We start from the raw sequence: 71841 nt of genomic DNA on the forward strand, positions 1-71841 counted from the left end.
CGGATAATCATATTCATTAAGGATAAATTAGGAAATCTTAAGGAAAAATTAAAATCTTATCAATCTGAGCCATTCATTTGATTAAAAAATTTGACCGCCATTTTTTCTACCCATTATAGGCCTAACTCTCTTGGGCTCTTATTAGTATATATATATATATATATATATATATATATATATATATATATATATATATATATATATATATATATATATATATATATATATATATATATATATATATATTAAAAAGCATCCATTGGGTTGTTTCATACTTTAACGGTCAACTTTTTTTATTCTATTTTTTAAATTTTATTTTTTTATTTTTTATTTATAAAATTATTAGTATATTTAGTATTTAAAATTTTGTACTCATTTTCAAATGTTTTTTGTTACAAAGGAAGAGGGACACCCATATATACTATCTACACCTTCACCAAGACTCAAACCTAAGACATCTCACATAAGGGACCAATCGGATACCAGTGGACTACAAGCCACTTAGTCTCATTTTCGAATGTTAATTTATTTTGTAGACGATTACGAATGTATTTTACTTTTTCATTTTTATTTTAAAATTATTAGTATATTTAGTACTTAAAATTAATCTGAGCCTTGGAGCCATGAATTTCAAAAGCCCGTTAGTTTCAATTGTTTTGTTGGTTGAATTTGAATTCCCTGAACAGTCTTATTCTTTTGTGCAGTCCAAAGCGTCAATTTTCCACCACCAAAATCGATCTTGTGACCTTTTTTAATGGGAGTCATAGAAGTGTCCTATGAACACAAGGTGCTTAAAATTGGCCCTCGAAGAGTCTAATTACACACACATAATCATATATCTTTTTGAAGGTAAATGATCAAATATATTAAAGAAGGCTAGAGCCTAAAAAGCTTGAATGTTCCTCATACAGTCAAACCATACAGAAGTAGTTGGATCATTCAAAATGAGCTCTCATTAAAATTGCGTGAACTGTACGTCTTGAATGTTCCCATTCCTGTCTGATCGAGCATATACACATATATACATCAAATTCTGTGCAACAAGCTAAGCAGTTTTGCTCTAACAAAAGAGTAATTAATCAAAGATTATTACTCTACAAAAAGCAGGCCGGCCAAAGTAGGGGAAACTCCCATCCCATGGAATCCATCCGGCCGGATCTATTAAGCTATCCGACTTCATGAATAATGTCTGTGTCCTCCCTCTATAGCTTGATCTATTTGGCGGTAGGTTACCGTTACACCAGAGCGGGGTGGTTTATGGAGGCATCCAAGTTCATCGTCCACCCTATGAAGAGCAGCGTCGCGGGATGTCATTTTGGGAGATAAAATAGGATAGGATCCATTTTAATTTCTTGCTATTTTGTCTCTATGACACTATTTATATATATAAGTAATACTTTAAAATTATCACAATTTAACATTCAACAGAAAAATTGTTAATTTGCAAGCAATTGAAAAGTGAAAAATAATGACAATATAATTGACTAATAAATATGCTATGTTCTTATAATTTATGGACGAAAACTATTATTTTCCTTTTTCTGGATGATCACTAATAATGAAACTATCAAAGAGAAAACATGCAAGTTTGTGTTTTTGCATAATGTATACACTATTATAGTATTATTTGTCTTAGCTTGTGGATAAAATAAAAATAGAAAAGAGAAAAAAAAAAAAAAAAAAGTTGTGGAAGAAGGTGTCATGGTAGGAGCAGACAACATTGGCAGTGGATGATTATAATATAAGATGGTCCCTACCAGAATAAATAGCAGAGGAAGCACAACATCTATCACTGTAGTCTCATGCTATACATTCGATGCATAATACAACGTTAAATATATCTTGAAAGCTTGGCAAAGTAAGTAGAACATAATTTTTATACTTACGAGTTTAATTATCAATAGAATCTTTCTAATATGATTGATCTTTCTTTATAATTTTTACTCAATACATACCTTCAATGCACTTTCCCTTCAATTCAATCTGATGCATGATGAACACCACCGTCGAAGACAACAGGGTAGTGGCGTTGTTCCTCGTCGAAAACGGCGAGAACCCGCCGCCGATTAGCGTGTCTCGGCTGCCCACCACGAACATGGTCTCACATATCGTCACATAACCAATGACATCGCTGATATGATGGTTCACGTCATAGAACTTCTTATGCTTATAATATCATGAATTATTGATTTAATGATGGAGTGATTACGTTACTTAACATAAAATTGGCCATGTTTGGTAAAATGACGGTTAGCTGATTGTGTTAATGTAAGATATATTAAATAATAATATATCTATATAAGATATATATATAATTGAGAAGAGAGAGAAATTGAATAGATTGTAATTCACTTGATGATTAATGCCTGGTAACATAATCTTACTCCAAATATTGCTTACTAAACCATTGAGCTAAGCTTGTGCAGGTCTTGGTAACATAATCTATTTATAGTGAAGGATAAACTAATAAAACTAAAAAATAGGGAAAATAATGCTCCATGCACTGCAACTATGATCCGCTTCACTTTCTCCGCATGTATTGCCACATTTCCAACTAAACTACTGCAATTGCATGCATGTTACACGTACTTAATTTGATAATGCCATTAATCCCATTTATTGCCACCCACACTTGGTTTAATAATTATAATAATATTATTATTATAACAGTTAATTAGAGGGTATAAATAGTTGATAACATTAGCTGATTGTAGAAAAGTGCTTGGTAAATTAGCGGTTAGCTGATAGCTGTTTGGTATAATTTTTTTTTTAAAAAAAAATTAATTGAAAAAGTTGTTTGGGGTAGCTTTTTGAATTTTAACCTTTTGAAGTTGCAAAAAGTTAATTAACCAAACATTTATATTAATATTTTAACTAAATCAAATAATTAATAGTGATCAAATAAGTCAATATTGACCTATAGGCCAATTTTTTACCATTTCAATTTAGATGTCTCACATGCATATTAGATTATGAATTGTATTTAATTACTATGTTTACCAATATTTGTTCTGGAAGAAAATAAAATGTCATAGTTATCGATCGGTCAGTTTTGATGAAATGAAAATTTTGATTTGATTGATGTTCCAAACATGGCCTAGCTAGCTAGCACACAGCCAATACACTGACAGACAAACATTCTATTCCATTCCATGTAACTGGTTATAGACCAGGAGTATTAGGGCACACCGGTCTCTGGTATCCATGAGTTACCATCGATTAGGTTTTTCACCGTGAACAGAGTGGCCTCCGGGCCGGTAATCCCATAATACCCAGCCTATTTTACTCCGCCCTAAACGCCAACCCTTGAAGTTTGAGGCTCCAACTGTGTTTTCGAAGGTGATTCCCCGATAAATCCATCTCCAATCACAGCTGAAACATATTAAAATTGCATTAATTTTTCTTTTTCATAAAAATCATTTATTACCCAAAAGAATTTCTTTAAGCCTAACTAAAGTGTTACTAAAAATAATTTATTTACAGCTTACCAACTGTGGCAGATTCAGAGGTGGGAGTAGTTATGCTGTGCATCCGTATGCACCATGCATGGTGCATACGGATGCAAAAACCACGTTGTTTTATTAAAAACGCGCGTCTCTCCTAAAAAAAATTCAGGTTTGATTTCTAGCAACATCATTATGTTGTTCATTCATTCTGTATGCTTATTTATATTTATTATCCATTTCTGTTTTTTTTTTTTTACTTTATCTTGGTGTAGCAAAGGATGCCACTACCACCTATCCCAACTCATGCAGTCATCTTCTCAAGCTGATATAGTCGTAGCAAAAGATGGATCAGGGAATTACAACACCATAATGGAAGCGGTGAGGGCAGTCCGAAGTGGGAACAACCACACGAAATTTGTAATTTACCTTAAAGAAAGTATTTAAAAAGAATATGTGTGGATTGGTGTGAGAAACGTCATGCTAGTAGGAGACGGGATTCAAAGAATAATAGTCCGGCAACAAAAGTGTTTTGTATTTTGAGAATGGAGAGAGCTTTGAATTGGTGGTGTTGTTTGTGTATGTAGGCTCCGTTTTGGCTCTTTATATAGAGCCATGGCTAGTTGTGGGGGTGGGTCGATCATTCTGATGGTGTGTGGGTTGCAAGCTGGTTGTTAATTGTGTCATTCAATCTGCAAGGAATTCATGCATCCCAACTCCGGCTACCACCTGGAGAGTACGTTCTGGAGGCAAGTTGCATGCCGTGGAACTCTCTTGGTACAAAAAATATTGTTATGTTTGGTAAATGATTGTTAGCTAATAGTTGTTAGCTGATAGCTTATTTGGTTAATTAGTATATAACTAGTTGATAACATTAGGTAATTGTAGTAAAGTGTTTGAATTGATAAATTAGCTGTTAGCTAATAGCTGTTTGGTATAATTTATTTTCTCAAAAAGTTAATTAAAAAAGTTGCTTTGAACAACTTTTTTGAATTTTAACATTTTGAAGTTACAAAAACTAATTAATCAAACACTATTTTTTTAACCAGTCAAACAATTAATAGTGTTCAAATAAGTCAAAATTGAATGATAAGATAACTATTTTACCAAATAGGGCCATTATTTACTTACATTAGCTAGAATTTGTTTGTCAAATGGTGGTTAGTTGATTGGGTTAATTAGAGTGTATAACTAGTTGTTAATATTTGTTGATCGTAGAAAGGTGTTTTAATTAGCTGTTAGCTGATAGTTGATAACATTTGTTGAACTCAACTATATATATATATATATATATATATATATATATATATATATATATATATATATATATATATATATACTAATAAGAGCCCAAGAGAGTTAAGCCTATAATGGATAGAAAAAATGGCAGTCACAGATTTTAATCAAATGAATGGCTCAGATTGATCAGATTTTAATTTTTCTTTGAGATTTCCTAATTTATCCTTAATGAATATGATTATCCGTTAACTTTTCCGTTAAATACTATCTTTTCCGTTAATTTCTGTTAGTTCACTGTTAGCTTATCCATTGATTTCAATAAGAAAGGTCTTAGGTTCGAACCACATCCCAATCAAAGTTGACATAATTAGTACTCTATTTTTCTCTTATTAAATTAATTTAAATAATAATTTAATAGCTACAACAAAAAATAATACATATGCATTTCTTTAATTTAGAATTATGTATCTACAATGCCTTTATTCAAAAAAAAAATATTCATTATCAATAAATTAAATAAGAGAAATAATTTCATTAGTTATATTGTCTTTTAATTTTCTCTAATATAAAAACTTTATATTTAAATTTATCAATTGATTATATTCGCTACATTGTCCCTACAATGTCTTTATTAAAAAAAAAATTATTCATTATCAATAAATTAATTAAGAGAAATAATTTCATTAGTTATATTGTCTTTATTTTTCTCCAATGTAAAAATTCTTTATATTCTAATTCATCAATTGATTATATTCACTACATTGTGTATTATTTTTTTTGTGCACTATTTTTTTAATTAAATATCAAAGTTATAATACAAGTTATAATACAAAATAATTATATATATATATATATATATATATATATATATATATATATATATATATATATATTTATTTATTTATTTATTTATTTATTTATTACCAAGTATTTTATTAATACCATGAAAATATTTTAAAAATTTAAATTAATAAAACCAGTTATATTAACTACTTGAGGGATTTGTTGACAAAGAGAGAATTCAAATCACACAAACAAATTGAAGTGAGAAACTACCTCGCAATGTTCTTGTTTGACAATCAGCAGTTAGCGGTTAGCGTTAGCGGATTATATTAGCGAATTTGACCAGCGAATTATATCAACGGTTGGTAAAAAGATATTTGAAAAAATTAGATGTTTAAATTTTTATTTGCTCTCCCTTATGTCCCGTATTTCGTTTCAACCATATCCATACGATTATTTTATTGACAATTATAATCAATCTTGACTATATTATCTGGCATTTGTAAACTTAGAATTTCCAATTTAAATATACAAATTCAACATTCAATTATCTATGCATGAACAATTCTAATATAATCTTGCATTGATATACTTTAAAATACTTATTTAAGAAAAATATTGGGCATTATCTCAATCGCACAATGCGCGTAAAAAACTAGTATATATATATAAGAGGAACTAAGATGCAAATGCATGCATGGTGCAGTACGTAGTGAGTATAACTGTGGCTCTCCTATGTATGGACAGATATTACAGTGTAATAGAGTCAGTAGTATTTAAAAAATAAAAGATATAATTTGTTTTAGAATGATTAATTGTATTGAATCCTGTTGGTACAAAAAATATTATTTAATTTGCGTAGAATGTTGAATAATGTTTCCTTTTCGTATTTGTGCTGATTGATTAATCACATGGATCGGATGATCTACATTTGAAGATATTAGTGACTTAATAGTACAGTTTACAGAATTACAGTGTAATATGCAGAGTGATTGTTTTCAAAGTCTTTTTTCCTCACTGAATAGGTTTGTTATCATAAAGGTTGATTTTTATTTTTATTTTAAATTGATGGAACATCAATTAAAATGGATTTGACGGGAAACATTGAATTTTAAAATTTCGTATCAGATAAACTCTTCTAAGTATGGATCCACAGAAATATGTGAAAATGAGTAAAGTTGGGGTATAAAATAGGACTCCATTAAGTATTTTCCAGTTCATTTAGCACATATACATCAATCACTTTTTTATGCTATGGTCAACTTGATAGATACCAATCATCTCATCAATGGTGGAGCCCTAATTCAAATGCAGTGATGTTAATATACTAAATGTCTAAATTTAATATTACTTTCAATGATATACAAATATAAATATAAATATAAATTGCATTTATAAATAAATATATTCATTTTACAATTGCTCACAACGTGTTTTCGTACTTTTTGAAAGTGTTGTATATTTTTTTCTTTATCAACACTTTCAAACACATCCATTCCAATAAAAACAACCAAACAATCATTCATCGAATTATATCTCATTCAGTTGCGCAATCTATTCTTCACTATCTTCATTACTGAAAAAAACTATTCTTTCAACACTTGCAGTCGCCATTAATAATATTAAAGCTAATTTCACAATATAAAAGCTAATGAAAAATTGAGTCGAATTTAAATTAAGATGGAGGGTTTATGGAATTTAAATTAGAATTAAGGGTACTTTTCAGAGTAAAAATGAAACTCGAATATGAAATAATCTTATAGTACGTCCTTGATATAGAATACTGGATGAGAAAAAATAATAATTTTGTGTATTGTTATGGCTATACACTTGAGTTTTGCTCTTCTAAGAATAACCATTTTCCGGCGACGGTAAAGAATGTGAAAGTCTCGGCGACTGGCGCCTTGGAGTGCTTGTATTACTGAATGTCCATTAGCAGTGGAATAGTAGATATGGGGAGGAATGCATAAAGTGCTATGGTAGTCATGTTGTGTGTGCATCTAGGGGCTTGACCATCGGACATTGTATAAACTGATCTTATTTGGTTTCTTTTGTAATGCAAATTTGTAGCGAAGAACCAGAAATACAAGAAATCCAAGAAGCAACCTGTTGAGATTACGGACAGCCATAACACTGATGATGACTTCGTTGATCCTCCGGTTCAAGAAACAAGTACACAGGATAACCAAGACTGTTTGTTTTTATGCAGTTACGTTTTGTAAAGTGTGCATTTGTGGGTGTATTGTATGTTAGTGAAAGTGTGCATCAGGGAATATTATTCCAGTGCAATTTTGAATGTTTATAATGTGCATAGTAGAGGTTTGTGGAAAATATTGCCAGGGCAGAATTCTCCTTTGGTAGTGTGTGCACTTTGATTTTAATGCACTGCCCAATCACGAAACTTGGACATCTGTTGGAATGAAATAAAACTTCAATCACAATTTTCATACATATTATACACTTGGTGTAATTCTTTTTTTAAAAAAAAAATTCAAAACGCATTTTAAAAACCCATGAATTAAAAGAACATGCTTGGAAGAAAAAAAAAAAAAAAGATTGCAAGTAGATTAAAATATGAATGGTAATACAGCAACACACATAAAACGATATCAACAATGCACAAATCAAGTTCTTACCTGGGAAGTGGTTCTCATATGATTGGTAATACAGTAATGGTAAAAATCAAGTAAAAAAGATTGCAAGTAGATCTTATGGATGCACAAAACCAATCTGAAGAAGTCAGCCTTGTTTTGAATCTTTAGCTTTCTGCCTTTCTGGATATTGGACACTGATGAAGCTATTTCATTATTGTCTTCTTATTCCTATCCCAGAATAACTGATATTCGTTTAGATCTTGCTTCTCCACCCTCGATGTCCTTAGTTTTTTTTTTTTTTTTTTTAAAGACTGATAACCACTTAGATCTTTTTGTTGCTAGTGTGTTTCCTGTTTGAATCTCCATCGTCATTTTGTTTGTACACTGTTTGTGAGCATGTCAAGTTCTTGCTAGCACAATGGTACACCTAAACTAAATATTTTCTTACTTTTTGTTTTCATATGTTGCCTTCTGTTTTGAGTGTTTTAAGTTCACTTAATGGTTTCATAGGTTGCCTATAGAGATTAGAGATTAGAGAATGTCTGTGTAAAACAGTTCAGATTTTTTTGAGATTTTGAATCGCTCATGCAAAAATGATGTGAGTTATTGCTTGAAGTTGTGAAAGATTTGCACAATAAGGAATAGGCTGTGACGTGGTACATAAACCAATCTTTCTGGTACGTTTTGAAAGAGCTTCTTGAATTAGACGTCTTTCTGGTAAGTTTTGAAAGAGCTTATTGAATTAGATGGAGGGAGAAGCCCGCCGGCAACGTGTAATCTTTTTAAAAATTTTATTTTAAAATAAATAATCTTTTTTTTTTGAAAGCTACTGGCTCTATTACATTGTAGTATCTGTTCATATACTTTCTCAACTTACTGAAACACAAAGAACCAATAACGCCTCCACTGAGGCTTGAACTCATAATCTTCCAAATGGAAGTCCAACCCAGGTACCATTAGACCACATAGTCCTGGTACCTACAAAATAATCTAATTGCACAATTTTTTTTATTTTTTCTTTTTATTTTTTTGAAAGGAATAATTGCACAAAATTTAAAAAGTTAGTGGTTAAATTGCATTAAAATGAGGAGTTAAGGTGTTTAATTAAAATTTTTGTTAATTTAAGGATTTAATTGCTCTTTAGCTTATAGTTGAAGGGCCTATTTGACCCTTATCCCTTTTTTTTTTTGTTCAAAGGGTTCTAAGGAAAACATGGGTTATATGAGTCAAAAAAAAAAAAATAAAAATTTCTTTTTCAGTAAAAATGAAATAAACTCTTTTTTTTCCTACTTCGTTTTCTTTTTTATTTTCATAATTTTAGAAAAGAGTTAATTCCAACAATGGTTCTCTGATTATTGTGATTTTTTAAAAATTGGTCCTCATTTTTTAATTTAGACAAAATAGACCCTTAACTATTAGATTTGTTCTATCATTGGTCTATCCGTTAGTTGAGCGTTAGTGAAGAGTGTTCCATCATTGGTCCATCCGTTAACTATCCGTTAGTTGAGCATTAGTGAAGAGGCTAAAATGGTCATTTCCTTACCATTTCCTCTGACCCATCATCAACCCATCCTGTAATTAGGATCTATTCTTCACTTCTTCTCCTTCCCTTTGTCTCCGCGGTGAGAGTAGCGGAGCAGGGGCCGTGCCCGGTGGATTTGGCAAGAGATTAATCACGGTGGCGTCCTTGGCAGCCGCCATTGATCTTTCTTGGAGGAGAATATTGCGCTCGTGCTTTATCCTCATCTGAGCCCTCCAGGCGTCCTCTCAAAACGTCCGGTCTCGTTCCCGTTTCTCCAGGACTTCTAGAAACTTCCTCTGCATCTCTTCCTGCTTCAAGATCACGTCCCCCATCACCCTCTCGAAGAACTCCCTCCACTTCCGCTTCTTCCGGTGCCGCCGCTGGATATCCTCATCTGACGAGGTCGAATATCACAATACGACAATGTTTTCAACTTCAACCTAAAAAAATTTTAATGCATCCCATGCTTTCTTATTCACTTTTGTTTCTTGTACATCCCTTTTCTCTTATGCATTTTAATATGGAGTATTTAGATTCACCTTACAGCTAGTACTATGAATAGCAATAATTTTGATATCTAATGCAGTACATATAGATCGATGGAACTTGCTCCAAATATATTGTTGTTGCACCAAATTTTCTATCATTTGGCAATACTATATTAATTTTCAATTAGTCCGTACTACTTGGCAAGTAATAAACACAAAATCAATGAATGTGAAAGAAAGTAAACTAAAACTATGGTCAAAAGTTACAGGTTGCAAACGCCGGCCTCCCGGAAATGCGGAACTAGTGTTTTGCCCAGATGAAACAGTGAATTGGGGCAGCGCCGCAGCGACTGGCCGCGGAGGATTCCCAGCCGGCGCCATGACTGCCATTGGCGGCGCCTGTGAAGGAGTGTTGAAAGCCTCGAGCTGATCGAAGAAACGAAAAGTCTTGCCGTCGGATTTGGCGCCGCAGCCTTCTTTGGTCCTTTTGTGATACTTAAACACGTTCTCAAAGTTGGTGTTCTGACGGCAGTTATAAGGCATATGTCTCCAGATTTTGCAAAGATTAGGAGGCCGGTTCGACAGTCCAAGTGCTTACAGGATAGGATGACTTTTTTGCACCCAAAAAAAAAAAAAAAAAAAAAGGATAGGATGACTACTAAGGAGAACTTGATTTGGTTGAGTGCATTAGGCAGAGTGGAGGCAAGCTGCAGTGAAATTGGGTAGGCAGTATACGTGAGGCTTTGGTTTCTGTTCCAGTTAGGCCAAATAAGAGAAGTAGTTGTGTTAGTGATCCCAGCAGTGAGGAGTGTGATGTGAATCGTTTTGATGATAATGGCCTTGGGTCTGTTTCTTCTAGGGATGATCAGAGTGGAAACCAGCAAGGGAATGACAATGTAAAGCAGCGACGAATGGAAGGAGAAGAAGTGAAGAACAAATCCTAATTACAACTAACATGGGTTGATGATGGGGTCAGAGGAAATGCTCGAAATGATCATTTTAGCCCCTTCACTGACGTCCGCTGAAGAACAAATCCTAATTACAACTAACATGGGTTGATGATGGGGTCAGAGGAAATGCTCAGGAAATGACCATTTTAGCCCCTTCACTGACGTCCGTTGAAGAACAAATCCTAATTACAACTAACATGGGTTGATGATGGGGTCAGAGGAAATGCTCAGAAAATGACTATTTTAGCCCCTTCACTGACGTCCGTTAAAGAACAAATCCTAATTACAACTAACATGGGTTGATGATGGGGTCAGAGGAAATGCTCAGGAAATAACCATTTTAGCCCCTTCACTGACGTCCAACTAACGGATGGTTAACGGAAGGACCAATGGTAGAACAAATTTGATAGTAAGGGTCTATTTTGTCCAAATTAAAAAACGAGGACCAATTTTGAAAAATCACAATAGTTGGAGAACCATTGTTGGAATTAACTCTTTTAGAAAAAGTTTCTCTTTAAGATATCACATTTTCCAAATTGTTTCCGATAAAAAATTATCTAAAAATTTGGACAAAATTAAAATCGAAATATAGCATATAATGAGTCAGAAACCAATGCAAGCTTGTGAAAACCTATAATTTGCAATAAAATTGGGCCAAATAGCTACAGCTCAAGTTACAAGTTGCCTGTAATAAAAAATATAAAAAAAAAAAAAAAAAAAAAAAAATCACCAGCAGTTATTTAGGCAGGGCAACCAAATTGTGTGGCAGAGAGGTAGCATTTTCATTTCATTACATTCCCACAAATTCAATGAAAGTCAGGCCTAAGTCCTCAACATTCAGGAGGAAAAAGAAAGTGCTCTTCAGAATGTCTTTTGTGAAACTCAACTGGCAACATTCTAGTCAGTTGTCATATGAATATCTTCTCATTGCAATGTGATGACCAAAGAGGTATCAGAAACAAGAATCTCTCCAACTCTATGCAACAAAGCGAGTGATCCAAGGTAAGAAGAGAACGTGGGAAAAGATACCTGAGCCTTCCATCTGCTTTCAAATTTCTTCTGTTTTGAGTTTCAATAAGTTGGCACACTCCCACCTAACACATCATGATTTACAGAAACAACTAATTCTGCAGATACAAGGTATGTAGTCGACAGCAAAATGTATAATAAATAAATAAATAAATAAAAATAATAACAGCACAACAGGAAGAAGGTCTCATGGTTATCTCATCTCCTTGTCTTAGGTCCTTGGATACTTACACTTTCAAAATGAAGCATTTTCCCAAGTCATGACTTTTAATCTCAACAGAAAATGCAGGTTTTTACACTAACATTGTAATAACTGGTTGAAAGTATTAACAAGCCTTACATATATAGTCTGCAATGGTACTGCTTAAAGCTCTGGCTTCATCCAGTATAAAAAATTTTGCAAATCCTGCAATATGGTATATATAATGTTTGACAATAAACAGATTACAAAGTGATACCAGGGATTGGCCATGTCTGGGAAATTGGACGCATGAATTGTCCGTTTGTTCATTCCACTAGAATGGCTGCAAACCCCGGCATCATCTGTGAAAAGTCAGAAGCAAGGGAACCATGCCTCCACCTGTAGCCCTGGAAAATGCAGGGGACCTGATCATTATTAAGCTCCTTAAAGGTATTTCATATGCTGCCACTATGTATGGAGGGAATCTCCTTACATGCATACTCAAAATAAAAAACGAACATGGAGACAAAGAGAGAAGCTATTACTCTTTAACATATTACAAATTTCAGTATTCAATCTGGAGGATTCAATAAAGTATAATTATTTTTAATATTGCATTTTTTTTTAGTATATTTCTTTGGTTAGGGGGAAGGGGACATTTTAGAGAAAATAAAGAGAGCTCATCTTCTGGCATTGTCACCCCATCCCATAAGAAAAATGAAGTACATTCTAATTCAAATTAGGCACATCCACACACCTATTTTCATGAGTTCCAAATATGCAATCATAAGCTCACCTATGTGTGATGCATGTGCTTTCAAACATCAACTCTAGACAGTCGCATAGTTGTCACAAAATGTAAATACATTAAGATGAAACGTATTGGTAATTAAACAAGGTCATCGATCAATATATTCATTATTTGCAATATTTTTATACACTTTCAAATAAGAACAATTACATAATCCCATTGCTAGAAGAGCTAGTCCCTTGAAAAGTAAATATATAACCAGGGAGTCCAAGATTGAAGATACAAAGTTAACATGAAACCTTGACCTTTACAAATTTGAAGGAGTGGCGAGGCAAGAACCTATAACAAACAAGAAAGGAACTGCTACATAAACTATTATCTTAAATAACTGCAAGATTTAGCAGAAATTAGGTTCTTTAACTCCATCAAATGTTCATCATTTGAAATATGGAGTGTAATACGGAGATCTGTCAACATTGTTTCCTGATCCCAAGTTAAGGGTCCAGAAGCATACAATGCCTCCAGAGTGCAATGATAAGCATGCAACTCTAACCTATGAATACTTTCTGCCAAATCCTCTTCTGGTGGAGGAATACTTTCCTCCTCATCTACTGAATGACAGACTGACTCTGCATCACTGCAAAAGGCATCTGAACATTTAAGAGGATTTGGTAGAAAATGGCAACGGAACTTTACTGGACTTTCACTAGTAACACTACAACTACCAACAGAGCAAGCATCACTATCAAAGTCACTCAAGTCTGAGTTTCTCAAGGATGAGAAACAAAAGACACCATCTAGTTTTGCTTTGTCGATTTCGTTATATCTAGTTGACCCAATATTAAAGGAAGCATGCATGTAATTTTCACCCAGTGTTTCTCTTGGGTAAGCTACAGCATCTACCTTTTCCAGTAAGGGTGATGGAATTAATCTTTGCCTCTGGCCATTTGTTTCAGCAGCTCTTAGCTTTTGGAAGTGTATAGTATGTGATTCAGCAGCTGATGAGCAGTATGGAGATGCGCGCTTCAGAGATCTTGAAGATACTGCATGAGACTCTTGTAATCTACTTTCTCCTTGAAAGTTAGCCAAGACATCAGATTGCAGCAACTGGAAGTCCAACTTTTGATAGCCAATGGGAGTTGATAGTTTGAGAGTGTTGACCTTTCCACATTCTGAAGAAACCTATGGAATGAAAACAATATAAAATTGTATTAGTGGAATGTTTGTGATATAAATACATCTAATTGCAAAGAAAAATCGAATGGAAATAAAATATTGAAGATGATGCATGAACTGATAAAATTTTCTAACAAAAACATGTCATTTCAGAAAAGTCAATCAAGAAGAGAACTGAATGGCAACAGTTGATTTTAAAAACTCTCCAATGCAAAATCCATGTAAGGTTAACAAATAACAATTATCCTAATTGCTAATGACCTCTAGTAGAGAAATGTAATGTTATGTTGCTAAAAGAAGAAGAAAGTACCTTAGACATCAAAACCCATTTGCCATCTTTCCATTCTTGTCGCCTCCTCATAGAAGATATATGAATGCTAAATTCATGAGAGGATCCAAGTAGTCTCACAAAATAATAATCTCCTTCCAGACCATAGAGAACAATGGCAACTTTCCAGGAGAAGTCATCAAATACCTCTAAAATGTCCCCAGCTAACCAACTCTCTGTATGCTGCACCATAGGAGGAGAAGGTCTAATCAACCTCCTCCATACCCTTTCCACCATTGATTCACTTTCCACCAAGGAATCAAATCTCACAATGTAAGTATGGCCATCCCCAGAAAGTACCTCAGCAGTACGCCACGAGACTGGAACCTCAGCTTTGTTCATTACCTCTACTTTAACCCCTCTTTTAAACTTCATCTGAGCAGAATTATGTTAAATGCAATCACAACCTGATCATAGACAGAAGCCATTAGAAGCAGACAAATGCAATCTGAATTCTGAACATAAGATAAATCAAAACCCCAAACAAACTTCTCACAGGTATTGATAGAAATAGATCAGCAACATCACAAAAATGTGTAAGTAGAGCGAGGGATTTTCAAATCAAATTCAACAATAAAAATATACTAAAACCTGGTAAAAAAAATATTACTCCGTAATAACAACGAGAACCCACTTGCAGGACGAGGACTACAAAATAAGTCAAACCGGACAAGTAATTACTTAAAAAATTCCTTGATACAGAAAACACATGATCAAATTTTTAATCAAAATCAAAAACAAAATTTACAACATTTACTTAAACTACGTTACTCAAGAAACAAAAAATCGGATTAAACTCAAATGATAGTTAAACACTGATTAAATAGAAATATTCCGGTAAGTTACCAAAAAAAACAACAAAAGATGAATAATACACACAAAATAAATAAATAAAAATTGTAATATATGCTCGTTATACCAATAAATTTAACTCTACAAAACCAGAAACTAAAATCAATTAATCTACAACGAAAATTCAAACAATCTTCAGGGCAACAAACGCCCAAAACTGTAACACAAAATGCCAAAAAAACACACACCTCTTCCTTGAAATTGGTGAAATTTCTCTATCAAAAGACTTCTCCGTTGAGTTCTCGATCGTTTTCGATGCTCAAAAGACGAAGCCACGGAGTCGAGAATTTGCGTTTTCTAGGGTTTGTTGAAGATTTTGTGCAAGGAAATGCAAATTTGGGGAAGAAGTAAATCGGTGAATAAATATGGGTGGTGAGGGTAATATCGGGAATATGATGGGGAAAAATGTTTTTTTATTTTTATTTTTGTTTAAAAAACTAACTGGGAAAAGTTGGGGGTGCGTAATGCACGCCTCCTTTGCTTTGTTTAGAAACCACCTAATTCGTGTTAGAGTGGGAAACAGCGACTCCGCCAACGCTCCCTATTGTGCGCGTGATTTTCACTATTTTCTCATTTCAAATTTATGACAAAAAATGAATTTTTTCTTATTTTTTTATTTTTTATATATTTTTTATTTAGGAATAATTAATTTTATTTATATATAATATACATTGATTTTACGGCTGAAAGTTAGTCGGTCGGCGGGTCAATACTACCGTAAAATATTAAAATAGAAAAAGAGAATATGCGAAAAAAGCGGAGCAGAGTAACGTTAAGTTTATTGAAAGTAAGATCCGTTACAGTGTGACCCCGATGGGGTATTTATACAAGGAATCAATTCCTAAAGAAGGCAATAAGAGGGAAAATAACTAAAATTAAGCTTAAGAAGCTACAAAACTGACGGACTATCTTCCTAATGTGATAAAAGGAAGTTACTTGGCGGGTGGCGCACAAGGAAAGAATCTCCGCCAAATCTACCTCTAACCGACTATGGAGTGCGCACTCGGTCAGGGACACACCGATTGCCTACCCTGGCCGTCCATCCGAGCCAATTAAGGACCCGGTCGGTGACACGGCGACTGCCGAGCCTGGTCGCCCAACCAAGACGACTAGAGGACTGCCCGAGTACCTGTACCATTATCAAAGCAACAGAAGCCTCTCCCTTCGAACTGCTAGGTGTCCTAAGCAATCAGAACCGACTGCAAACCTTGTATCTAGCTGAGTGCCCGATTATGGGGTATCTATCACTAACCACAAAAGAAAACAAGAACATTAAAAAACAAAATTACGTCACACTAATACTATCACCTAACAAACAACTAACCTAGAGGGTGTTGTTATAAATTTCTTAAGAAATAGTTTTTTTTTTTTTTTTTTGTTGATGCTTATTAATACTACTAGCATTTGTATGCACGTGAAAATTCATGCCCAATATTAAAACAAGGAAAAAGGGTCAAATAAGCCCCTAAGCTATACACCAAAAGTCATTAGGCACTTAAACTTTAAAAAAGTGCAATTGAACACTCAAACATGTCAAATTGAGTCAACGAAGCCAAAAACCGATAAATGACCTGTATAACATGTCATTTTAGTTCCGACGAAAAATCCGACAATCAGCCCTCCGTTTCGACGAGAAATCCAACGACGGACAAGTTGTGGTCGGTCGCCATCTACCATAGAAGGCGACCAGTTGGTCGCCTTCTCCGGTGGAAGGCGACCAACTGGCCGCCTTCCCCTAGAGAAGGCAACCAGATCTGGTCGCCTTCTCCGAAAAAGGCCTGGTAGATTATGGCGACTGGTCGACGGATTTTTCGCTGAAACGGAGCGCCGGTTGCCGGATTTTTCGTCGGAATTGAAATGACTTGTAATAACATGTCATTACCGATTCTTGGACTTCATTGACTCAATTTGACATGTTTGAGGGTTTAATTGCACTTTTTTAAAGTTTAGGTGCCTAATTGACTTTTGGTGTTTAATTTAGGGGCCTACTTCACCATTTTCTCTTAAAACAATGGTAAATACAAATAATTAAAATTTATAATTTGAATTATATATACACAAATAATAAATGTGTATTTTATACACACATATGATTACCATTCATAGAAATTAAATTAAAATATAATCAACCATTAAATTAATTATATAATGATTTTAATAAAATGGTATTTAAAGAATAGGAAAAAGATATGATAGATATAGGTGTATGGTAATAATGATGGAGTTATCAATGTTAGAATTAGAAAGTAACGATGTAAGGGTAGTTTTGTCCAACAAGAATGTAGTATGGACAATTTTGTCTAATAACATTGAAGTGTACAATATTTAAAGTAAAATGTATACATTTATTAGCATACAAAAAGATGGACATAAATCAAGGATATAACCTTGATTTAGACTTATTATGTTTTTAGATTTTAGATATAAATAATTAGCATATAAGTCTCACCATACTATGGATAAAAATAATAAGAGTTAATTCCACCAGAGGTCCATTGTCTTTGATGGCAATTTTAAATTTAGTCCTAGACTATCGTTTTTGTCATTTAACATCCCTAGACTATTATTTTTTGGACACTTTTAGTCATTTTCATGACTTTTCCTATTTTTAGTAAGGACATTTTTGTCTCTTCATATTTTTCTTTTATTTTTATTTTTTTCGGTTTCAACCTGTTTAATTGATGTATAACTTTAGGTAATCTGACTTTTAGTAATCATATTTTTCAACCTATTTTTAGTAAAGACCTAAACCAATTAAAATGGTTGAACCAGAGAAAAATAACAACAGAAAAATATGAAGAGACAATAATGCCCTTACTAAAAATAGAAAAAGTCATGAGAAGGACTAAAAGTGTCCAAAAAAAAAAAACAATAGTCTAGGGATGTTAAATGGCAAAAACTATAGTCTGGGACTAAATTTGGAATTGTCACCAAAGACAAGTGACCTCTGGTGGAGTAATATGTTTTGTAATAAAATGGGTGAAGAACTATATAACAAGTAGAATTTTATGATATATTATACGGAGTAATATGTTTTGTAATAAAATCTACAAATTTAATAACGGCCAATAAAGTTAGGCCCCTAATGAGAATTAAAAAATGCTGGTGTAATTGTTTGTTGAAATGAATGGTTCACATTATTTTGACTGGTATTTTATATGCGTGATGCGAAGAAATTACTCAATGTTAAAATCTTAGTTATATTAAAAAAACTGTGTGTGTGTGTGTGTGTGTGTAGTTGTAGAATTAATATTCATATTATTGAAGTAAGAATTTTAGAAATGATAAATTACTAAATATAATTATGAAAATATTTAATTAAAATTTAAATGAAATTAAACTTACCATTGAAGAATGTAAGAAAATATATTGTGTATGTATATGTACTACTGGAAATTATGGAATTTCCGACCACCTGGAAGTGATCTTAAATCAAGTTGATACCAAAAAGTGCTCAGAAATAACAACAAAGGTTTTTCCGGATACCAAAAATGGTCGGAACAAGGTTTTCGACTTGATTTAAGATCACTTTCAGGTGGTCGAAAATTTCATAATTTCCAGTAGTGATGCATGGTAATAATAATGTAAAAAGATAATAAAAGTTATAACGATGGATATTTTTGTCCAAAAAATTGTGTAGTATAATTTTGATAGCATAATGTACCAAAAATTTAACAGAAAACACTGACTTAAACCAGAGGGCAGAGGTATAACTTGGATTGAGACTTATAATATGTTTTTAGATTTTAGTATATTTATTGTTTTTCCTATTTTACCATCTATTATATCATTTATTTTTCCTAAATACCCTTGTATTCTGTCAGTGTAAACTTTAGTAAGAGGAAGAAGAAGAGGAAGGGGAAGAGGCAGAAGAAAGTGACCCCAAGAGTGAAGAGAGCTTGAGAAGAAAAGAAGTGAGGACGAAGAAAGAGCACGATGCCATGACCTACGAGGAGCGTGTGGTGGCCTGTGAAGGTTTTTCCTTCATGAAGGCTCAGCTGGTCACTATGAATGTAACACCCCACTTTTCTAAATCTTAATTATAATTCTAAAACCACAATTAACATAAACTAAGCAGCGGATAAACAACTTAATAAGTAAACTAGTGGGAATGTCACCGCCACAACCACCACTTCGTGGTGGTTGCACAGGCTAAGGATGGAACTAGAATAATAAAAGTAACTAACATTCATAAAACTTAATCAAAGGTCATAAGGGGAAAAAACACCCCGATGTCTAAGCATCAAACTGGAACATCAAATCATAAGTCTACAACTCCGTCAAAATAAACATCAAAGTCTACGATCCATCATACTAAACATCATGAAAATAAAGAGAGTTCAGACTACTAGATCTACTAGACTAGTCTAACTCGATCATCTCTCAAACGCTGGGCCCACCTGAAAGGGGTTTTACAAACAACATATAGACAAATAGGAAAACACCCGTTAGCACGAAGCTAAGTATAACCACACTCAACCCTATAAAGTACTACATTATATACTTTGGAAAAACATTTGTTCACAAACTCTAATCAAGCAATCTCAACACTTAGACAACTTTAAGATACATCACAGACTTTCTATATGCTTGCAACCTATAATATCAACATGCATGCTTCAAATATATATAAAATTCATCAACATAAACACTCCAACACATATTTCTCATAACAAATCTCATCACAACGAACTCAAGCTATCAATCAATCTCATACTAACAACCAATACGAAGTTATCATCATGCTTTCAAGATCACATCTTGCAACTAGATATATAAGATATCAAAGTGCAACTACAGCAATCATGCTCAACATACAATCTCGGTTAATCATTCTCATATGCAATCTAGTGCAATACTATACTCAAATGCAATCTCGTGCAAACATTCTCATTATGCAATCTCGTGCAAACATTCTCATTATGCAATCTCGTGCAAACATTCTCATTATGCAATCTCGTGCAATACTATAAGTATACTCATACACACGTTTGAAAAATAGAATACTTTTCTGGGGAGGTTTCTTAGAGTCACGATGATTCGCTTTCTTTTTCTTGAGTCTCTTGACTCGATATCTTTCTTGCTCAAACTTTCTCATACTTCACATTTCTCTTCTTCTGCGAAGCAGGTACTCCGCCGCAGCGAAGCCCTAGCGTACGGTGCAATCTCGTGCATCCTCCACATCCGTAACTACGGAACCTCTAACTCGTGGGGAGGTAGATCTTCACGAATCGTGAATGGACCTAATCGGCTCGGCAATCTAGCTGGCCACATACTCAACTCGCCTACAGAACCAGTCTCTTGGTTTTTTCTTTCTGTCGTGCTTTCTGTGTGGAATCATGTATCGTACTTTTAGTTTGCACACCCCCTAACCAGGATTCCAAGCCTGGCGGGCAGTCTCCAACCTCGTAACGTGGGAATACGCCACGTTACATGATATATCTGTCAGATCGCAATATCCGTTACTTTCTCTTTTACTCCGAAAGGACATAGTCCCAACGGGTCATCCAAAACCTCACTGATATAGATAATATATAAATACATCACTCATGCACCAATCTCATGCATGTCATATCTCAACAACTTCTCAATGCATCAAAATAATGATATATCACATGCTCATGAATTTTGAAAGTAATACTTAGGCTCACGTTGACCACTTGTGCACTTTTAAAACATGCTATACTTGAAATGCAAAAATGCTATACAACGTGCTTCAAATCCATATATATATAGATAATAACATTCTCAAGAATACAATATCATGCTCGGTTTGCAACTTATCAAATCCTATATATTTCTATCATCAAAATATATACTCCAAATCCAATTGATCAAACAACACATTCTAGTCATGCTTTTCTAATAAATCTTATTCTCAAGGTGATCATGTTTCTCTACTCACACATAGATAATCATCAGGGCAACAAAGCAAAGCATTTCTCATTACAGTGAACTTCAAACATGCATACTGTGAAGCAAATTCATCAATAAATCCATCATAACATGCTCATTTCTAATCCAAATTCAACGAAATCAAAGCCAAAACGTGCGTCGAGACGACCCCGAGGTACCGAGCCACAAGGGCCGGTGACACCTGGCCCGAAATAACACGTAACTAAGCCACAAGGCCCGGCCATTGCACAGACAACTCTCAGGGACTAGGGGCGGGGCTCCTCATGGCCCGCCCCTCTCAAGCCGCCACAAGGCCGGGCCTAGGCAACGGCCCTCTCCTAGGGCCGTGCCCTAGGCCCGGTTGGCCACGGCTCTAGCCAACGGGCTCCCTTGATGGGCTGTTGTCTAGGGCCGTTACATTCATCTGGTGCACACTGTGTGTGCACCAGAGCCGTTACATTCATCTGGTGCACACACACTCACAGATGGACTATTTCATCTGCAAATCAAAGCCAAGCAATTCCAACACATCCAAAACATTACCAACACATCATAGACAAGTAATAGATCACTTCCTAGCTCAAACACAACAAAAATCTATCATTTCTACTCATTTCTATTCAAGAATCTAGGCTTCATAGAGCCAAAAATGAAGAGGGAGTCCATGGGGTTATACCTTTGTAGACTTCTTCTTCTTGTGGGATCCTTTCTTCCTCTCTACTCAACCACTACTTCCTTCACCACCTAGATACCTCAAACAAACAACACAACAACACTTACAAGGCTTAAGGAAAGATCTTAGAGATTGAAAGCTAGAATGGAAGCTTAGAAGGAAATGAAATGAATGGAGGAGAAAGAAGCTAAAACCTTACTGTGATTTGTGTTTCTTCTTCTATAGAGAGTTTAAAGAGGCAAAGAAATGGGATAAGGAGACAACAATGGAATGGTGAGGCTTTTATAGGGTCCAAAACCCTAGGTAGAGCATCAATGATTGGTTGGGGGCAAAGTGGTAATTTGGTGGTTATTCTAATAAGATCAGACAAGGGGTTGGAGGGTTGTGGTCTACCAAGCTTCATTGACCAATGTCAAGAAAGGTGGTTTTAAATAGTTTAGAGGTCAAATGTATTTTTCCAAAAATGATTTCTAAACAAACACTTGGTTCAGATTTCTCCTGGTCTCACTAAGATTGGTTTCTCAGTTTAAAACTTGGTACGCGAAGTACCTGAAAATTTAGGATTTTGGAATTAAAATAAGTTTTGGTGTTGAATTGATTTAAAATATACTCAAAATAATTTATTCAAACACCAAATTGATCGCAAAAATTTTTATAGAGTGAAAATGACTATTTTGGAATTTCTTAAAAACTGAATTTATAAAATTAATTTTTGGGTTGTCATAGTGAATCAAAGGCTGGATGTACTGGAAGCTAGTTCTAGTCGAGGTAGAGCTGAGGATTCAGAGGATGATTCCTCCTAGGCTGGAGTTTGAGGTAACCTCGTTGCGCACCTTGCTTGTTTTGGTTGTGGTCCGTTGGTAGTTGTTTGCTTAGTTGTTTTGTGAGTGTGTTCCTTGCTCGTTTTGGTAGTTGGCTCGTTGGTATTTGTTCGCTTAGTTGTTTGTTTGCTTGGTGCTTAGCCTAGTATATTTTAGGCCTAGCATAGCCAGTTGGTTGTTGATCCTAAGTTTTGTTAGTTGTTAAGTTGCTTGGAAGTAATCTCCGTTACTTTGAAGCCTTGCCTTTACTCCTGATTTTTGAAACTATTGTTTGCCACTCTTTGCTTTCTCTTGTCACACCTTTGTTCATTGCTATCCTTTTGTTAACTCGTTGTGCCCAAGCTTCGGGGACGAAACTTATTGTTAGAAGGAGAGGATGTGACACCCCGTAAATCTAACTTCTAATTGTGATTAATTGAGGAATTAATCCTAGCTTTACTTAGTAATTTCTCTCTAAAAATCCTAAAATTTGATAGTCAAGGGACTAGATTTTGACTAGCCTCCTTAGTCAACCAAGTGCACCTTTTGCCTTATGCTTTGTACCTCAACCCTTGTGTCTTTCTAACCTTAGTAAGGGTAAAATTGACATTTCACACATGTTTTGTTGTTCAAGCCATCCCTAGCAAGACATTTCACTCATTTCCCATGCTAGCCAAACCTTAAAACCTCCACCTTCTCTCTACAAGAAATCTTAACTTTCTCTCCAAGCTAGAAGAAGGGTTCTCCATCCTTGCAAGATTTCACCTAAAGTTTCCACCTTTCTACCTCTCTATCATAGGAAAGGGTAAGATCTCTAGTTGTTTAGTGTTTTTAGCTAGTTTTAAGGTATCTTTATCTTATTTTGGTGTTTTTCCTTGTGGTTTGGTTTGGTGAGAAGTCTTTGGTGAGGAAGAGCTTCAAGGTGAGGCTTAGGAGTGTAAGGAAGAAGTGATTTTTGGTCTACAAAGGTAACCCATGCTTTACAAAACCTATTTTATGATTGCTATTGATATTTCTTGGCTTCTACTGATGTTCTTGATGTGATTTGTGAGATTTGATGCATGATCTTGTGATGATGCATGTTTAGAGCTTGTCTTTAGGTTTCTTGAATGTCATTGCTTGGCTTATTCTTGGGTCCAAGTCATATCTTTGTTGTGTGTGAGATTTTGAGTATTTTGGACTTGAACTTGGCTTTGTTGATGAATTTTCCCGAAGGGAAAAATGTTGTACAGGAGGTGTACCCCGCGGGCGGAACGGCGGGTAGTGGCATACCCACTGCCCCACCCGCGGGGAACGAAGGCGTTATGGGGTGTACCCCGCGGACAGACCCATGGGTGGGGGCCTACCCGTGGCCCCACCCGCGAGGAACATATGTGGGGTTGCGGGGATTTGTTCCCCGTTATCCTTTTCTTCTTGGTATTTGATGTTTTGACCTCCCGTTGTTGAATTATTGAGCTCTTTGTGAGTCTTCTTGATGTTTCGTATGTCTAGAACGATGTGTTAGGAATCCATGTTAGGATTTGGGGTCTTGAATCGTGCTAACGGTCCAACCTTGTGATTCGTTTGGCTAATATGAGTCTTGAAGGTTCGTTGGAACCATTTTGCTTTACCCGTTTTGATGAGCATGCTAGTTTGATGTTGTTATGCTAGTATGTATGGTTTGTTCCTTCTTGTTGAGGATTGGCAACTCGTGTTGTCAATCATTTTGATGTTGGATGGTAGTCCTTTGTTGTTGAGTATTGCTCATGTCTTTGTTGGAATCTCTTGATTGATTCTTATGATGTGATCTTGTACAAATCGTTGTACCCTTTGTTGATACTTGATTGGGGCTATTGATGAGCCTTAATCTTCTTGATAATGATGACTATGTGTGAACATGAATGAGATTGGTGGTTTTGTTACTCGAGCTTTGCTCATGAGATCGGTGGTATGTTACTATGAATTGAACTGTACTCTCGTGTACTTGAGATCGGTGGTATTCTGATTGGTGGTGTAGATTGGTGGGGGACGACGGTCCCAGACCGGGAAAAGGTTGGACTCAGAAGTACATGGTGGCACTCGGAGGTACAGGTTGGAACTGTGATAAGGCCGGGGGTAGCCATAAGGGTGGTACTAAGGTATAAGGTTGGAACATAAACTTGTCATTATGTGATTGATGCATTTCCTTGCTTATGTGCATGTCTATGATGAACTCTACCTTGCGCATGGTAGGTTGCATCTAGAGTTGTGGTTATCGTTTGTTGTTGTGGGTCTTGATCCTTGCTGAGAGTGTGTTATGATTGATTGTTGTCTCGCCTCTTGGTTTTCAAATGCTATATATTGTATTCCTCAGTTCCAAATGGTTTGATCATACCTATGTGTGTGTGTGTATATATATATAAATATATATATATATATATATATATATATATATATATATATATATATATATATATATATATAGAGGATCATATGAGGTCATGTTCCCACATGAGGTCTAAGGTCAAAATCTGGCCTTTGATTCTGCGTTGATCTATGGTTGTTGTTTTTTCGGATTTTTATTTTGTCTTTATTTTTTCTTTTGCCGCGTGAGTGTGTAAGGGCTTTTTTGTCTTTGTATTTTTCTTTCCTATTTATTGGGTGTGTTTGCCGGCTAAGTTGCTCGTTTTAAGGAGTTTAATACATGGTAATTAAATATTGTGAGCGTTTATAATCTGATGTAGCGATCAACTTTATACACTTTCTAGTTTTTGTGATTTTTCCTTGCATCGTTTCATAATTATTCAATTTTTTCGTATTTCTCTGCTAGAAGGCTTGTGGATTCTCGAGGTTAGTGTTTTCGTTTGTTTCTTGTATATTTTAATTGAGCATCAGTTGGTATTTGGTTTGTGTATAAGTATGTGCCCATTTGTATGACATGCGTTTTAGGTGTTGTGGTTTGATGTTGTTTATGGAGTTTTAATTTTTATATTTCAGTCGTGGGTCTTGGATTAGTGATTGTTTATTTGGTTTGGTTTTATGTCATAGTTGTATTTGTGATTTTCGTTTTTTAATAAGTGCCATTGGCATATGTTTTTCGTTATAAATTGTTTTGCTAATTTATGCATTGCGGTATTTGTTTGACATTATGGCTTATGTGTCCTGGGTTTTTGTTCGCTGTTAGGATATTGCCCAGGTAGTTTGAGGATTTCGGTGTACATGATATTTTGCATTTTATATTGGTTTGAAGGTTTTTGTTTTGTGGGGGGTGGGTGGTTACTTCGTAAAGTGCATATTTTGGTATTTGATTTGTGCATGTTTTCGTTTTTTAATAAGTGCCATTGGCATATGTGTTTCGTTATAGATTGTTCTGCTAATTTATGGATTTCGGTGGTGGTCTGACTACATGGCTTGTGTGTGCTGGGTTTTTGTTCGCTGTTAGGATATTATGTTGTTAGTTTTGTGCATTTCGGTGTACATGGCATTTGCATTTTATATTGGTTTTGAAGGTTTTTGGTTTGGTGGGGGTAGGGGTTTACTTCGTAAAGTGCATGCTTTGTTATTTGATATGTGCAAGCAGCGTGTTTTTTTTTTTTTTTTTTGGAATGTTGTGCATGTCGATTTTATTTGACTGGTTTTGTGTTTGTGTGTATATTTCTGTTTGATGTTTGTGCAGTACGGTCGGAATCGCTGCAATGGTGTGTTATGGACGTGTCCCCCGATGGGACTAAGTTTTTGATGCCTTCGTGTGATGAGGCGGTTAGGCCTTTTGAGGGGCTGACCCTATTGCGAAGGAAAATTTTTCAGCTTTTGGAGATGTGGTGTCGTTTGATGCAACTTATGGGACTAATAGGTCAAGTTGATGTTCGTCCTCCTCCAATCTCTAATAACAAGGGTGGTGGTAAACGTTACAAAAATACAAGGGAATTAGCTATTGAAAAGTCGGGTCGTCGCCGTCGCCAACGCCAATGCCAAACTTGTGAAAAGTATGGGCATAATAGTCGTACCTGCCCGATGCGCAACGTTGATGTATGACGAAGGGGGTCGTATTGCTCTTTGGATTAAATTAAATTTAAACACATTGCTATGTTTTTTACTTCACTAATGACTTGGTTTTATTCGGCATTTGGTGGTGGGTTTCAATAATGGATTTATTGTGTCTTGTTATTTGGATTTTGTGTTTCTATGCCGTGGAATAATTTTATATTATCCGTTTTTTATATAAGTTGGTCGTGGTATTATTTCATTCCTTTTTCTCCTATTCCGAAACCACCCCCTACTTGCACAGTATAGGTTACTGCCGTTGCACATGGTCTCTGGAATTTTGTGCGAATTTGCGCGAATCCCTCCTTCGATGTTGCACAAATATCCATATGTCTTGTAACCGACTATACACGTTTGTTGTTTTTTTATTTTGCTTCCTCTCTTGGTTAACACCCGCCTAATGAACGGTTTATGTTAGGTACTGGGATATTATATCTGTTTTTGAGTGGTGTCTTGCACATTCGGTCACTTTGATGTACCATATTATTTTGACTAAAGGGTGTCATGCAAACATGCCTGTTATTAAATCTTCAATGTTAAGTTGCTTTATTTCCGGTGCACCGACCACTCACCTACCGAGTGTCATGCAGCACATCCCACTTGCACACTACTGTTCGTTGTCGGTGCACAAGGTGACTGGATTTTTGTGCACTTCTGCACGTATGCTTCCATCAATGTTGCACAACAATTCATATGTACTATAGATGACTATACGCGTTTGTCTGCTTTATTTTTTATTCCCCTTTTTGTTAACTTCCCCCCAACGCACAGTTTAGGTTAGGTGTGTCATTCAGTTCCTTTGATTTACCATATTATTTCGAATAACGGGTGTCTTGCGAACATGCATTTTAATATAACTTCAAAGTTAAGTTGGTTTATTACCGTCGCGGGGATGCCCCCTACCGTGTGGCATTTTATATTTCTGTTTGGGTGCACATCACCTGAACGTGTCTTAATCTATTTAGCGTTCTACGGGTTATTATTTGTTGCCATTTATCATTGCATTCATACAGTAGCCGGCGATGCACATACTGATTCATCCAGATGTAACGCCTTTGCACACTGGTGTACTCTACTACAAATTGGCTCAGAATAATAACACAAACAGGCAGAAAAACATCATCCCTACCTCTCATTATATACTCTTTACACTGCATAAGTTTTATAAACCCCTTTCATCACAGTTTCAAAAACAACCAATTTCATACAATTCACAACACGTTTTTGATTTGTGCATTATAACATACCACCACCGTGCTTCTACACAAACGGGCAACTAAACAACCATGTTTTCCACTGATGGTAGTCGTAAAAAAAAAAAACAGAAAACATAAAAAAAAAAAAAACAGAACAACCATCGTCTATCGTACAGAGGTTCTCACCGGAAACTACACAATAATATACCCCTATTCATGTTTATTTCTCCCCAACCCTGCCGGTATTTCAGATTCCGACTGAATCGCCGACTTCAACAACTACACGCACAGTGTTTTTTTCCCCAAATCAAACCCACCATTCTCTGGTTCCCTAACTCATAATCAACTAACACATACATGCAATTGCATTTTGCACTCAATCGCTCCTAAAAAATCAGAGTGTTTAAAAAAAAACACAAAAAAAAAAAAAAAAAAAAAAAAACAAAACTTACGCAGTCTGCTCGTTGCGTCGATCGACGCACGCCAGGTGCTCCGCCTTGGGGTTCCGTAAGCCATTGATTCCGTTGTTGAAGTCGCCGGTCGGAGTTCGTGTTTAGCGCTGTCGGTTCGTCTGCTCCAAGTCTCTCCAGTGTGCAAAACCGTCAGTCTCCTTATTATTAGCAACTTTGAACCCTACACTGTCAAGACCCGTAAACAAAGGGATTTCCTTCTTTGTCTTGCACAATTAACAGTATAATTACTTGTTTACCCCCAACTTAATTACATATTAAGTAACAAGGCAGCGTACGTTGCGTTTGAATTCCATCTAGCCATCATTTTTGGGCCGTTAGATCGTCTCATCTTAGGGTGGGATTTTGACCTCAAACCTCACCTAACACATAAACCTCACTAGAACCCCACCCTATATGTATATATATATATATATATATATATATATATATATATATATATATATATATATATATATATATATATATATATATATATATATATATATATATATATATATATATATATATATATATATATATATATATATATTGATACTTAACGCGTATTGGTGGGTTACCAGCTTTATTCACTGACCGGGTGTCATCCCTTGTCTTTTACAGGTTTTGAGTTGATGACGAGCGCGCTAGTGAAGACTCTTAGCTAGTGTAGCTTTACCTTTCCCTTAGTTGTTGCTTGGCCTGTGAGCCGTAGACTCTGAATGTTGGTTTAGTGTTTATGTTTCGCCTGTGCCTCTTTAGTACTTTAAGATGTGGCATAACATCCCCGTTTAGACTTGCTTCCGCTTAATGTTTAATGAATGATTAGCTTGCTTATCTTGCATTTTAAGTTTTAAAAATGTTGGTAAAATCGGGGGTGTAACACGCATGTTCCTAACTTAGAATAAATGCGTATAATACTGTTTTATTTAAAATAATTACTAAACACGTCTATTTATTGTCAGAAACAAATGCATATAATATCATGACAATGCTTGTCTTAATCCTACAGATCTCCTCTGCATAAGTTAATTACAACGACTTAAATAATCACTTAGAACTAGTGTTTCTTATTGATTACATTCTACGAATTTAAAAGACTAATAATTAAATTATCTAAAAAAAGTATCTTTTATTTCATCATAATTCATAAACAAACTTGATAGTACTTTCTTCTTCCATCCACATAATTTCCCACACTATTGCAATACATGTTTATTTATTTAAAATTATATAATATTAATAGTATGAACAAAATATTCATTTAACTATATTTATAGTTGGGAAGTTACTTGATTAGGTGTGAGAGCAAGAATTTGAGGATGTGAGATGCAAAAACAAGAAAATATTTGTGACGATTTGAAATTTAAGAAAATGGGCAGTACTGGAAAATTGAAAATACAGAAACCCTAGTCCTACTTTTATCAGCTCTCCTCTCGTCGTCTATGCCGCTATCGACTCTCAGCACATTCCGTGCTGAGTTCATTCTCTGTTCGTTCTCAGGTTCTCTCCCCTCTCTATAGATACATATCTTTATTTCGTCTCATGATTATGTGGTTTTACGGCTCCGTAGTATTTACTTCTTGCGGAGATTTACATGTGTGTATGCATCGATTTTCTCAGTAATCTATTTTCGGTTGATAGTTGATTTACTACTGATCTTTGCTCTTTGTTTCTTTATATTGCATTAATATTTGTATGAGCTAAGACCTTTTACTATTTTTTTTTCTTTTTGGTTTTAAATTCTTTTTTTTTAATAGTTCAGGAATTCTAGAATAGTTATTCGATTAGAAGGGTTTTGGGTGGATATGAAAACCACCATTGTTTTAGAATAAAGGGTAGTTTTCATTATTAGTTGAAACAATGCTTTAATTCCGAGTTAGGGTTTGGTGTAGTGAAAAGAATGCACTAGACTAGATGGGAGGTAAGATCCTTGTTAGCATTCAAGGGATTGGTTTTTTATTCATGAGTTTTGTTGGTCAACATAGCATGCTTCAAAATATCAAAATTGAGTATGAATTCAGTTTCTTATTATGAGTAGCTGTAAGCTTTGGTGGTCTATTTCACTTGAGTTCAGACACATCTAATGCTACTTGTGGATGCTTGTTTTTTCCTTTTAGTGCTTACTTGAATTTGTAAGATGAGTAAGAAGAAAGTGCTGGTGTTCTTGGATGTATGTATTGATGGTGATCCCTTTGAAAGGATGGTTTTTGAGGTATGTGGTATAGAAAGGCTGAGGCTTTTATTTTTAATTTTTGAATAATTTCAAAACTTTATTTGGGACAAAAAACTTGATCAACTGTCATCTTGTTGATTCTTGCAGCTTTTCACTGATGTTGCTCCAAAGACTGCAGAAAATTTCCGTGCACTTTGTACAGGTGAATAGATGTATAATAGATTATGCTAGGAGAATTTTCTTTTCACATTTATGAGAACAGATTCTTCTCAGTTATTGACGATGAAATAACATGCCTATCTTAATGCTTTATGATTTGATGTACTTTCCTTATAGATGGTGGTTGCTTTTCTCAAATAAGTACAAGGCCATATTGTTATATATGAAGTTGTTGGTTTTCAGGTGAAAAAGGAACCAGCCCCAAGACTGGAGCAACGTTGCACTACAAAGGAACCTTTTTCCACCATATTGTAAAGGGATCCATGGCTCAAGTATGGTCTTTGCCTCTATGTTCTAAAGTCTTTCTTTTCATAGTAGTTTGATATTTCCAGTTGCATGAATCCCAACGTTGGTTGAGCATGGTTTAGAGGTGGTCTTTCCCTTTTAGTCAGATATATCCTTGTTTATGCTGTAGGATGCAGGGATGATGATCGCAACTGCTTTTCTTGTGATGTAGTTTTAAGGTTGTACTTGCTGAGTTGCTCATCCTTGGAATTAATGAATTTCAGTGTACTCAAGCCAGACTTTTACATAGACTTTATTTTATAATAATCTTAATTAACCATCTTTTTTTGCCCTTTCCTCTCCAGGCTGGAGACTTGCTCAGGGAAGATGGTATGGTTATTTATTTTTTTATGGACTATGGATTTGTTTTAGTGTTGCTAGTATGAGAAATACATTGCTATTGTTTAGCTTCATTTTTGGTAATAATAACTTGATTGTTAAATCACACAGTTTGATGGTCACTTATGTTGCTATGTCTGATGGTGGATACCTGGGTTACACCCAAAAAAATTATTGCATGGTTGGGCTAAAGTGTAGTGTGGTGAAATGAAAACTTATACATCACCAAATATGACTGCAGGAAATTTTGTAGAATTATAGAAATGCTCTTTTGTTAGCTTCACCAATGATATTTATGTATCATATATAACTTGAGTATGATTAATGAAGTATCATGCTCAAAGGACAACTGATTGTTTTTGTAACTGAGATGTAATTTGCTGCTTCACAGGGAACTTTGGAGAAAGTATATATGGTGGGAAGTTCCCAGGTGAGAATTTTGTTTTGTTCTCATCATCAATTTTGTTTTGAAATATGTTGTGACCCATGCCTTGTCTAGATGATAATTATCTGATAAATCATTCTCTAGATGTCCTATTCCAGTATTAGTAGTTAACTTGATCCAATGAAAAAAAATATTACTTTTAGCAAGAAATCAATTTTTTTAAAGATCAAATGGATTTCCTTTTGCATTGACTATGAAGGTTGAGGCTGATTTGATCTAATTCTCAAGCATGGGAGCTTCAATGCTATTGGACATTTGTTTCCTCTCTTATAATGGTAGGGAATATGAGTGCTATGTCTGTCTGTCTACATGTGCCTAGTAGATATTGATTTTCAAAATAGATTTTTTTGGAGTCTATATTGATTGCAGTCTGTCTGTGTTTTTTCTTAGAGTTATATGACCAAATTCCTCATAGTTAGGTTGCTATCTTTTGTTGAATGTATCTATTAACTGCACTTCTGAGGTAAAGGCAAGTATTATACAAGTATCCAACATGCAAACACATTTGTTGCTCATTCCCACTATTGCTCACTTAATATTCACAAATGCAAACACATTTGTTGCTTATGATCAGTCTGCATTTATTCATTCTCATTTCTAGATTGTGTTTCCACAATTTACAATTAATCTATTTTATTTCAAGTGCCTATTTAGAGAAGGCAAATTTCCCTCATGCAATTAATAATTTTAGTATGTATTGCAGGATTAAGTGTAGTTCTTTCTCCACTGATGATCACTCTCTTTTTCAATCTGAATGGTTTTTGTTTGTTCAGCAACAAATTATACAATTAAAGTTAAAAAGTTTAAATTTCAAAAAGAGTAACAGGTGAAAGTTGTGGAATTTTTCAGATGAGTTACCAAAGCTGAAACATGATAGCCCTGGTCTTCTATCTATGGCGATTGCTGATCGTGATATACGTGGCTCTCTATTCATGGTCACTTTTAATGCTCTTCATCATCTTGACAGGTTTAGCAAAGTTTTTGCTGCACTTGAACATGCTAGCTAGAAACTCTTGTTATTATGTCTGCTCTAGTAATTTAATAACATCTTTCTTGCTATTATGAATTTATGATTCCTCAAGCAATTACTTTCTAACATTTGTTAACAGGAAATCAGTTGTATTTGGCAAGCTTGTTCATGGCCATGAAGTCCTTAAGAAGATTGAAAATGTTGGAAATGAAGTGGGGAAGCCAGATGTTACTGTCAAGATAGTAAACTCTGGTGAATTACATGAAGGTAAGAATTGGTGCCTTTAGTTACATTTTCTCTGCCATGAAATTTTATTTTTGAACAAGGTAACTATGGTTCTATTAAATACATTTCTTGTGATTTTTTAAAATATACTAGTTTAATCTTTTTTATTTGTCATGAAGGTCGACATAAAGGAAAACACAAAAAAACTTCAAAGGAGAGAAGGAGAAAAAGGAGACGCTATTATACTTCAGACTCGGATAGTTCTACAGATTCCGAAACAGAGTCTTCTGAGTCTGATAGTGATTCTGACTCATACATATCCTCATCAACTGACACCAGTTCATCCAGTGATGACAGACGTAGGAAGAGGAAGAGATCTAAGAGGGAGAAGAATAGACGTGGAAAAAGAAGGGATAGGCGACGTGAAAGAAGGCGTAAGAAGCGTGATAAGAAGCTAAAGCGCAGACCAAGAAAGTAATGATTACGGAAGCTATATATTTGTGTTATATTTCTTCTAAAGCATATTGGAAATTTGCCATTTCCAATTTATTCTTTTCTTGATGTCACTCAATAAACTGAATCACTAAAACTCACAAACCAGATGAAACGCATACAAACCTGGGGTTGCTATATAATAATTATGGATGCTATATATTTATGTTATATTTCTTCTAAAGCATATTGTACATTTGCCATTCCAATTTATTCTTTTCTTGATGTCATTATTCAAGAAACTGAATCTGTTCAATGTCATCTCAGTTCCTCAGATGATAGTCTTTCTGAAGGTGATAGCGGAAGTAGTTCTGAAGAAGGTGATGCTAAAACTCACGAACCAGATGGAAAGCATACAAACCTGGGGAAGATACCTGGTATTTAACCTCTTCCCTGTTAAATTATCTATATTTGCCTATTAATTGGTGACACGTGACTAAATTGGTGGATAATAAAAAGTAGGTACTCTAAATACAAGAGTGTATTTGGGCCTTACAATCACTGAACCTATGATGTAGCTGCATGGAACTGTGCCACTCATGTCTGATAGATCATTGTAGATGTTGTTTGAATGATTTTTACTATGGCCTTGCAGTAGTGTCTGTAATGGGTCCTTGACATGATAAATGTTTTTACAGTGGTGTCTAAAGTTTTTCATCTATTCTAATTTCATGGGCATTTTTACAATGGAGTTAATTTGTTGACCTCTGCAGATGGAAATCAATCTCATCATGTTGAAGAAAGGGAAGCTGTACCTGTACACCAGATGAAAGGAGAGGCTATGGGATCCCGTGAAAGGGAAGAGGATGAATTCCCAAAAGAAAATGGTGGGCATAAAAACAATGATTTAATGCAGAATAAATCTGATAAGAGTCCAGTTAGACAACCTGATGTGGTAGACAATAGCCCAAGCAAATCTAGGTTTACTTCCATTCTTCTTGCACCTCTGTTATTTTATGCTTACAGATCCTTCTGCAACGGGTATTTTATTAAAAGTTGATGAGCAGGAGCAGAAGCCTGAGTCCTAAAAGGACCTTGAATAAGAGCATGAGCATTAGTCCAAGGAGTTTTAGCAGGAACCAAAGTGATAGCCCAAGACGCAGTGTAAGCAGGAGTGCAAGTGTCAATGCAAGCCCACGTCGTGTCTCAGATCGCAGTAGCAGCCCAGTGAAACGTGGAAACAGGAATCCAACTAGAAGTGTCAGTGGAAGCCCTGCAACAGGCAAAAGAGGCAGAAGTGTTAGCGAGAGCCCTTCTCCCATAACCAATTTCCGTAAGGGCAGAAACCGAAGTCCTTCACCAAGAAGGCTTAACGGCAGCCCACCAAGAACCTCATCTAAGAAATCTTGGAAGTCAGCAAGTAGAAGTCCAGTTAGATCTTCTAGGATCCCAAGCAGAAGTCCTGTTAGGAGTTCTCGAAGGAGCCTGAGCAGAAGTCCTGTTAGATCTTCTCGAAGGAGCATGAGCAGAAGTCCTGTTAGATCTTCTCGAAGGAGTGTGAGTAGAAGTCCTGTTAGATCTTCTCGAAGGAGTGTGAGCAGAAGTCCTGTTAGATCTTCTCGAAGGAGTGTGAGCAGAAGCCCTGTTAGATCATCTCGAAGGAGCGTGAGCAGAAGCCCTGTTAGATCATCTCGAAGGAGTGTGAGCAGAAGCCCTGTTAGATCTTCTCGGAGGAGTGTGAGCAGAAGTTCAGGTAGGGTTCCTTCTAGAAGAGGTCCTAGTCGAAGCCCAGTTAGGGCACCTTACAGACGGAGCCTTCGTAGCCATTCAAGAAGTCCCGGAAGTACAGGTCGCAGAGAGAGGTCACCAATATCTGATCGTGGTAGGAGCTCTTCCAAAAGTCCTTCTGGTGATGGATCTCCTAAACGCATAAGAAGGGGTAGAGGCTTCAGTGAGCAATACTCATTTGTTCGAAGATATAGGAGTCGATCACCTGTGAGATCATACCGCTATGGTCGCAGTGACCGTGACAGGTATTTTAGGGTGCTTTCAAGCGTGGATTTGTTTCATATACCTTTGTTCATGTACTGATTTTCTCTCTTTCTTTTCTCTTCTTTTGTTTCTTGAATGCTGGTGTCTATAGATATTCAAGTTACAGAAGGTCACCAAGGCGCTACAGGAGTCCACCAAGAGGAAGAACACCCCCTAGGTCTGAAAATTGCTGACAGTTTTCCTTGTTTCCTTAATTTTTCACTGTTGACTATTAGAAGTTAGAATGGGAGGGGTGGGGCAGTGATTGATGGATGCACATTGTTATTAAATTTCTATATAGCAATACAAATCATGTGCAATGCTTGTGGAGAATAATAATAATAATAATAATTTTTATTCTCTTTTATGTCCTCTCCGCAGATTCAGGAATGGGAGAAGCAGGTCTCGTAGTATATCACGTAGCCCAATACGTTACCGTGGCCGCCGTTATAGCCGGAGTCCTATTCGTAGTCGCTCTCCCACGGGGAGGTTCCGTGCTTCACCACGTCCACGTGTTGAGAGACGAAGGTCCCCTAGGAGCAGGAGCAGGAGCGTATCAAAATCAAGGTCATCTAGTGGATCACAGACACCTAGGCAGAAAAGCAAGGAAAAGTCAACATCGCGCTCTAGGAGCCCCCCCGCAAAGGGTGGCTTGGTTTCTTATGGAGATGGCTCTCCTGACTCGAGTAGAGATTAAAACGTAACAGGCCGATGACATTCCCATCTTCGGGTACTTATTAGTCTTTATACTAAAGCATTTCGAATGTCAGAATGTTGTTGAACTTGTTAAGTTGGTGTGGTTTAGTAACTTATGTGCTAGAATAATTCAGATACATTAATTATGTTTGTAGTAAATTAAATGCAGCAGACTTTGAGGCTCTTAGGAATTATGAAATTAATGGGTAAATTGTGGACCTCCCTAACTCCTGAGTTGTGTGGTATTTTTCTATTCTCTATTATTTCTTTAGTTATATTTTTTGCCATAAAGTGGTTTGTTTAGTGCAATGTGATTTGATAGTCACTTTTTTCGGATAAATCAAAAAAAAAAAAAAAACAAAAATAGTCACCTTGTCTTATTGTTCATGTCTTGACAATGGTAGCATGTATGATGTTCATCTGACAAATTAAAAATCCATTTTGGCATAGGATAATAATTAAGATTGTTGTGATTAAACATTAAATACTTCATTTTTACAAATTATAAATGAAAGTAAACTCTATAGGGAAAATTGCATTTTTCATCATTGAAAGTGTTAGTCATGTTCACTTTTTGTTCATAAGTTATTATTGACATTATACTTTTCGTACTCTCTTTTTGTCCCCAAGGTATACTAACGTTGTTACTTTCGTCTATAATATTTTGTTAGTAAAAGACTGAAAAATGGATAGTTTAGGGACGAGAAATGAGCGAGCATGATGAATAATATAATTAGGGACAAATTTTTAAAATTATTGTACAATTTAAGGATGACAATTGCAATTTTGGGTATTATATATTAGTTTGTTTTGCATAATTAAAATGGTTTACACGTACGTACGTACGTAATGATATATAGTTTTAATTTGATAGATAGATATAACATACAGCAGAATATGATGATGTCCCTTTATTTATTGTATATATATAGTAGGGGGTGGATAACAATTATTTATGAGATAGATCCTCAAGTCCATCCTTGTCCCGCGGGCCTAGCTAGCTGGATGGTATGTCTCATTTCATGTAGGGAATAATATACATCCTAATTTCAGGAGGTGTTATTACAAGGTGCTGTCCAGGACACGAGAAGAACTTAACTTTTCCGGCTTTATCCAATGTTTTAAACCCGAAGGTGTCCTTTTGGTAAAGATCAGTCTGCAATATAATTAATGTAATGCAACAAATTAAAAAGATATGATGTAGCTTAATTTCAACTAAAAAATATTAAAAGTTTATAGTATCTAGAAAGCTACCTGCTGTACAGGCACGGCTCTAGAGAAATCTCCGTTTGGATAATAGCCGAAGTGGGAACTTATTTGTGGCAAGATAATTGTGTCGGCTCTAAACTGCATGCGGATGGACATTATATTATATATATTAAACCAAACATACATGTAATATGTAATTATATATATATATATATATATATATATATATATATATATATATATATATATATATATATATAGAAATGGGTTCCCGTGCTCATCAGGTGTAGTTGCGTGATTTTTCTTCTTTAAGGTGCGTAGTTTATATGCTTAAAGGTATGTGAGTTGTTAAAACTTAAAGGTGTGTCATTTTAAAAATTTAAGTGCATGGTTTGTGTATTTAAGGTGCGTCGGCTTAAAGTTTTAGGTGATCTTGAAGCTAAGTGCTTTGTTTGTGCACTTAAGTTACGTGATTTGTGTACTTAAGATGCGTCATTTTAATGCTTAAGGAGCGTCTATGCACCTGAACCCTTCCGTATACACATATATATAAATATATAATAAATATATATACCAAGATAAGAACAAGCATTGTGAGGCTGGAGAATCTTCTCTTGCGTTCTGCACTTTGGGCATCTTGGATTTCGTTGTTTATATATGGCAGAAATTTGGATTGTGCCAAGTAACCCTTCATATCCTACACATGCATATATATATATATATGCATGCAAGGCCGGTAAAAATAAACCAAATGGAAAACATTACATTATATTGTCATCCAATACCACATACAGAAGATCAGAACACTAATAATTTACGAAACGTATAAATTAATTTACGAAAGTAGTTATGCTGTAAAATTAATTTTGATATTTTTCTTGTCTTACTTACAGTGGGAATCTTGATATAGCCAGCAGGACCAAAATGTTTCTGCCATGCACCATTAAATTAAATTTCAAGGTATATAGTAAGCTAGCTACACATACACTGCTATCCCATCCCAATAACCCAAATTAAATCAAGCTAAGGAATAATATAATATAATATAATATAATATTCGAGCTGTCAGAAAATATGTGTATATTGAATTTATGTAATTATATTATTACTTGAGCCATGGGGTTGTATACTCCCATTCCATAATAATGACCCATTAAACCACACCAGGGAAATTTCTGCAAAAAAAAAAAAAAAGAGAAAACAAGTGTTTTTTTTTTTATTTTTTTATTTTTTATTTTTTATCTTAGCTTGCAAATTAAATGTGTGGTAGATAGATAGCTTACTCCGCAAGGAATAGTTGAAGAATGACCTGCATTTGGGCCTCCCACCGAGATGAAACTCTTCACCTGTTTTTATTTTATATATCATTCATGTAATGTTGCGTTAGTTGAGCCATATATATATATATATATATATATATATATATGTAAAAAGCATATATAAACATACGTACAGGCGGACCGTCACAGTTCTCAATCACTCCTCTCCCAACCATGTTGCCCTGCGCGCATTATATATGTAATTAAACCAATTATATATATATATATATATATATATATATATATATACTTGTGTGAAGTCTCATCGGTCTCAATTAATCCGGTGAGACGGGTCGGGATCTTTTATTAATAGGTTGGATCTTTGACCAATTAATTAAAGATTCGACCCGTTTCACGGATTGAGATCCATGAGACCAGTCTCACACAAGTTTTTGTATATATATATATATATATATGGTCCCGTTCAGGGGTGAATCAGACTTTCCATGCCAATTTTCCAACTGCAGTACTATGTAGTATAAGAATGCACAACACCTATTCTAGCTTTGTGATTACTACACGGATGGAAAGTCTGATTACTGTGTGTTCATGTAGAGCTTATCATGCATCACTGAAGAAGTGGTATTTGAACGCTATGTACATATATATATTGTCAACTATATATGAAACAGTATTTGCATTATTAATGTGATCACCTGGGAGAGAGAAACCATGTGGTAACCACCCTTTAGTTCTCCCATCCTGGTGATCTGCGCATGCATGCAATTCAATTTAATTATACACTACACTGAGCCCTCCCTCAGAAACTATATATGCAATGTTTACATAAATTTAAAAAGAAAAAAGGCCTTTCATCACCTTCCGACAAGCATCTGCAACCTGCAAAACAAGAAAGTATGTAGTGAAAAACATATTATATATATATATATATATATATATATATATATATATATATATATATATATATATATAGGGAAGGGATCAGGTGCGGATAGGGTTTTCTGTGCGGTTGTGCGAAAGAACGCACCTTAGCTTAAACATTAAACTGGTGTAATTTTTAAGTACATAACACATGCACAATATTAAGCACATCAACAAAACACCTCAAGAACAGAAACCCAGGCACGTTAAGTACACAAACCTCACACACCTTAAGCAAAAATCTGACGTACCTACAAACCTCACGCACCTTAAGTTTCAACAATTACTCACATTATCTCAAAACTCACGCACCTTAAACAAAGGACTCACGCACCTTAAGTACAAAACGCACGCACCTTAAGCACAAAACTCACACACACAAAACTCATGCACCTTATGTTTCAACAACTACTCACGCACCTTAAACACAAGACTCACGCACATTAAGTACAAAACTCACGCACATTACTTATCGCACAACCGCACGGGAACTTAATTTTATATATATATATATATATATATATATATATATATACCGAACAAGTGGGTGCACACAATCTAGTCTCCACAGTCATCCATACATGCTTGGGAGTAGATTGTGTGGACTCATACTTATTCGCAAGTTTTATTCTCAATCTTGAATCTTATATATATATGTGTATAGATGCAAGAATCCAACTACAAATATATATATACATATATATATATATATATATATATATATATATATATATATATATATATATGAAACAGTACGTAATTAATGCTTTGTATAACATACTTGGTCATTCATTCCCATCATCCATGAACTTATTAGTCCATTTCCAACTTCCCTTCAAACCAAAATTGCACACACAAACATATTTAATATATATTCCATCTATGTTAGTTTGATATAATTAATAAACACATAGAAAACAAGAACAAGGAGAAGATAATTAATAATAATAATAATTTACACGCATGATCCTTTAACTCTTAGCATGCCGCTAATTGTCAAAGTGTAATAAATACTTCCAACATCTTGACAAAACATTGAAACCCCTGCATGCCAAATTCAAAACTCAAACATATCACAACATATCCAAATACGTTAAGTTAATTGGAATTTTAATTTGTTTTATAATTATATATCGACACTCTTGAGTGAACATGCATGTATGAGGCTTCTATCCCACCCATACGTTTTAATTTACCTGAAAATAAATATATATACTCCGATCCATTCCCATATTTTGTGACTATTTCGATTAATGAAGCTTTGACGGAAGTAATTTTAAATTCAACTTTTCATAATATTAAGTTTAATATTATTCCGTAGTATATAAAATTTTCATATTTAGAAACTACTCATGAAGTATTATAAAACACGAAAATTTAAAATTAAAAATAACTAAAAACTAATAAAGAAATAAGTCAGAAAGAAAAAAATTGATTTGATCAATAAATAATAAACAAGACAAATAAAGTGAATTAACTATATATATGACTAATAAATAGTAAACAGGACAGAGAAAATGAGACAGGATATATATATATATATATATATATATATATATATATATATATATATATATATATATATATATATATTATCACACTAATAAACGACTTGACTTACCATGGAGAACGATAAAAGCTGTAGAAGATGAGAGTGGAATGGAAGAGAAGATGGCAAGAAGAACAATAAAAGTAGTTGAGAATGAGAAACACGAAGCCATGATTTTCATGAAGAAGCTAATTAAGATAGATTAAACAAGCTAGCTATACTAGCTTCTCTCTGTGAATTCATGAACAACAGCTGCAGGGGAGAATATATATAGGGGATAAAATGAGAATAAGTTTTTAGGAGAGAAATAAGAATCAATCTTAATTAATTTTACATCTAGAAAAAAAGACAGATCAGATCAATTTTTTTTAAATGCGGTGACACTTTCATAATTATAACTAAGGGTGTGTTTGGTTCGCACATAGGAATCAGAATTGGAATGAGTATCAAATACTTGTAATGGTAATGGGTTTTGGTGAAAGTATTTAACATGTTTGGTAGTAGGGTGGAATGAGAATGATTATTAATAGTAGTGTTTGACAATGAATAAAGGAATGAAATCCTTATTTTATTTGAGTATGAGTTTTTCAATTGATGGGGTATTCGAAACCCATAGTAGTGTTCTAAAAACCTATCAACCAAACAACAACAATCACTTTCATACCCATTCCTAGGGTCAAAACCCACCAACCAAACACAACCTAACTTTATTATGCAAACTTGAAAACTAAAATCGTTTGCACATTTTGTATTAATATTTTGCATATTTAGTATTAAAAGATTACACTAAAATGTGAAAGTGCATTACACTAGGGTTTCGATTTTAGAGTTTTCCGAGTTTTTGATTTTATTTGGTTTAGTGATTAACTTTTTACTACTTAAGATCTAACATTTACGGTTTAGATTTAAAATTTAACTTTTCCGTTGATTTTATAAAATTTACCAGGTTTGCATAGTGGAGTTGGTCAAGTTTGCATAGTGAAGTTAGTTATAATTACAAAAATGTCACTGCATTTTAAAAAATATATATATGATCAAATTCATTCAATTTTTACAGATGTAAGACTGGAATTAGTTCTTATTTCTCTCCTATGATCTTGTTCTCACGGAATCATTAACATATATATATATATATATATATATATATATATATATATATATATATATATATATGAATATCTTATGGTACAACGAAAGTACAATACTGATATAATACGTAAATAAAATAAAATTTTGTTTGTTTGTTTGTTTGTTTTTTTCTCTTCAAAGACGTACTGTCATAGTAAGTAGTGTAATAGGAGGGGTGTTTCCCAGACAGAGCCCAGGTTTGACGCTCATGTTCAATGCATGCACCAACAGATCGATTAGTTATTATTATTTATTTATTTATTTATTTAATTTTTTCAATGCTACTGACTCTATTACATTGTAGTATCTATTCAAACATACTTTTTTCAACCTAATGAAGCACAAAAGAGTCAATAACGCTTCCACGGATAATTAATAAAAATGGTCTAATTTAAATAGAAAATGTGATTTTGAAAATATTAACATAAACTTTGTAGCATAACATCCGTACATATTGTACAATTGAAAGACTGTAATTTCTTGATTGCATTTTGAAAGATCTAGATGTATCTGAAAGTAGTGATAAAAAAATATTTATGCAATGTTTTTGAAATATGAAACCTCGTTATACATGATTGTAAGTAGGGACGGAGCCAGGAATTTTGTCGGGGATGAAATAGGGACGGGTTCAGAAATTTTTTTCGGTAAAGGCGAAACATTAAAATAAAAGATATGTTTTGAAAATAAATAAATAAATTATCTAAGATATATATGTGTAAATATTATTGGATATGAGCGAAAAATAAAACACATCGAAACTTTATAAAAATATTCATAACAAAATATGAAACATAATTAATTTGATAAAATAATTTGAATATATATGTATGTATGTGTGTGTATTAAATATTAAAAAAGCTATAAAAACGTGACTGTGTTAAAGTCATAGGGGAGGAGCCAAAAAAACTGTAAAACCATATTGACAACCAAAAAGTTCAAACCCCCTAACCTTTCTTATAACCAAACATATGCTCTACCAACTAATCTAGCTTATTTCTTATTGACAATCAGCAATTTTTATATACTAATACTCAAACATGTACTATATATACATATATACATTCAAAGGTTATATATAGGGTGGTGGTGGGGCGAGGGGGGCAGCTGACCCCCCCCCCCCCTTCCCTTTGGCTCCGTCCATGATTGTAAGATACTCCATATGAAAACACAATCATTATTACGTTGGCTGTTATCGATCCACACAGCCGTGTGAACTATGGTGTAAAAACACATAAAGTAAATTATTCTGACTTATAAAATATATTATTATATTCTAAAACAATAAGTATATTATTCTAACTCATAAAATAAATTTTTATATTTTAACAGTAAAGTACATTATTTTAACTCATGAAATACAATATCTTATCCCAAAATAATTTCATTACTTTGACACATAAAATACATTATATATTGTTCTAACTCATAAAATACAATATTCTAACACATAAAGTATATTAATTAATTCAAAAGATACATTATCTTACTTCAGAAATTTAATTATTCTAACACATAAAGTACATTATTCTAACTCATAAAATATTTTCTTAACCCAAAATATTCATTAATCTAACACGCTTGCATAGCAAAGATTTTTTTTTTTTGTTTTTGTTTGCACAGCTGTGTGGACCACGGATCGCACAATAATTTGCCATGTAAACACCATTGGGTTATTCATCTTTAAATATATACTAGGAGTGAGCAAAATAATCGAACCGTTCAAATTTTTTGGTTATTAGTTCGGTTTCAATTATATAGTTAAAAAAACCGATTATTTAAAATTCTTTTGTCAGTTATCAATTTTCTTCAAAAAATCAATATCCAACCGAAAAACTGATTATTAATTATATAAAAAAAATGAGGTCTACTATCCAAACTAAGTCCAATAAATAATTGATTATTTAAGCCCATTTGACATATGTTATATTCATTGATAGGTCCACCATATCTTAACCCAATAGTTATGCTGTGGAACCGTGTCTACCATGTGCATGGTAAACATAGGATAAATCCATAATTTATAAGTTTTAGATTCATAATTTTTATACTGTAGATTTATTAATTTCTAGATTCATAATATCTATACTGTAGATTCATAACATCTATACTTTAGATTTATAATTTCTAGATTCATAATTTCTATACTGTAGATTCATAATATCTGTACTGCGAAGATGAAATAATGCGATTGCGAAGAGAGAAACGTCGTTAACAACAAATGAAAAACAAAATTATGAATCTACAACATAGAAATTATGGATCTACCTTTGTATTTACCATGCGCATGATGAACATGTTTCCATAGCATAATTTGCGCACTTAACCCTAAGAATTTATCTCACTCTTTGACTCCATTACCCTCAATTACTAAATTATGAAAGGAATGAGTAGAAATTGTCTAGAGTTCAACCATTGATCAAAACCCAGTAAAAATGGGTGAAAACGGTGTTGCTGGAAATTGTAAATTCGGGGGTTTCGACGCATCGAGTGTCACTCAGATTCGGGGTCTCACTCTCGATGCGTTGACCATTTACATAATGAAAAAACGCATTGACCATTTACATAATGAAAACCACGCGGATTTGCCGCCATTGAGCTTTGGCCAGGTTCAAAAGTGATATCCTTAATAGGGGTAACGCCGCACTGCTCACGGTGGCCGTACATGCTGCATTTGAAGCATACTGAGGGTGTGTTTGGTTCGCACATAGGAATCGGAATCGGAATGGGTATCAAATACTTGTAATGGTAATGGGTTTTGATGAAAGTATTTAACATGTTTGGTAGTAGGGTGGAATGAGAATGGTTACTAATAGTAGTGCTTGAAAATGAATAAAGGAATGAAACCCTTATTGTATTTGGGTATGAGTTTTCCAATTGATGGGGTATTCGAAACCCATAGTAGTGTTCTAAAAACCTATCAACCAAACAACAACAATCACTTTCATACCCATTCCTATGGGCAAAACCCACCAACCAAACACACCCTAAGTGAGTTCGACACCAGGGTCTCCTTAGTCGTTCTTTCTCCTCTTTCAAAAATCTTGATCAGCGGGCATCCACGTCACTGTCATCTCCGGCCTCGTCCATCTCCTCATCGTCAGAAATCACCTCTTCTTGCGTCGCCTTGACTTGAGGTCGCGCTATTCTGATGTCTCTTAACGGTTGCCTGTAGGTGGCGATCGGCGGAGTAAGGAATTCCGGCTAATGTCTCTTTGCGATAATTTGTCATAGTTGAGTGTTATACATGACTGTAAGAGAGTGGAGACAATCGTTATACCCTGCACCACGGTGCACATAGCACTGTGCGTCCTGCGCCTCTCAAAACGACGTCGTTTTGTTAAGTTGTGTAGGAAGTTGACGCGATTATGTACATTATGGTTTACAATTATGTACATTTTTTTTATACAATTATGTACATCCGAAACAGGAAATTTATGTATATTATATTAAAAGTTTATGTGTATTATGTATTATGTTAGATTATATGTATTATCTTTTCAAAAAAGAGTATGTGTATTGGTAGGGAATATCCCGACCGACATAGCTTCACCACGACCGAGAAGCCTTTGTCTTTTTCTCTTTGTCTTTGCAGGTAGCAGGTCGGGCTCCTTGTGAAGAACCCGGTCGGGAGCCGACCGGGAGTTGCCCGAGCGACGGTGTCGACCGCCGAGCGGTAGCCCTTTGGCAAGAGAGCTGACGAAAGACACGTGGCGACTCTCTACGACGACAGACAGGGCACCCGGGAGGATGACACGTGGTGGCTACGTGGAGGGCATGCCGAACGGCTGGAATCCTGTCCCCGTCATAGCGGCTATAAATACCCACAGTAGCTACAGTGTAGGGGACTTTTGGACGATCGATAGGTTGTTGTTAGAGAATCCCGACCGCAGTCAGTCGGTACTCAGAGCAACCAAGTAGATTGTACTTAGGGCCTTTACCGTGATCAATAAAGACATTTACTTGCTTTATTCGGTCTCGGGTTATTCCATATTGCTTACGTATAATTAGCAGTATCATGTTGGCGCCGTCTGTGGGGACCCGTTCAAGAAACCAACGTCTTGACGAGCACCCGGTCTCTATATCAACATGTATCCGTGGGCACACAACAACTTTGCCGACGACCAGGCGGATGCGGCGAGCTCCTCCGACCACTATGCTACCCAACAGCAGGGTCAGACGATGGACCTCAACCTCAACCTCTCACCACCGCATCCATCAAATGCATACCCGGCCGCCCAGCAGCCGGTGAATTACATACAACCGGGATACCCAACACCCGGTCTGCCATACCAGCAGCAGCCGATGATGTATCCCGCCCAGTATCCGTACCCGGTCCCACCTCCGCCGTATGGGTATTGGCCAGGCTAACCGATGTGCTACACTCCCCCGGTTGGTTATCCACCATATACGCCTGCTTATACAGCTCCAGCCGCCGCCCCTCCAGTACAACCGACCGCACAGGTAGAGCCGCAGCGTCAGTCCGCGTCCCGGGCTCGACGCTCGGCTCATTCGCGGTTGGGGTCGCGGGGTGCTGATGCGATGGAGGCACCAGCTCAGGCCGTCCAAGCGGAGGACCCTGAAGAAGTTGCCCGAGCGGTAGCTTTTGATCGTCTTCGACCAGAGATGCGCCAGCGTTTGGGACCCCAAGACCCGAACCGCGGGCAAGAAGACGTACAGATGCAGGAGGCTAGTCAGGAGGCTTCATCTGGGTATAGCGGGTCGAGATCTCACCGACGGCGACGCGCTCGGGATACAGCTCAAGCCGCCGAGCTCAACGAAACCCGAGGATTACTATATAACCTCCAGGCGGAAGTTGCGCAGCTCAGGAATGCGTACCCTGCAACACCTCCGGTCAACCAATCGACCCTGCACCAGACGCCTTTCACAGCAGTGGTAATGGCCCAGCCTTACCCGCTTGACTTAAAGGTCTCTGGAGAGAAGAGTTATGACGGACGGGCAGATCCTGAGGCCCATGTGAATGATTTTTTCAGCAACATGATGTTGAAGGGCGTTTCGGACGCCGTGATGTGCAGGGCCTTCTACTCGACCCTCACCGGTCGGGCGGCAGAGTGGTTCCGTACCCTGCAACCGGGGTCGATCGATAAATTTGAGACCCTGGCGATCAAATTTGTGAGGAAGTTCATCACTTCCAAAGTGGTGAGGAAGTCCTACATGTATCTCGAGAAGGCCAAGCAATTAGAAGGGGAAAGCTTGACCGATTTCCTCGTCAAGTGGAAGGCAGCGGTCGGGGAGGTCGAGCCTATGGACGATGCGACCGCCACCCATATGCTTCACATATCTCTCCGGGCGGGACATTTGTATCAAGACTTCATCTTACACCCCCCGACCAGCTACGAGGAGGCCCTTCGGAGGGTCACGGACTATGCCAACGCCGGCGAGGCGAACGCCGTCAAGCGCTTGCAGGAGGTCGGCTCTTCGTCCCGTAAACCGGCCGGCCGGGCGGAACATAGGTCGGGAGATGACAATCCCCGATCCCGCACCAGGCCTGGCGAGTTTACGGCCTTGAACCGATCCGCAGCTGAGGCCATGTAGTACGCCCAGTCCTGCAATCTCATCAAACTCCCCCATCCCGATCGAGACGGCCCTGACAAGAGTAAGCACTGTGCTTACCATCGATGTGCCGGGCATGACACCGAGGAGTGTACCCACTTACGCCAATTGTTGGAAGATCTGCTTAACAGGGGAAAATTGGACAAGTGTGTGGGGAAGAGAGAGGACAACAAGAGGAACACCGATCGGAGGGATCATAGACGTTCCCATCACCGCTCTGATCGATCAGGGCAAGACAGAAGGGACGATCGTCATGATGACCGACGGGACCCCGACCCTCCGTCTGGTAGCCGCCCGTCCGGAAAGCCCACCATCCATGTCATTTTCGGTGGACTGGAAGATGCTTCCCGACCGCGGACTAATTGCCCGGTCGCAATAGTGGATTCCCGGGAGACCGGGAAGAGGCAGAAGATGGAGCCCATAACCTTCACCCTTGAAGACCAACCTAGCAGCAGTGACCACGGCATGGAGGCGCTCGTGGTCACGATTGACGTTAGGGGGACGGACGTCCAAAGGGTTATGGTGGATACGGGCAGCAGTGTGAACGTCCTATACTTGGACGTGTTTGAGAAGCTTGGCCTCGACAGGAAGGAGCTGACTCCGGTCGGTGTACCACTGTCAGGATTTACCGGGGCTCTTATTTACCCCGAGGGAAAAATAGCGCTCCCGGTCGAGATCGGCACACCTCCAAAGTCGATCCAAACGGAGCTAGAATTTGTTGTGGTCAACCTCCATTGCGTCCACAACATTATCTTGGGCCGACCCGCCATCATGAAGATCGGTGGGATAATTTCTATGCCCCGCCTGTGCATGAAGTTCCCCACCCCTAATGGGGTCGGCGTGGTCCGCGGCGATGTCCAATCCGCCCGGAAGTGTTACACCCGAGCGGTCAACAGACGAGATTCCGGTCCGTCTTCCCGGGTGAACACCATAGCCAAAGAGGAGGCTAAGGAACGGAAGGAGCAGCCTGAGCCTTCCGAAGAAATAGAAGAAGTTCCCCTATCCGAAGACCGCCCGGATAGGAAGATCAAGATTGGCCGAGCCCTCACCCCCGAGCTTCGAGCGGAAGTTTTGGCCATACTCTGGGAGTATGCTGATATCTTTGCGTGGGGGCCCGAAGACATGCCCGGAATCGATCGGTCGGTCATCTGTCACAAGTTAGCCGTCGATCCCGCAGCAAAGCCGGTCGTGCAGAAGACACGACACCTTTCTTCCGATCGCCGCGAATTTGTCAGAGAAGAAGTCAAAAGGATGGCGGCGATCGAGCACATCCGTCCGGTGGTCTATCCCGAGTGGGTGGCGAATATCGTTCTTGTTCCTAAGCCCCCAGCATGGAGGATGTGCATCGATTTTACGGACCTCAACAAGGCCTGTCCGCTCGACCCGTATCCTCTACCGAGCATTCACCAGATGGTCGACGAGACGGCCGTGGCCGAATTAATGAGCTTCATGGATGCCTTCAAGGGGTACCATCAGATCATGATGCACCATGAAGACGAGAGCAAGACAGCCTTCGTGACCCCGGATGGGCTGTATTGTTACCGAGTGATGCCGTTCGGCCTGCGGAACGCAGGAGCGACCTACCAGAGGATGGTCAACATGCTCTTTGCCGATCTATTGGGCCGAACGATGGAAGCTTACATCGATGACATGCTGGTCAAGAGTCGGGACCGATCCGACCACACTCGGGACCTCCGGGAGTGCTTCCAGATCATGAGGAAGTACCAGTTGCGGCTGAACCCGACCAAGTGCACATTCGCGGTTCAGACCGGCAAGTTCCTCGGCTATATGATGACCAAGAGAGGAATTGAGCCTAACCCGGCCAAAGTAAAAGCGATTCTGGACATGCAACCACCTTCCACCGTTCGGGAAGTCCAGCAATTGACCGGTCGGTTGGCAGCCCTCAGCCGGTTCCTCTCCAAGCTAGCCGAGCGCGCTTTACCTTTTTTCAAGGTATTGAGGAAGGTTAATGGATTCGTCTGGGACGAAGAATGCCGAGCGGCTTTTGATGAGCTGAAGGAATATCTCATGTCGCCGATCGTGCTCTCAAAGCCTGAGCTCGGAGAAGAGCTAGACGTGTACCTCGCCGTGTCCGATCGCGCAGTAAGCGCAGTGTTGTGCCGAACCGATCCGGAAGGGGTCCAGCGACCGGTGTACTATGTAAGCCACGCGCTACATGGTCTCGAGCTCCGGTACTCCCGGCTAGAGAAGGTCGTCTACGCCTTATACATTGCCGCGAAGAAGTTGGCTCCCTACTTCCAAGGTCGAGCAATTCGCGTGTTGACCGATCAGCCGATCGGGCCAGTCCTCCGAACTGCTTCATCATCAGGTCGCCTAGTCAAATGGGCGTTAATGTTGACCCAGTACGCGATCGAATACCGACCAAGACCAGCTATCAAAGGTCAAGCTCTTGCTGACTTCTTGGTCGAGTGCACCGCCCGGGATACCCGGCCTCCTGAGGTTGCGGAACCCGAGGCTGAGTGGTGGTTGCTGGCTACTGATGGGTCAAGTAGCAAGAAAGGGGCAGGAGGAGGAGTGGTGGTCACAAGCCCGGAAGGATTCAAGGTCTATTTCGCTCTCATGTACCAGTTCCACCCGACCAACAACGAAGCCGAGTACGAAGCGTTCATTAACGGCTTACAGTGCGCTCGGGACTTGGGGGCTGAATACATCCGAGCTCAAACAGATTCCGCGCTCGTGGTCGGGCAAGTTCTCGGAGATTATGAAGTCAACGGTGAGCGTTTGCAGTTATACCGAGACCTTGTCATGGAGAAGCTCGCTCAGTTCCGGGGATATACCGTCCGGCACATACCCCGATTGGATAACGCCGATGCAGACATCTTATCCAAATTAGCTCAAGACGCCCCGGAACACATGTCGAAGATAGCTCGGATTTTGGTGATCCCGAGACACAGTATCCATCGCCTACCGGTCAATCCCATCCAACCGGTGGAAGACAACTGGATCACCGATCTGAAAGAATTCCTCGAGCACGGCCGACTCCCAGACGACCCCCAGCGTGCTCGAAAAGCCAAGCTGAGAGCCCCGAGGTTCCAAGTCTTGGACGGTCGTCTATATCGACGATCGTATGGAGGCCCCCTCATGCGTTGCTTGACCGCATTTGAGGCAGATTTAGTCATGAAGGAGCTTCACACGGGAATTTGTTCTTCGCACCAAGGAGGCCGATCGCTTGCCCGCCGTATCATGCTAATCGGGTACTATTGGCCGTCCCTCCAGCTAGACTGTGAAAAGTTAGCTCGGGAATGTGAGACGTGCCAACTGTTCGCCCGGATGCCTGGACGACCGGCAACCTTCTACCAGCCAGTCACGACCGCCATTCCTTTCGCTAGGTGGGGGGTGGACATCTTGGGTCCTTTCCCTCAGCTTTCTGGTCGGAGAAGGTTCGTAATTGTCGCCATTGATTATTTCTCCAAGTGGATAGAAGCCGAGCCCTTAGCCACGGTCACCTCTCAGCAATGTGCTCGTTTTCTTTGGCGAAATGTAATTTCCCGCTTTGGTGTGCCCGTGCATCTCATCAGCGACAATGGCCGCCAATTCGTAAGCCGATATTTCCAGAACTTCTTGGCCACGATCGGGACGACTCACGTCCGGTCGTCGGTGGCTTACCCGCAGGGAAACGGTCAAGTGGAGAACGCGAACCGGACGATTTTGGATGGTCTGAAAAAGAAGTTACACTCGGCCGGTCGTAGTTGGGCCGATGAGTTGCCATATGTCTTATGGACTTATCGGACGACCCCGAGGGAAGCTACTTTGGAGACCCCTTTCGCCCTGGTTTACGGAGCTGAAGCCCGACTCCCGATCGAGGCGTGGATCCCGACCGATCGAGAAAGAACCTACAATGCCGAGGAGAATGAACATGCCATGGCAGTGGATCTCGATGGGGTCGAAGAAAAAAGAGAGCTAGCCGCTCGGCGTATAGCCGAGTACCAGAAGCGTGTGAAGAGTTCGAAGGACGTTCGGGTCAACCCTCGTTATTTTCAAGTAGGAGATTATGTTCTGCGACGAAGGGAGGCCAGTCAACCTTTGGAGGGCGGAAAGCTAGCTCAAAATTGGGAAGGGCCGTACATCATCGCGATCATACGGCCGGGTACATACCGACTGGAGACGACAACTGGTCGGGTAATCGAGGGGACTTGGAATTCCGAGCACCTCGTTATGTTTAGGCATTAAGCCGGTTTTTTGTAATTTTTGACGAAGTGGGGGCTTGACCTGCGAGTAGGTCCCGGTCGTCGGTTGTAATTAAGCTTTATGATTGTAAATATTTGTTTAACCGCCTGTGAGCGGGAAGGTTTTAATGTATACACGATCGGTGATTGTTCGACCGCTTGCATGCGGCGGCCCGGTCGGTTATTTTCTTTACCTTCAGTGCACGCAGATCGACTTATCAAGCTACACCGACCGGGCGAATTTATCGACCGGTCAGGTGCGCTCCACGTCGGCGGACATTCGAGTCACGCCACCGGTCGGGGAAGCCAGGAGCACACAGCATAATTCCCCGATCTGATCACTTCTTGTCCACTATTGCACTCACTCGTGCCATGAGAGCACAATAGTGTGGGGGCTGGGATGAAGGAAGTATTTACAGGCCCGTCGTTCGGAAGTATCCCGACCGTAGAGGCTTACCTATTTTCAAGAATTTTGACAAGGCCTGGAGACCGGGTACACCCGATCAGGTTGGCCAGTTTGATGTCGAAATCTCGGATGCACGACCGGGCCACAAAGCCATAAGGTTGGCCAGTATTTACAGGCCCGTCGTTCGGAAGTATCCCGACCGTAGAGGCTTACCTATTTTCAAGAATTTTGACAAGGCCTGGAGACCGGGTAAACCCGATCAGGTTGGCCAGTTTGATGTCGAAATCTCGGATGCACGACCGGGCCACAAAGCCATAAGGTCGGGCGTCGAACGGATCGAGTAGTGCAGGGCCGGGCCAAAAGACCATGAGTTCGAGTATTAAGGGTCGGCATGTGCACGACTAAAAGTAAAAAGCAGAAAGAAAGACGAACAATATAAGTAACAAAACGAGTTTTATTGATCGAAAAAAGAATGCCCGGTACAAATTCGGGACCGGGCTCCCGATCAGCGTTTCTACAAAAAAGAAGAAGCCTATTCTACTTCTTCAATTCCCGAGCTCCGGAAGCTGCCTCCTTCCCGCTCGAAGTGGCCGCCGACGATGCCCCAGGCTCGGCCGCCTTTTCCTTGGGAGCGAAGGGGGAGGGGCCGGGGTCGGCTAGGTCCGGGGGTAAAGCCGACAGGACCAGCTGAAGATCCTCTCCGTCGAGAGCTTGCTCCAACCGGGTACGGGCCTGCTCCAGCATCTTGCGTTGCCCGGACTTGAACGCCCATCGGCCGAAGGAGACGATCAGGTCCTCTCCGACCTTAGTTCCCCGGGCCGCCGTGAGAAACGCTGAGCCCGACTCGCTGTCCTTGAAGACAGTCTGCACCAGCTCGCTCGGGTTATCGAGCCGGGCCTTCAGCTCTTTCGCCTCCCCAATCGCCCGTTGGGCGACTTTCTCTGCGAGGGCCCGGTCTTCCTCGCTCTTTTTCAGGCCCTTCTGGGCCTTCTCCAGCTCGGCCTGGATGTCCTTGATTTCCTTCAAGCGACGAGCGGCCGTTTTCTTGTGGTGGTCGGCTTCTTCGACCAGCATGGCCCGACCTTGAAGGAGTTGGGCCGCTCGGGAAATCTACAATACAAGAATATGTTCGGCGTTAGCCCGGTCGAAGACACTTGCACATAAAAGAGAATTAGTGGAAGAGAGCTTACCTCGGCCAGGTCGTAGCCAATCTTCTCGGCCACTTGGGTCGGGGTCATCTTCCCCAGATCTTCCTTAGCTGGCCCGGCGTTGCCGATCCGGGCCAGTATGGACGTAGCGGCCCCTTCTCGCCCGACCGAAGGGCTCGGGCTGCGCTGTTCTCGGCGGCGCTTCATACCGCCCACCTCCGTCACGCCCCGCTCGGGCACTTTCTCTTTGCCCCGGGCGACTTCCACCCGGGTGACCAAGACGTCCGTCGGCTCAACGATGAAGCCCTCCGCCGTCGTGACGGTCGAGGTAGGTAGAGGTCGGGCCGTCGGGATCTCCTTTTCCCCGGCTGGCTTCGCCTTCGCCTTCTTCTTGCCGCCAAGGGAGATCTTGGCGGGCGGGGGAAGGGGGGCATCTTCGTCTCCGAACTCCGCCATGGCTGCAAACAAAGAAGAAAGTTAGTCAACTCGGGACGATAGAGAATATACGCTCAGAATGCTAAGGATCGGGAAAGAAGTTAGCTTCAAGCTTTTACCCTTCCTCTTGCCCTGAGCGGGCATCCGTGCGATCGTTACACCTGCCGGCTCGGGCTTGTACTTCTCGGTCTGGTCGTAGACCGGATGGGGAGCCGGGCCGCTTCGTAGCACTCGGGCGATTTGAAGATGCGGTATTCGTAGATCTCGCCCGAGATCTTGGTCACGGCATCGATGAGGGTCGGGGTCTCGACTGGCGTGACTTGTTTTCGAAAACGCTGACTCCAAACCCTCTCGACCGGGAGGATCCACGGATCGTATTTTACGGAGAAGATCCGGTTCTTCCACCCCCGGTTGTTCCCGGGCAGCCCTTCGATCGAGCATCTATCCGCTCGGGATTGTATCATCAGAAAACCTCCCCCGTACGCGGCCGCTAGCACCTTCACTTGGTAGGCGAAGTTGAAAAGTTCCATGGTGCAGGCCACGTCGTGTCGACGGCAGATCTGGGGGAAGCACGCGATTATTCGGTGCGCGTTCGGGCAAATCTGCCCGGGCATAACTTGGTAGTAGCCCAAGAATGCTGTAAGAAGGCTGGAAAAGGGGAATGTGATCGGGGCCATTAGCGAATCGTAATGCAGCCCGATCCATTTCTCTTGGTGCCGCTCGATGATATTTCCGAGCTGTCTGCTGGTATCGAATTCGACCCGACCAGCAAGAGTTGCCGCAATTTTGCTTGCTTCTCCTTTTGTCAGCAAGCTCTTCTGGCCTTCAACGCTCTCGCTATTGAGGAACGCAAACCCGTCCCCGCCCGTCGGCGCCGGCCCGGTCGCGTCCTCTTCGTCCCCTTCGGCCTCGTTGGCCCGGTCTCCGCCCTCATGCTCGGCTCGAGGGTAATCCCCTATTACCCTCGTGGGCGTGTCCCTAGCGCCTTCGTCCGGGAGTGTCCGTCCGCTCGTGGACGTTTCTTCGCTCCCCGACCCGCTGGAGCTCGACCCCGAGGTCCCTGACGAGCTTGACGACCCTGCTGGCTCAGGGGCTTGGTCGGGAGTGGGTTGTGGTCGTTGTTCGACCTCTGGGGAGTAGGACATGATGTCCACCTCCTCGCTGAGGTACTCGACCTCCTCGTCATAGTCCGCAATCGAGGCGTTCTGGCTGTCAGAATCCGTCATTTCGATCTACCTAAAGGTCGGTCGGGGTTAGTAAGGGACTTGAGACGTCCGGGACAGTTAGTTGGCCTATCAGTTCTACTTATAAATGAAGGCGCAAAGTAAAGGGAGGAGTTGAGAATTTACCGAATGGAGGAACTTTGCGGTTGAAAGCTTGAAGGTTTCCTTGCTCGACTGCCTTGTTAAGGTGCCCTGCTCGGGACTCTCTGAGGGTACCGACTGCTTCAGTGGATTGAGGAAAGTCCAAATGGAGGCCTCAAGGGCCTATTTATAGGAGGGCGTTTGGGCGGGAAAATCATCTACTTGCATGACACGACCAGCGCTGATTCCGAGGCGACGGTTGCAGTCGCAGAGGCCGGCAGTGGCCGACACGTGGCGGAGAAGGGAATGACAGCTGGCCGGTCGGTTTAGCGGCCGACGGTTGGGCTTCTTCATCCCGGTCCATTTTTTTCCCGGACGATCAAAAAAGCCCGGGCTGGGGGGCTCTTGGTAGGGAATATCCCGACCGACATAGCTTCACCACGACCGAGAAGCCTTTGTCTTTTTCTCTTTGTCTTTGCAGGTAGCAGGTCGGGCTCCTTGTGAAGAACCCGGTCGGGAGCCGACCGGGAGTTGCCCGAGCGACGGTGTCGACCGCCGAGCGGTAGCCCTTTGGCAAGAGAGCTGACGAAAGACACGTGGCGACTCTCTACGACGACAGACAGGGTACCCGGGAGGATGACACGTGGTGGCTACGTGGAGGGCATGCCGAACGGCTGGAATCCTGTCCCCGGCATAGCGGCTATAAATACCCACAGTAGCTACAGTGTAGGGGACTTTTGGACGATCGATAGGTTGTTGTTAGAGAATCCCGACCGCAGTCAGTCGGTACTCAGAGCAACCAAGTAGATTGTACTTAGGGCCTTTACCGTGATCAATAAAGACATTTACTTGCTTTATTCGGTCTCGGGTTATTCCATATTGCTTACGTATAATTAGCAGTATCATGTATTTTGTTATACAATTATGTACATTTTCAAAACATGAGATTTTTTTTTTTTTAAGAAACTTAACAACCGACACAGGAAAGCGGAATTCCCAAAAAAAAAAAAAATCATCAAAACGACGTCGTTTGCACCAGGGCGCACAATGTAATGCACAACTTGGTGCACAATATAAATTGCCGAGTGTAGGTATATATCAACTCATTTCATTGTGAGTTAATTTCGAATTTAACCACTTGACTATTACTCATTTCTAATTTTAGTACTTAACTTTTAAAGTAAATTTAGTCCTTTAAGTATTGAACGCTGAACTCCTAGAATAAAAAAACTAAAAACTTTGTTTCTCTGTAAAAAAACAAAAAACTTTGTTTCTCTGTAAAAAAACAATTGGAGCAATGACCATGACTTTGCAATTTTATCCTCAACGTTAACAATTCATATTAAGAAGGAATAAGGGTCAAATAGACCATCAAACTACACAGAAAACTACAATTAGGCCATTCAACTCAAAAAGACTACAATCAGGTCCTAAACAGCGCAAATTCAAACAATTGAACCCTCAAAAAGACTACAATCAGGTCCCTGAACAGCACAAATTCAAATAATTGAACCTAAATTCAACAGCACAAATTCAAACAATTGAACCTAAATTCACCTGTTAACATGGTGATTAGATGACCAATAAAATGTTTATGTCATCCACTTGCATATTACCCAGACTACAAAAACGAATGTGTATTTTTTTTTTTAATCCAAAATAATGTGTGAATAATTTGGAAGTGTTATTGCACCTGCTAAAAATTACATCTGTCTTATAACTTAAAAATTAAAATTTATTATTTTTACTTATAAGGAAATGTGTAATACTTTAGAAAATGTAATATTGAAGAGTCCATTATGAAAAAAAAAAAAAAATAATAATTATGATAAACTTGGGTCTTGACCCAACAGAAAGGTAGCATTTTTTTTATTAGATATTAAACATTTTCAAAATAAACCTCAACACAGCATCATTCTCGGAGGCTTTGTGTTGATCATCTGTCCAGATAAATTCATGTGGCGAAACAATACTCTGAACATAGGAACATATAGCACCACGATCATATTTTAATTCTTCTGAGATATCAAAATTGTCCAGTGTGTTATTCTTCACATCAAAAATGTGGAGTGTGTTATTCTTCACATCAAAAACAAATATTTCCCAGTAACCATAGTAACAACTGCATATCAGCACTTTGGTATTGCATTTGGAAGAGTATAATTTAGTGATGGTACTATAATTAAGACGGAAAAAGCGAGAGGCGGTGACAGAGATGACAAATTGATTGACCCACGATTCCTTCACTCCATATTCCTTCATAACCCACACGTCTAGTTTCTCTTCTCTTATTCCTATAGCCTCTCTAGCCATGCATAAACAGAGACAACCATCAATGATTCCCAGGCCAAGGCCAAGATCTTCACCTTTCCCTCCTTGCAGTTCAGGGGTGGGAAGCTCTTTGAATTCATCGCTCTCCGCCTCAAAATAAATGATCTTTTGATCACATCTCCATGACGAACTGGAAACCCTAGAAACAATTGCACACCAATGGGGTGTGTTGCGAAAGTTAACACCGTCTCCAGCGGATAGGCGGTAAGGAAATGGCACATTTCGCCACTCTTTGTTCTTGAGGCTGGCAACGAGGGCAGGGCGATTACGGAACACCAGAACAGCCTTGTAATCTCTCGTGGACGAGACGTAACATAGCCCCGAGACAATATTGTGGCCAGGGATCAATGGGTTGCCCAAACAACGACGAAACTCAAGCACTTTTGTGCAGCAATGAGTGGAGGGGTTCCACAACAAAATATATTTTCCCGCAGAGAAAAGCACCAGCCCGTTGCATGAGCACCAAACACCAGACCACCAGCGATATAGTGGGGGAAACGTGTCAAGGAAGGAGCGATTGACCTGGACTAGGGTTTCAATGTCGAAACCACTGTTGGTTATGGATGTAAAGGTTAAGGTGTTGGTGGACACCTTGGCCCCCAGCACTCGCCTTTCTCCACGGTAGGAGAGCTTGAAATTAGGGTGTTGTATCGTAGAACGCCATTCTTTGCATACGCATTGACATCGGATGAGAGCTTCTACCTTCAACTTCAAAAGTATGAGGCGAATGATATCAATTTGTACGTACATGGATGGATGTATGTATATGGTGAATTGAGAAGCTAGCGGAGATGAGAGGAGTGGATGCGGCATATTAGTTTTGGTTTTTACGGGATCAATTATATAAGCGGCGCATTAGGTTTCGGTTCCTGCATTATGGGTAAGTATCTATACTATTATTAAAAACAAAATCATCTTTTGTGTTTTCCTGCTCAAACTCTTCCACCCAAATAATTAGTAATTAATAATAATAATAATAATAATGATAATAAATTTTAAAAATACAAAATGATATATAATTTACTTATACTATTAAGAGTAAAAAAGGAAAAATGATCCCTAATTCACTTATATATATATATATATATATATATATATATATATATATATATACATATGGTCAGGTTCCTGTAAGAACAGGTCTTCTCGTGCGGTCAGTGCGGCATACACCATTAGGTATGCATAAATGCACCATAAGTGTTCGAAAATACACCATTATGTGTGGTGTATTTTTTTTGTGTGTGGTGTATTTTTTGGCATTTCATTCGGGTGTAATCTCGCTGTATGATGCATTTATGGATACATAATGGTATATACCGCACTGACCGCACGGGAAGACCTGTTCTCACAGGAACCAATATATATATATATATATATATATATATATATATATATATATATATATATATATATATATATATATATAAAAGAGTAAAATCCCATCCTATAGTGTTTTTTACCCCCAAACTTTTTTTAGTGGTCAAAGTACTAATGGTACTTTTTAGTTGGTAAGAAAATGATGCATGGAAATTGGTTAAATAAACATTGTAATATTTGGTAATATTGTGTTGTCCTTAATTATGATTGGAATTAAAAACCTAATAATAATAACAAATAAATATGGTCAGCAAGTAATATTAATGGGTAACTGAGAGATTATTGGAACGATGGTTTTGTTTTTGATTTTGGGTGCAGGTCTTTCTTATGAATACAGGGTAGTCAATCTCAGGAAAGGAGAGCAATTTGATCCTGGTAAGTTTGAAATGAACGGTCTTTGTTGAAATCAGATTGAAGATTTTTGCAGAAGAGTTATTTTTGCAGAACTAATCCAGTGAATTGTGATATGTTTGATGCATTCTTTAGTCAATATTATTAGGACTCTATGTATCTAGTATGTTTAGAATTTCTTATCCCTGTCACACTCTCTACTTCTTATCCTATCACAGTGTGGCTCACTATTGTATATATTCACAGATCTCATTGTAATCAAGTTCTGTTAATACAATTTCATCAGTTCTCATCAATATTAGCATTGATGCTTCCAAGCTTTATCCTGATCGAACTAAGTTTGGTGTGTTCAAATAATCTGTGAACTTTTTTTTTTTTTTTTTTTTTTGTGTTGAGTGACTAGGAAAACCTACAACAACTACCCGAATTTGTGCATAGAGGCAGGACATGACGAGATTGTCTTCGAATTTCCTCCCAAAAAAAAGTCGATTAAGAACTACAATTTCACCCGTGGTTCGACCCCACAACTTCCTTCCATACCTATACTCTATTCTCTGGAACCTTCAACCCATCATGTAAGTATCTATCTGTACAATCCATATATACTACATCAGATCGAAAACGTATGTGTACTGATCAATTTTATTAATGTTTCTTGATTTTACAGATTCTTGATAGATAACATTCCGATCAGAGTATTCAACAACAACGAAGCTATTGGCGTGCCATTTCCAAAGAACCAGCCCATGTGTATTATGTTAGATTATGTGTATTATTTTTTAAAAAAAGAATATGTGTATTTTGTTATACAATTATGTACATTCTAATATATAATTATGTACATTCTAATATACAATTATGTACATTTTTAAAAAATGAGATTTTTTTTTTTTAAAGAAACTTAACAATGACACAGGAAAGCGGAATTCCCAAAAAAAAAAATAAAAATGACGTCGTTTTGCACCAGGACGCACAATGCAATACACAACCTAGTGCACGATATAAATTGCCGAATGTAGGTATATATGAACTCATTTCATTGTGAGTTAATTTCGAAATTAACCACTTTACTATTATTCATTTCTAATTTTAGTACTTTTAAAGTTATCAAATTTAGTCCTTAATTATTGAACCCTGAACTGCTAGAATAAAACAAATTAGAACTTTATTTCTCTGTAAAAAACGATTGGAGCAATGACCATGACTTTGCAATTTTATCCTCAATGTTAACAATTCATATTAAGAAGGAATAAGGGTCAAATAGATCATCGAACTACACAAAAACTACAATTAGGCCATTCAACTAAAAAAGACTACAATCAGGTCCCTCAACAGTGTAAATTCAAACAATTGAACCTAAATTCACCTGTTAACCGGGTGATTAGATGACGTGGCGGTTACCAAATTAATTTTTATTTTAAAAAATTATTTTAATAATTTTTTTTTTTTTTTTTAAAAAAAAAAAAAACAAAAAAAACCGCTGGCCACCCCCTTCCCCCTCCCTCGCCACAAGTGAATGTTCTCAAATCTCTGAGTTGCCCAAATGTGTGGACATTTAATGTTATCTCTTCCGGTACCATGCCATCTCTATGAACATGGGAAGAATTTCAACAAATCAGGATTGAGATCTTTTACTTCCAAACTTTCTAGTAAAAGAAACAATCTTTACCAAAAACCCAATACCAAAAACACAAATTCTAACCAGAAACTATTACTTAAAGCCTCAACCTCTGTCCATAAACCTTTCATCCCCAAACCTCGCTAAACCGAACTATCCATCCTCCCAATACAAAATTTAACTGCACAAACAAGTTCTCTCCACCCAAAATTCCCAGAAAACAACCTAAATCCACAAAGATGAATTCAAAAATCAACACATAAAGAATAAAAAGGAAAATTGACAAAAAAAACTTACCTGCAAAGAGGAGAATCACTGTCACCGTCAATGCCCATCTCAAATTATCAAAAATAAACTAGAAAATACTAAAATTAAAAAGGAAAAAAAAACAAAAAAAGAAGCTTAATTTGAATTTGGAAAAAATAATACAAGCAGAAAGTAATAGGTTATATATTCAAATTTTCTTATCAACTCAAAGGCTTTGAAGGATATGATTATGTTTTCTTGCGTTCTAAGAGGATTTTTGGATTATTGTTTAATTGAAAAAGAAAGGAGGCGTGAGAGATGCCTACTTGGACTCAACTAGTGAAGACGAAGAATTCTTCTCTCTTCTCTTCGTCTCCGCTTGGAGACGAAGAGCTTGTCTCCGTTTTTCCAACTTTTTATTTTTGTTTTTCAATTAAAAATTTTTAAAATAAAAATTAATTTGATAACCGCCACATCATCTAATCACCAGGTCAATAAGACACTTTAAGTTCAATTGTTTGAATTTGCGCGGTTCAGGGACCTAAATGTAGTTTTTTGAATTAAATGGCCTAATTGTAATTTAATGTGTAGTTCAATAGCCTATTTAACCTTTATTCCTATTAAGAATTACAATTGGAAATGATTTAATATTTTTAAAAATTAAATTTGGTAATTTTAAAAGCCAAATGACTAAAATTAAAAATAAGCTATAGTTTTTTTTTGAATGCAAAATAAGCTATAGTTAAAAGAACAAAATTCAGAATTAACTCTTTTATGGTCGCACAAAAAGTGTATAAGCAATTTGGGTGCATGTTTAGTGTTTATATAGGTTTAGATATCAATTATCAAAGGATATTATTAGGAATGATTGTGCAAAGACCTTCTCAAGTGGGCAGTAACTTAAACCAAATTCCACAATTCGCATACCACAAAATATCTCTAAAATCTACGGTACAGATCATGTGAACAGTGGAATCTTGAGTTCACCTGAAGCAAAAGAGATGATATTTCGTTTCAGTGGCGATATATAGTGCGTAGCCTGGAATGCAGCAGCCCGCAGTAGATTCACAGGCATGAAATCAACCGAATATGCCTTCTGGAAACCATCGAGAACGGCCATCATTGCAATGTTTGCAGGCTTCCTCTCGGATTCGTATTTCTTCAACACAGAAACCTGTTTCAAGAAAGCCTTTTGATCAGTACATGCATAACGGGAACGAAAATAAGCAGAATGGTTTGTGTAATGCCCGGAACACAAATTGCAAGAGCTCATTTTAAAGTGGATTGCACTTTTGTCTTTTGCTTTTGCTCCAAGAATATTGTTATATAGGAATTCATATATATATCTGTATCAAAGCCATATGCACGATACCTCGTTTATATACATAAAGATATAGGTAGCCTAGTCCATCGCTATAGGTTATGGATACGTTTCAACATATATGAATGAAACTAGCGGAAAATTAAGTATTTTCTATGTTAATAGACCGTCTTGTGCAGGAAAAGATGATTCAAGGTAATACTTCTATTTATCGACATGATGGTGTTATCTAAGAACTTAAGGAAAGAAATAATTACGGGCATACCTCCCCAATGTCAGATCCTACTGCAACTCCTTCAGCAATGACTTTTGAAAGAGCAATTGCATCGCCAAAGCCCATATTAACTCCTTGACCAGCCAGGGGATGAACAGTGTGTGCTGCATCACCAATAAGGGCTACACGTTTTGACGCATAACTGTTGGCGTGCATTAAGGACAATGGGAAGACCATTCTGGCAGAAGACAATTTTATAACTCTGGGTGGAGCTTCAAAATGCTCATTGGCTGATGATGTGATGCCTGGTCTGAGCCGAGAAAGCAAACCAGCACTGCCGAATGGTTGTGATTTGGGACGAGGGCCATACCCTTGATCCAATGCATGGTTCACCATGTTCACAAAGTCATTCTCACTCGCTGATATGCGCTCGGATGATTCTTTTGGGTCCATGGTCCATACAATGTTGCTGAAATTATCACCGATGGGCAAAAGTGCAATTGGACCATTGGGTAAAAATCTCTGCCAAGCACAGTGGTTCTGCTCTGCATGTTCTACCGTACAGATGATTGCACTCTGTGAATATTTCCATCCGGTTGTCTGAATTCCCGCTAACTCCCTAACACGTGATTTTGACCCATCAGCTCCAACCTGTGACACACAGCACGGCTGTGAACAGCTGAAACACTGAACTGAACTATTAATATATCTATAGAAGAAATTTCTTTGTGCTTCTACATTTAAAAAACTTGAGATTTACCACCAACTTTGCATACAAACTATCGCCATTGCTCAACTCCAATCGAGCAGAACCTCCAGAAGGTTGTGATGCTGTGCCAGCGGAAGTTGTCAATGGACTACTTGAATTTACGGTCATTGAGCTTAACTTGGTAGGGTATATTCTCTTCTTAATATCCATGCTCTGTCAAATTCTCCAGAGTCAGGAATTACCAGTGTGTAATCACCTAGTCTATAGATTAAAAACATACAAAATATGCGCTTGTTAAGGCATAATGCAGGAAACAGGAAGTTTAGCTTTCCCAGTCCATTCTACTTATCCAACTAAGGTCTACATCGAATAAAGGCTCATGCCATTTTGGATAAAACTCAGCATCTCATTCCACACATCTTATCCTAATTAACCCATTGAAGTTTAACAAATAAAAGAAATAGAGATTCAAACAATACAGATTTAGTAACAAAGTGACACATAGTGAAGAAAACAAAAAGATAAGGTGGGTGGAAAGGAACAGTGAGGGTAAATATGGAGCATGACGCCTACATAGTGTGCTGGGAGTAACCAATAACTTCCAAAAAAAGAAAATCCAAGCAAAACCTTTATAACTTCACCAATAAGGCTTAGATCGAGGTGGTTCATTTAAACAATATAAACATAGTGAATAACCTTTTAATACCTGAATGGATGATAATAGAGATCCATGTAGCACTTTATTCTCCACAACACACCTAAAGTGAATGTCCAAATATCTATGAATAAGAACTCCATATAACAGAAACAAGAGTTGTCTCTAAACCAAAAGAAGCGCTTACCCTAAAACTTCTTTACCAACATCTCTTGCACTGTACCTTGTATATCCCAGACCTGTGTAATCCCAGACCTACAAGGTTCGGAATCTAAAGCATTAGGAAGATAATCCTTCACAGAAGGTGGAAAAAAAGAATTCAAGTGAAGATACATGAATGATGAAACAACAAGAAAAACCTCCGAAATTCCTATGAGACAATAGGATATAAATCTGATAAGAATGGCAGAGATGATAACATATATATCTGTAGAAATAAGATTCATACTTCCATAGTAGAGTTTACAAGTTCTCTGACAAAACTTAAGTGGATTATTAAGGAAACAAGGAAATTGCTTACCTGCATCTTATCAAAAAAAGCATGACGATGTTGTTGGACATGTTGCCACGCACCCACATCTACAATGAACAACAGTTTACTTCTAAGGTAAAATTAAAACCGTTTCCTTGAGAGCAGAAATGACCTTATGCAAGTAATAGTTTTCTACCCAAAACTAACAAGCTCTATCAGCATTGCACCCCCACCCCCCACATGTAGAGGCAGATTCAGGATTTTGAATGATTGAGAGGCACATTTATTAATCAAAAAAAAAAAAGTTAAAGTTGAATGGGGTAAATAATACCATACAATCATACATCCATATCTGCAATCAATTACATCTATGGCAACAATTAAAACAGTTTCCTAGAGAGAAGAGAAAATTTTAAAATTGAGTGAAGGCTAGAATATCAAAGGAGGACGTTGCAGATGCCCGGGGCGGACACGACTTCTTCTAAGGCTAGAAGACCACTGGAAGACACCCAGGACTATAGCATGTCATGAAAGAAGCACACTGGAAGTCTCCCCACTAAACTATTAATATGTGTGTGGGCATATTTGGTATTGGGAAAACATAGCTATTCCTGAGAATTTAAGAATAGCTCACCCCTTCCCCACCCGCACCCAACGCACACCTCAGAATGGCTATGCCAAAGTATAGTAATACCTCTGTAAAAGGATATAGTTGCAGGTGTGACTGTACTGACTCTTGGATCAGGGGGGCCTTCCTTTTTCAGCAAATCAGAATTCTGTAATGCAGGATTGCTATCAATTATAGCCACATTTAGCTGCCTTGTCAATGGCGTACTTGCTGCAAGCATATTTTAAAATCTTAGACAAATTTACTAATATATTGGAAATAAAGTGAAGGTTTTTTTGGATTACATAATTAAAGGAACATCACAGCCAATCACAATCCCTATTTCTTTAGGGGAAAGATTTTAGATGATCTTGAAAACTCTTTATTCTTCAGAATCTATGTGCTTTAGAGTTTTATTCTCAGGGAAGAAAAGAAAATATATATATATATATATATATATATATATATATATATATATATATATATATATATATATAAATAATAATAATAATAATAATAAAAACAATGCCAACATCAGATTATCCATGTTGAATAATGCATGCCACAGGGATTCAAAACTCAAACTTTGCTGCCTGATACGCATTACAAAGTCACATTTGGTTGGTGAGAAATGGCGGTGAACTTATATGGATGGAATAATAAATACCTAAATATAGAAGAGAATCACTGTATACTTCATACTTCTGAAGGGGAGTCAGAGAGAGAGAAAAACATTACCTAGCGAACAAGCTAAGGCCATGCCAACCATGCCTCCTCCAACAATAGCAATATCATATTGTTCGGAACTATCAATCAACTCATGCTTGTTCAGAGGTTCCTACATCATTGACCAAGAACACAAATTTGAAAATTCAAAACTAATTGACTTTGTGAATGCATTTCTCTTGAAAGATAAGTAGATAACAAAGTCTTAACCCCAATCTAGTTTGGGTCCACCAACTTCACCATACAATAAAAAGGCACTGAATGCAATGAGATATCACATAACTAGTTTAAACAGTCAATATTGTTGACTAAGGTAATACTAACTTATACCAACGCCAAAGGAATTACAATGGATAGTAACCTCGAAAATGGATTAACACATAGGGAATTCAGGCCTCTGCTCATTTTCTCAACCCACCACTAGTACATGCACAATGGAGAAGAGATGGCTTATGTTTTCTAGACACTCTGGATGACACATTTGGAGGAAAAGGAAAAATAATAAAGCTTTGTTCAATTGATAGGACTGCTTTAATGAAATAGAAAAGGTAATCTTGGGATTGCACTATTGCTGACAAATGAAACATACTAAAAGGAAGTATTGACCTGTAATGTAGACCTGCTAACAATTGGTGATAGGCAGACAGCACAGAGATGGTCAAATTGAAATTACAAATTGCGAATTGCAAACATTGCAATCACCAGATTTTGAATAAAGACTCTTGCTTTGCCTTGATGGCTAGCATGTTGCACTTTAGTTACTGACTCACTTTTCAGTTTTTCTTTTTCCTTTTATGGATTTTTTTCTTTTCTTTTTTGGACTGGTTTCAGTTTGACTTCCCTTCTACTTTTTTGCAGATGAAGCAATACATTATAGTCTAGGACTAGATCATAAAGTGGCATGTTACTTAAATAGAGTAAAGAAATTACCTTGACAATTTGATCACAGTTAGAACCAGGTAGCTCTGCACCTGCATTACTACACAATGCCCTCTGTGCAAACTTGAACCTCGTGATGTTAATAGAAACTCTTCTTGCAACAAATCTAGCTCCAAAACGTTAGCTTATGATTAACCAAAGAAACATACTAATCTTTATACAGTTGGCTTTAAGCTATAAAATGTGCATTAAATTGTACAAAAAGTAAAAATAAAAATAAAAATCAGATTCAACAGGCTACAAATTTCCAAGTATATTAAACACTTAAACTACATTCAAATTATTTCTTCATTTCATCTAGTCTAGCTCATAAGGTGCAACATCATGAGCCCTTAATTTTTTCTTTTTTTTTTTATTTAAAAAATAAAAATAAAAAACCCTTCAAAAAGAAACAAAATTATTATGCATTAATCTCATTGACAATCAGAAATTACAATCCATTTTAACTCATGAGCACATTGCAATTGATAATCTATACTTATTTACATGCAACACTTAATTCTAAAATACAACAGAAAACACTTTAGGTGCCACTAGAAGTTATTCCACAACTTTTTGTAACAGATAGAACTAAGTATTAGGAATACTTCAATTCTCTTTTGTAAAGTTTGTACTCTTCAAAGTGTAAAGGATGTGTCATGTAACATAATATTTTATTGATGTAATATCAATGCATTGATCATTAAAGAATTTAAATAACTAAATATAATCATTTACCTTATCATTGAAGCTTTATATTCAATTGTTGGAAGATATTCTAGGTCTACTAGAAGGTTTTCTAACTTCCAATTAGATCCAATCTGAAAAGTAAACTCCTTAAGATTAGTGTGATAAAAGTATATGCTAATCTATACTTTTTCTTAGATGCCCATGTGCAAGTATAATGTCCACCACTAATTACATTAAAAGAAATTTTAATCTACACTGGCAGCAAAATACATACCTATTTAGTCAATTAAACTCCTTTCAGTAAAAAAATTATACAAAATATTCTTTAACATGCAGGTGGTAGTGGTGTACTGTATCTGAAAAAAATAGAGTGACAAATCAGTTAGCAACACCATTACACTTATCATAATGATAAATCATAAAGCAGAATCAACTTAAGTGTAGTTAACACATTTTTTCATTTCTTGCTTACTAATATTACTAGTTACCACACGCGCTTCGCGCGATTAGACCAATGCCCAATGTGTATTTTTAACAAGGTTATCAAGGCGGACTTTCTAGGCGAGATGCCACCGACTGCCTAGTCGACTAGTCGACTAGGCGACCGCCTAGGCGATGAGTATTAAATAAATAAAAAGTATACATATATTGAAAATATCTTGTCTTGGGCAGCCTTTTAGCTGGCATATTTACTTCAAGTAGATGAATAGTTTTTCCTAGAATAGTGAAAAGTCTAGTATTTATTGTATATTGAAAATATCTTGTCTTGGGCAGCCTTTTCACAACCCTATTTACTTAAGTTGTCTTGAGAAGATGAATAGTTTTTCCTAAGGTGGTGAGAAGTCTAGTATATATTGATAACATGCCAGAGTGAGGGAGTAGGTTTTGCTCGGAACAGGAGGACGACGCCGGAGCTTGAACCGCGCCGCCATCAGAGCCACCACGCGCCTCCACACGCCGCCGCTGTGCCGCTGCTCCGACACCACGCGCCGGCGCGTGAGGCAGATTCCGGCGACCTCTCCGGCTGAAAATTACACCGGTCAAATCACCTTAGTGTGTAGGTTCTGCCCATGTATGTTTTGTGGAGTTTTGGGTTGTATTCTATACTTAGGCGAGGCGAGCACATTAGGCGTTCGGTCTTGACCGACCGGACGCCTAGGCGACGCCTAGATAACCCTGATTTTTAAATTTGTGCATGACTCTCTTGTCTGTTCATAAGTAGTGCATGGTGGTCAGTGGTCAAGGTGATTTGCAGCACCCTAAAGCTGTTAATGGTTATTCCAATTTTTGTTGCAGTAGCTCAACGTCTCAACCTAAAAGTCTATAATGGATAGGAATTTTGCATTGGAAATACTTCATACATGCACACATATTTAATAGCTAAAACTACTATTCCTGATATGCAATGTATGAAATTGTCCACATAGTAAGCACTTTGGTGTTTTATTTAAAGGCAACATATACATACAAAAACTAAACTCCACTTTCTTATATACTTATATATAAGCTGCAGAAATGTTTCTGAGCAATTTCTGCCGCAGAAATGTTTTGTGAGCGATTTGCTCTTATATACGTGTTTGTTCATAAAACTGAACTCCTTATTCCATCTTGGATCCTTACTTTTCTTCAGTTGCTGCAAAACCAAAAGTGGCATATATGTTTGCCTCATAGCCATTTAACTATTTAAGCATAATTGACTACAATAATGCCCGAATAGGATGTAAAAATATGCCCCAACAATTTCAGCAATCAAACTAAATAAATCAAAGAAAAGAACAAAGCCTAAATGATTTCAAGGGTGGTGCTAGTGCAGCATGTAATGGAAAAGAGGGGATTAACAGAACATGGATAAAATTTGCTGTCATTACTCCTGATATTATAGTTAAGCACCCAAAATTAGAAGGCCCAATAGCTAGCTAGGATCTTAACTAAATGTATAAATGTATTCTATTTCCAATTTAATTACATTAAGCACTACTATTAGCCCTTCAGATTGTATATATTTCTCTAAAACATCAATCCAAGTATCATATCCATCCACCTATTTCTCTCTCAACTTCTCCTATAATTTCCATGCTATAGCTCTCTCTATCATGTGCATCTGTAGATCTAAGCTAAACATGTTTAAAGCATCTTTAATTCATTTTCTCACCATTTACCCCTAATAGGCATCATTTCTAGCAAACAGATTAAATGAAAAAGATAGGAGAAAAGTTCGCTAGCACTAAACAAGCAACACTGCTATATTGCTGTTAACTATTAATCCATTGAAAAAGATAACCACAAAATGATAAAAGAATGAACACATTTTTAATACTTCGACTTTAGTTTGATACAGCTGCTTGTATTATGTGCAAAGTGAAAGTAGTAACCTCTTATCAGCTTCAACAATAACAGAAGGTCCAACGTATTTTACTCGATCGCCTGCCAATAGATCAATAAGGTAAATACCCAAGCAAGGAAATCCTCATAATCAAATTTGCAAAGAAATAAATTAAAATCAAAATTTAGAAAAGGAAAAAAAAAAAAAAAACACGCATTCTCGCGGTCATTGGACCACTTAAAAAATTTCAAATCTTGATCCACTTCTGAACTTAGATCCAAACAGGAGTACATATACACGCAAGGTATACCAATCGTGATATTAATCAAGTGGGTATGTAATACTGTGGGTATTAGTTCATTGGGCAATCACCCCATTACACTCATATCAGAAACACAAGCGCTCAAAGTAACTTTCATGAGCATTTGAGCAAGCCTTTGAAGATATGCTATGATGTGAAAACATCTGCACTGTTAAAACTGAACAGAACCATCAAACATGGAAAAGTAAAATGCACAAAAATTAGCCCTAGACATATCAAGCAATCCTGTCAAGGACTTATCCTCATCACTACCTACAGAAGCATTCATAAGAACCATCAAACAGGGAAAAGTAAAATGATGCTCTGTAATAAACACAGCATTACATAAACAAAACCAGAAAATTAGAATGCACAGGTTGAAAATATTAAAGAGGAAGAAAAAGCAAAAAGACAAGGCAATTGGAGTTGCCCAGTTATCTACAACTGAATAATCCTAAATTCCTAATTAACCAAATCCAAAGAAAAAAGTATCGCAGTGACTTCATTGAATTAAGAAATGCAGTGTACTAAAATTTAAAAAAATAAAAAATAGAAATTGCAGAATATGAAACCAATCTACGGAATGGAGTAGAGACATCAAACTTACATCCCCTATCTATTCCTTCTCCCACACAAGGTTAGCTGTTCCAATTGAACTAAGTAAACCATATAAAACCTAATATTGTTGGGTAGTCGGCAGAGGCGGATGGAATGCAGGGAGCGACGTTGCTGATTCGACGATGGAATGCCGGGATGCCGACACAAGGTTACCCGCTCGATTCCACAAGGTTGCCCGGAGATTTTACTTTAATACCCTCAACATTTTTCATGCATTTTAATATATTTAGTTCAAAAATTTTATAGGGAAAATATCAAATAGGCTCTCGAATTTTGACTTAAAAATCAATTAGGTCCCTAAACTTTTTAAAGGTGCAATTACACCCATCAACAATTCATTTAGGTACAATGAAGCTCAAAAACAAGTTAATGACCTGCTATCACAGGTCATTAGGGTTCAGGTCACCTTCTGACGAATTTTCCGGCAAAAAAAAAAAAAATTGACTGGCGAAATTTCTGACAAAAATGTGTCCGGCGACCGACGAAATTTCCGATCACTTTTTTTGTCAGAAATTTCGCCGGTCACTTTTTTTTGTCAGCAAAATCACCGGAATATGGACTGAACTCTAATGACATGTGATAGCAGGTCATTAACTTGTTTTTGGGCTACATTGCACCTAAATGAATTGTTGATGGGTGTAATTTCACCTTTAAAAAATTTAGGGGCCTAATTGACTTTTAAGCCAAAGTTCGAGGGCCTATTTGACTCTTTTCCCAATTTTATATTAACTTTCATTGCAAAAGAACTCATTCTTTTTTTTTTTTTTTTTTTGAATGCAAGAACTCATTCTTATATTAACTTTCACTGCAATACTGAATATGTGTGATGCACTTCAATTTCATATTAACTTTCACCGCAAAAGAACCAATTCTTATACTAGGTAGAATGGAAATCAATAAGAATGCAAAAATAAATGTGAGAGAGAAACCAAGGATATCAAGGACAAAGTTTGTAAAAGAGTGAATGAAACATTACCTAAGGAAATAGGAGAATCACATCCCCTTCAAAATAAGGAAAATGTTGATATGGAGCTTAAATCTTATTTCATGAGAATAT

General features: G+C 37.7%; 5 protein-coding genes and 1 long non-coding RNA gene across 10 annotated transcripts; 2 read left to right on the forward strand and 4 right to left on the reverse strand.

The window, feature by feature from the left end:
- Positions 1–11739: 11739 nt before the first annotated feature.
- LOC109184400 lies at positions 11740–15719 on the reverse strand. Of its 2 annotated transcripts, XM_019334404.1 has the most exons (4): positions 15525–15709; positions 14467–14891; positions 13884–14162; positions 11740–12636 (listed from the first exon to the last, which is right to left on the reverse strand). In XM_019334404.1, the coding sequence occupies exons 2-4, from the start codon at positions 14857–14859 to the stop codon at positions 12556–12558; spliced, it is 753 nt and encodes a 250-aa protein (XP_019189949.1). In that variant the 5' UTR covers positions 14860–14891; positions 15525–15709; the 3' UTR covers positions 11740–12555. The 2 variants fall into 2 exon arrangements, with proteins under 2 accessions (XP_019189949.1, XP_019189947.1); XM_019334402.1 differs by lacking the exon at positions 11740–12636 and having other exon boundaries at positions 13112–14162; positions 15525–15719.
- A 13939-nt stretch (positions 15720–29658) lies between these two features.
- On the forward strand, positions 29659–36414 carry LOC109184364 (peptidyl-prolyl cis-trans isomerase CYP95). Of its 4 annotated transcripts, XM_019334356.1 has the most exons (15): positions 29723–29854; positions 30472–30566; positions 30675–30729; positions 30930–31018; positions 31337–31361; positions 31762–31800; positions 32015–32090; positions 32665–32782; positions 32925–33052; positions 33190–33484; positions 33770–33879; positions 34216–34423; positions 34510–35475; positions 35586–35651; positions 35855–36414. In XM_019334356.1, the coding sequence occupies exons 7-15, from the start codon at positions 32045–32047 to the stop codon at positions 36168–36170; spliced, it is 2253 nt and encodes a 750-aa protein (XP_019189901.1). In that variant the 5' UTR covers positions 29723–29854; positions 30472–30566; positions 30675–30729; positions 30930–31018; positions 31337–31361; positions 31762–31800; positions 32015–32044; the 3' UTR covers positions 36171–36414. The 4 variants fall into 4 exon arrangements, with proteins under 4 accessions (XP_019189900.1, XP_019189901.1, XP_019189902.1 ...); XM_019334355.1 differs by lacking the exon at positions 32015–32090 and having other exon boundaries at positions 29659–29854; XM_019334357.1 differs by lacking the exons at positions 29723–29854; positions 30472–30566; positions 30675–30729 and adding an exon at positions 31162–31210.
- A 582-nt stretch (positions 36415–36996) lies between these two features.
- Positions 36997–41375, reverse strand: LOC109184366 (palmitoyl-protein thioesterase 1-like). The gene is made up of 12 exons (XM_019334360.1): positions 41201–41375; positions 40539–40623; positions 40361–40412; positions 39517–39537; positions 39354–39407; positions 38832–38879; positions 38662–38724; positions 38488–38553; positions 38270–38308; positions 37953–38075; positions 37424–37516; positions 36997–37325 (listed from the first exon to the last, which is right to left on the reverse strand). Exons 1-12 carry the CDS (start codon positions 41307–41309, stop codon positions 37185–37187), a joined length of 894 nt encoding a protein of 297 aa, XP_019189905.1. The 5' UTR covers positions 41310–41375; the 3' UTR covers positions 36997–37184.
- Positions 41376–57179: 15804 nt separating this feature from the next.
- On the reverse strand, positions 57180–58451 carry LOC109184355 (F-box/kelch-repeat protein At3g23880-like). The gene has a single exon (XM_019334350.1). The coding sequence runs from the start codon at positions 58449–58451 to the stop codon at positions 57180–57182; it is 1272 nt and encodes a 423-aa protein (XP_019189895.1).
- Positions 58452–59897: 1446 nt separating this feature from the next.
- LOC109184368 lies at positions 59898–60098 on the forward strand. Its single transcript, XR_002054756.1, has 2 exons — positions 59898–59941; positions 60034–60098. It is a non-coding gene; the product is annotated as an uncharacterized LOC109184368 (long non-coding RNA).
- A 1939-nt stretch (positions 60099–62037) lies between these two features.
- On the reverse strand, positions 62038–70964 carry LOC109184365 (ubiquinone biosynthesis monooxygenase COQ6, mitochondrial-like). Its single transcript, XM_019334359.1, has 13 exons — positions 70774–70964; positions 69915–69966; positions 67817–67898; positions 67591–67673; positions 66865–66979; positions 65947–66046; positions 65296–65439; positions 64650–64708; positions 64317–64384; positions 64181–64232; positions 63526–63687; positions 62817–63416; positions 62038–62404 (listed from the first exon to the last, which is right to left on the reverse strand). The coding sequence occupies exons 4-13, from the start codon at positions 67596–67598 to the stop codon at positions 62189–62191; spliced, it is 1524 nt and encodes a 507-aa protein (XP_019189904.1). The 5' UTR covers positions 67599–67673; positions 67817–67898; positions 69915–69966; positions 70774–70964; the 3' UTR covers positions 62038–62188.
- Between the last annotated feature and the right edge of the window lie 877 nt (positions 70965–71841).

Source organism: Ipomoea nil, unplaced genomic scaffold (assembly GCF_001879475.1).
Source record: "Ipomoea nil cultivar Tokyo-kokei standard unplaced genomic scaffold, Asagao_1.1 scaffold1259, whole genome shotgun sequence".
Taxonomy (NCBI): Eukaryota; Viridiplantae; Streptophyta; class Magnoliopsida; order Solanales; family Convolvulaceae; genus Ipomoea; species Ipomoea nil.

Excerpts from the sequence above, each read along its gene's own strand:
- LOC109184355 (XM_019334350.1), bottom strand. The coding sequence starts at position 58,451 with ATGCCGCATCCACTCCTCTCATCTCCGCTAGCTTCTCAATTCACCATA.
- LOC109184400 (XM_019334402.1), bottom strand. The coding sequence starts at position 14,859 with ATGAAGTTTAAAAGAGGGGTTAAAGTAGAGGTAATGAACAAAGCTGAG. Across the intron at positions 14,163-14,466 it reads AATGGGTTTTGATGTCTAAG|GTTTCTTCAGAATGTGGAAA; the intron begins GTACTTTCTTCT and ends TTCATTCCATAG.
- LOC109184365 (XM_019334359.1), bottom strand. Across the intron at positions 65,440-65,946 it reads GGCCTTAGCTTGTTCGCTAG|CAAGTACGCCATTGACAAGG; the intron begins GTAATGTTTTTC and ends ATATGCTTGCAG. Across the intron at positions 62,405-62,816 it reads TAGGATCTGACATTGGGGAG|GTTTCTGTGTTGAAGAAATA; the intron begins GTATGCCCGTAA and ends TTCTTGAAACAG.
- LOC109184366 (XM_019334360.1), bottom strand. The coding sequence starts at position 41,309 with ATGAAAATCATGGCTTCGTGTTTCTCATTCTCAACTACTTTTATTGTT. Across the intron at positions 40,413-40,538 it reads AGAGTTAAAGGATCATGCGT|GGAAGTTGGAAATGGACTAA; the intron begins GTAAATTATTAT and ends TTTGGTTTGAAG. Across the intron at positions 38,076-38,269 it reads GCTATATCAAGATTCCCACT|GATATGAAGGGTTACTTGGC; the intron begins GTAAGTAAGACA and ends ATGCATGTGTAG.
- LOC109184364 (XM_019334355.1), top strand. The coding sequence starts at position 30,492 with ATGAGTAAGAAGAAAGTGCTGGTGTTCTTGGATGTATGTATTGATGGT. Across the intron at positions 33,485-33,769 it reads CTAAAGCGCAGACCAAGAAA|TTCCTCAGATGATAGTCTTT; the intron begins GTAATGATTACG and ends ATGTCATCTCAG. Across the intron at positions 35,476-35,585 it reads GGTCGCAGTGACCGTGACAG|ATATTCAAGTTACAGAAGGT; the intron begins GTATTTTAGGGT and ends TGGTGTCTATAG.